Source organism: Manihot esculenta, chromosome 6, assembly GCF_001659605.2.
Source record: "Manihot esculenta cultivar AM560-2 chromosome 6, M.esculenta_v8, whole genome shotgun sequence".
Lineage (NCBI taxonomy): Eukaryota > Viridiplantae > Streptophyta > Magnoliopsida > Malpighiales > Euphorbiaceae > Manihot > Manihot esculenta.
This window is the reverse complement of record NC_035166.2, coordinates 25038645-25101235: the sequence shown is the minus strand read 5'-3', so window position 1 is coordinate 25101235 and position 62591 is coordinate 25038645. Positions and strand designations below refer to the sequence as shown.

General features: G+C 35.9%; 5 protein-coding genes across 6 annotated transcripts; 3 read left to right on the top strand and 2 right to left on the bottom strand.

Moving 5' to 3' along the window:
• Positions 1-16850: 16850 nt before the first annotated feature.
• Positions 16851-17722, bottom strand: LOC110618229 (protein indeterminate-domain 16). Its single transcript, XM_021761356.2, has one exon. It carries the CDS (start codon positions 17577-17579, stop codon positions 17052-17054), a length of 528 nt encoding a protein of 175 aa, XP_021617048.1. The 5' UTR covers positions 17580-17722; the 3' UTR covers positions 16851-17051.
• A 2942-nt stretch (positions 17723-20664) lies between these two features.
• LOC110616921 (deoxycytidylate deaminase) lies at positions 20665-24250 on the top strand. Its single transcript, XM_021759453.1, has 9 exons — positions 20665-21054; positions 21172-21247; positions 21437-21476; positions 21994-22052; positions 22122-22159; positions 22428-22491; positions 22665-22718; positions 23575-23676; positions 23958-24250. The coding sequence occupies exons 1-9, from the start codon at positions 20861-20863 to the stop codon at positions 24012-24014; spliced, it is 684 nt and encodes a 227-aa protein (XP_021615145.1). The 5' UTR covers positions 20665-20860; the 3' UTR covers positions 24015-24250.
• Positions 24251-24770: 520 nt separating this feature from the next.
• Positions 24771-30432, bottom strand: LOC110618165 (ubiquitin-like modifier-activating enzyme 5). 2 transcript variants are annotated; one of them, XM_021761246.2, is made up of 14 exons: positions 30202-30432; positions 29912-29980; positions 29695-29808; positions 28631-28759; positions 28366-28434; positions 27866-28018; positions 27574-27610; positions 26580-26662; positions 26394-26468; positions 26100-26174; positions 25815-25901; positions 25587-25702; positions 25440-25486; positions 24771-25125 (listed from the first exon to the last, which is right to left on the bottom strand). In XM_021761246.2, the coding sequence occupies exons 1-14, from the start codon at positions 30289-30291 to the stop codon at positions 24980-24982; spliced, it is 1290 nt and encodes a 429-aa protein (XP_021616938.1). In that variant the 5' UTR covers positions 30292-30432; the 3' UTR covers positions 24771-24979. The 2 variants fall into 2 exon arrangements, with proteins under 2 accessions (XP_021616938.1, XP_021616939.1); XM_021761247.1 differs by lacking the exon at positions 30202-30432 and having other exon boundaries at positions 29691-29808.
• Positions 30433-44587: 14155 nt separating this feature from the next.
• On the top strand, positions 44588-46164 carry LOC110616810 (F-box protein At5g50450). The gene is made up of 3 exons (XM_021759305.2): positions 44588-44918; positions 45026-45188; positions 45295-46164. The coding sequence occupies exons 1-3, from the start codon at positions 44767-44769 to the stop codon at positions 46036-46038; spliced, it is 1059 nt and encodes a 352-aa protein (XP_021614997.1). The 5' UTR covers positions 44588-44766; the 3' UTR covers positions 46039-46164.
• A 1814-nt stretch (positions 46165-47978) lies between these two features.
• On the top strand, positions 47979-53985 carry LOC110617689 (serine/threonine-protein kinase rio1). The gene is made up of 12 exons (XM_021760646.2): positions 47979-48475; positions 48824-48952; positions 49436-49528; positions 49662-49741; positions 50441-50554; positions 51001-51074; positions 51470-51546; positions 51850-51933; positions 52117-52209; positions 52598-52705; positions 52787-52855; positions 53190-53985. The coding sequence occupies exons 1-12, from the start codon at positions 48167-48169 to the stop codon at positions 53637-53639; spliced, it is 1680 nt and encodes a 559-aa protein (XP_021616338.1). The 5' UTR covers positions 47979-48166; the 3' UTR covers positions 53640-53985.
• The last annotated feature ends 8606 nt before the right edge of the window (positions 53986-62591 follow it).

Genomic DNA, 62591 nt, shown 5'->3' with positions numbered 1-62591 from the left:
TAAATGAATGAATCATAAAGCATTGCCCATGCATCATTATGCCATGCAATATTTCAGGATGTATGTTTGGCTTGCTACGGGTTCTGGCGGCCTTAAGCCGACCTGAATCCTAGCGCCGGTAGCGGTCCGGTTTCCGGGTCGTTACAGAGTGAAATTAGGGGAGAGGGGGGCGACCTAAACTTGGAGATCCACGAAAATGAGCTCCTGGGTTCCCAAAGCTCCAAAACTTGGTTTAAATGCTCAAAACTTGCAATGTGAGTTTAAAACTCAAGGAAAATGGAAGAGATTTGGAGGAAGAACACAAGATTTGCAAAGGGACGGTCGGAAGCTTGCTGTGGCCGAAAATGGGAGAAAGCTCGCCCATTTCGGCTAAGTGCCCCTTTTATAGGTGGCTGGCCAGGCCACGTTCGGGGGCCGAATGTGCCTCCGCATCCATGCAATGTTCGGCGGCCGAACTTGACTTTCGGCGGCCGAACCTGGACTTCCCTAACTCATGCTTTCGGGGGCCTAACGTGCCTCCAAAACGCATGCATGTTCGGCGGCCGAACTTGACTTTCGGCGGCCGAACCTGGGTTTTCCTCCAAAGACTTCTCATGCAAAACTCATTTAATTTTTATACTTAAAATCATGAAATACCTTAAAACATTTTATGAAAACATGTTTCTACCCTACTAGAGGCTTCCGACATCTGAGATTCTACCGGACGGTAGGAATTCCGATACCGGAGTCTAGCCGGGTATTACACTCGGCCCAGCCCAGGATCCAGAAAAATATTCACCAGACAGCCTGGCAGATCCGCTCGAACGTACGCACGAGGGGAATCAGAGGCCGTTACGCATGGAGCAGGCGGCTGATACCCTAGTACCTCCGAATCCGCATGGCAGAGACGCGTGGCCCAATCCTAGAGAGACCTTTACACGTCACCAGCAAGCAAGACAATGTATAAAAGAGGAGTCCCCTCCTCAGAAAGCTTAAGCCTTATTCAGTAATACAAAACCCTTGTAAAACCCTATTCTATTGGATCTCGGATCATCAATTGGCGCCGTCTGTGGGAAACGAAGGAGATCTTTTCATCACCGGAGTTTTCACTTTCAAAACCCACTGAGATCCACGATGGCAAACCACCAAGAAAGTAACCCTAATATTCCAAATGACATGAGCTCTGCCCAAGAGGGGCAGCAGTTCTCCTTTTCTAGCCTTACAACGTTGAATAACTAAACACCTATTTCTCTTAATCCCTCGCCAAGCTTGGCAGGGAATACTCCCACCATGACCCTGTCTAACCAAGACATTCAAACCATGGCTCTCCAGCTACAAACCACTGCTCACTGGTTGGGGCAGATAATGCAACAAAGGGGACTTAGCACCCCAGTAAACGCACTCCCAGTAGTGGAGGAACCCAGAACCGATGAACCCCAACCTACCTCTGCCCGCCTCCAAACTAACAACCACGATGCCGGAGAAGAGGAAGAACCGGAGGCCCGAATCCATAGGAGAAGGGCAAGAGAGTTGATAGAAAATGAAGAGGTGAACGACTATTCTGCTGAAACAACCAGGGAAACGGGAACTGAAACAGAGGAGGAAGAATGTAGTTTGGGCAAAAGATCCAACCCGGAAGACGAGAAAATGAACCAAAAGCTGAAAAGGTTGAAGGAGCAGCTCCTAGCCGAGCTAGGTAAGAAAGATCAGAGTCAAACCTCCTTGCCTACTTCTTCTCCCTTCTCAAAGTTAATGCAGCAGGAGACCGTTCCCAAAAAGTTTATGATGCCGCCGATGGCGGCCTATAATGGAGCTGGTAACCCGAGAGAGCATGTCATGAACTATAAGACCTTCATGGAGTTGCAAACTCTGTCAGATGCTCTGATGTGCAAGGTGTTCCCAACAACGCTCTCGGGACCAGCGAGGGCATGGTTCAACAGCCTGGAGGCCGGAAGCATTAAAAGTTTCGGAGATCTTGCCACCCGCTTCATTAGCCGGTTCGTAGCCGGGGTGCCAGCAGATAGGAAGACGAGCTATCTGGAAACAGTGAGACAAAAAGCTGGTGAATCCCTCAGAGAGTATGTCGCCCGTTTCAATACGGAGGCCCTGCAGATTCCCGAGCTTGACGAAGGAAGGGCGGTAGAGGCCATGCAAAAGGGAACAACCTCTGCCGAGTTCTTTGGTTCTCTGAGCAGGAAACCTCCGACCTCACTGGCCGAGTTAATGAAGAGGGCGAAAAAGTATATAAGGCAGGATGACGCCTTAGTAACGAGTAGATTTGCCAAAGGGGTGGCAGGAAAAGAGAAAGCCCAGAAGGAGGGGAGGCCGGAGAAACACGAGAAGAAGCATGGAAAGAGGCCTGAGCCATACAAGCAGGCCTGGGAAAGAAGGGATCAAAGGCCTCCCCCTCCTCCCAGGGCTCATGAACCAAGAGTGCTCCCTCCTTGGGTCCCGGAGAAACCGACTCCATTAAATGCGTCCAGAGCCGAGGTGCTCATGGCTGTCCAGGATAAGGAGTTTCTCCAGTGGCCCAAACCTTTGAAGTTAGAAGCAGATCAGAGGAATCCTGACAAGTATTGTCAGTACCACCGGACGCATGGCCACGATACAAATAACTGTTTTCAGTTAATCGCGGAAATTGAAAGATTGATAAAAAGGGGGCATCTCAAAAATTTTGTGAAGAAACCGGAGGGGCAGAGGCCTCAACCCGGTCCGGCAGCCCAGATGCCCAGGAGAACTGGAGCTGGACCAGTGAATGATGGGTCCAGTGGGACTATTAATATGATTGTTGGAGGAACTGGAGGACGGATGAACCGTCGAGGAAAGAAGAGAAACCGGGAAGGGGAGACCAGCAATGGCGAGGTTATGCAGATCGTTGAACACTCTCCCATGACCATCGCTTTCTCTTCGGAGGATGCACAGGGCATTCAGATGCCCCATGATGACGCGCTTGTCATTGAAGCAGTCATTCATAATTTTCGGGTGAAGAAGGTTCTAGTGGATGATGGGAGTAAGGTCAATTTATTGTCATATCGGGTTTTCCAGCAGATGGGAATCCCAGAGGAACAGCTGGTTCGGGACCAGTCACCCATCAAAGGGATCGGAGGAGCACCGGTACTTGTAGAAGGGAAGGTGAAGCTGGCCCTTACCTTGGGAGAAGCACCCAGAGCTTGCACCCATCATGAGGTGTTTTTGGTGGTTAAACTCCCACTGAGCTACAATGCGATTTTGGGGAGGCCGGCGTTGTTCAACTTTGAAGCTGTCACTAGCATCAGGTATCTGGCACTCAAGTTCCCAACGGAAGAAGGAGTGGGAATGGTCCGGGGCAGCCAGGAAGAAGCAAGGGCAGTATACTTGGCCACAGTGACGGAACCGAACTCAACCGGAGAAGCGCTTGATTCGGAAGTTTTGGAGGTCAGGGATGAGACAAAGGAAGCCCGGACAGAGCCCGTTGGAGAGCTGGAGACCTTCTCCCTATCAGAAGAAGAAGCGAGTAAGGTCTTCAGTCTCAATGCCGGCCTCACCAAAGAACAAAAAGGTGAAGCCATGGCCCTGATCCGAAGTCACTCGCCGACCTTCGCATGGAAGCCCTCAGACATGCCAGGAATTGATCCCAAAGTGATGACACACCGATTGAATGTCCTCCCCGAGGCCAGACCAGTAAAGCAAAAGAAGAGAGTAGTGGGAAGAGAGAAGCAGCAGGCTACCCAGGAAGAAGTGCAGAAGCTAGAAGAGGCAGGCTTTATTAGGGAGGTTATGTACCCACAGTGGTTGGCAAATCCTGTGTTAGTCAAAAAAGCCAATGGCAAATACAGGATGTGTATAGATTTTACCGACCTGAATAAGGCCTGCCCTAAAGATTGTTACCCCCTCCCCGATATTAATAAGATGGTCGACTCAACGGCCGGTTTTGATTATATGTCTTCTTTGGATGCTATGTCTGGTTACCACCAAATCCCAATGGAAAAGACGGATGAGGAGAAGACCTCATTTATAACTGAAGACGGGACTTACTGCTACAGAGCTATGCCCTTCGGATTAAGAAACGCCGGGGCAACTTACCAACGATTAATGAATAAAATCTTTAAGAACCAGATCGGCAGGAATGTAGAAGTGTATGTGGATGACATGGTGGTTAAAAGTTCAACTTTTCAACAACACATAACGGATTTAAGGGAGATATTTGGGGTGTTAGACCAATACAGGATGAAGTTGAATCCAGCAAAGTGTGCTTTCTTCATCAGGGGAGGAAAGTTCTTGGGATACATGGTGAGTGGAAAAGGCATTGAGCCCAATCCGGAGAAGGTGGAAGCCATATTGAATATGCCAGAGCCGACCTGTGTAAGGGACGTCCAGAGATTAACCGGGAGAGTAGTGGCGCTTCACCGATTTATGTCAAGGTCGGCAGAAAAGTGTTTGCCATTCTTTAAAAAATTGAGGAAGGTCCCGAATTTTGAATGGACAGAAGACTGCCAAAAAGCCTTCACAGAGCTTAAGGAATACCTCAGCTCGCCTCACGTGCTCAGCAGCCCCATAAAAGGGGAAGAACTCCTGATATACTTGGCAGCTTCAGAGCAATCAGTCAGCGCAGTACTAGTAAGGGTGGAAGAAGGAGAGCAGAAGCATGTCTTCTACGTCAGCAAGGTGCTCAGAGATACCGAAGTCGGGTATTCAAACATAGAAAAATTGGCGTATGCCTTGTTGTTAGCAGTCCGGAAATTCAAAGTTTATCTGGAAGGCCACCAAGGAATTGTGATGACGGACCAACCTTTAAAGAAGATCCTACGTAGGCCGAAAATTTCAGGACGGATGTTAGCATGGTCCGTGGAAATCAGCCCTTACTGTCTGGAGTACCGACCTCGGACAGCTATAAAGTCTCAAGCGCTGGCTGACTTCATAGCAGAATGCACATTCAACGAGGAGAAGGAAGGATCATCCTCGGAGATACCAAGAAAAGAAGGAGAGGGAGAGCTTTCCCAAGAGTCCAGCTGGAAGCTATATGTAGACGGAGCATCAGGCTCTGAGGGCAGTGGCGCTGGAATAATACTTAAGGGGCCGGAGGGCCTTAAAGTATGTTATGCCTTACGGCTAGAATTCAAAGCTTCTAATAATGTGGCCGAATATGAAGCCTTGGTGAACGGAATGTTGGTAGCTTTGGAAATAGGGGTAACCGACCTCGAAGTAAATAGTGACTCTCAGCTGGTGATCAACCAGGTAACGGGAGTATATCAGGCCAGAGATCCCATCATGCAGAGTTATCTTGATAAAGTAAAAACTGTGGAAGCCGACCTCACGAGCCGAGGAGTTATTACCAGATTTCAAAGGATACCTCGAGATGAAAATGAGGAGGCAGACCTGCTTAGTCGACTGACCAAAGAAGAGTTAGAGCAGCTCCCGGATGAAGTATACATACAGCATGTCAGCACACCTGCTTTCAAGAAGACAAACACAGTACTGCAGGTGGAACAGAGCCCAACTTGGATGACTCCATACCTGAGATACTTGGAAAAGGGCGAACTCCCCGAAGATAAAGTTGAAGCCAAAAAGATAGCAGCGCGAGCTGCCAATTACCAAGTAGTAAGGGGAACTTTATACAGAAAAGGGAAGTCCAGCCCATGGCTCCGGTGTGTGAGTCCGGAGGAAGCTGCAAAGGTAATGGAGGAAATACATAGAGGCCTATGTGGGGCTCACGAGGGAGCAGGGACATTAGCTAACAAAATATTCAGGCAAGGATACTACTGGCCCACTGTTAAAAAAGAAGCAGAAGAGTTTGTCCGGAGGTGTGACGTATGTCAGAGATTGGCTAATGCCATCAGGACCCCTGCCACTCCTCAAGCAAGCAATTCAGTCCATGGCCTTTCTCACAATGGGGAATTGACATCCTGGGACCTTTCCCCAAGACTACGGGGCAAAGGAAATTCGTAGTGGTGGCTGTGGAATATTTCTCGAAATGGCCAGAGGCAGAAGCAATAGCCACAATCACAGCTCGCAAGATGATAGATTTCGTATGGGGACATATCATCTGCAGATTTGGCATACCAAGAGTACTTATCTCAGACAACGGCAGACAATTCGACTGCAACACTTTCAGAGCCTTCACAACGAACATGGGCATATGGCATAAGTTCTCCTCCGTGGCTCATCCTCAGACTAATGGCCAAACGGAAGTCACTAATAGAGCTATCCTTCAAGGATTAAAGAAACGGCTGGATGGCGCAAAGGAGAATTGGGCAGAAGAACTCAATAGCACTCTATGGGCACTCCGAACCACTCCCAGGGCGCCCACTCAAGAAACCCCGTTTGCACTTGCTTATGGCACAGAGGCTGTAGTCCCAGTTGAGTTGCAGATCCCCACTCATCGAGTTCAATTCGTTAGTGAGAACGCTAATGGGGACAAATTAAGGAGCAACCTAGATGCTCTTGAAGAAGTTAGGGAAGAAGCCCAAATCCGAACTGCTACTTATCAACAACGAGCGGCAAGATATTACAATCAAAAGGTCAGAGAAAGAAGCTTGAAGGTGGGAGACCTGACTTTAAGAAACCTGGAAGCTACAGGAAAAAGAGCAGCCGCAGGCAAGCTAGCACCGACCTGGGAAGGTCCATTCAAGGTGACAAGAGTGGTTAAGCCCGGGGTATACCGAATCGAAGATATGCAAGGAAACCCCGAGCCCCACGCTTGGAACATCCAGCACCTAAAAAGGTATTTTCCTTGAAATATTCGTAAAAAAAAAAAAAAAAAAAAACGTTGTAGTTTGACAGACATGAGTAAATAAAAATTGTTTATACAATGTGATTATCCTTATGAATAACGTTCTACAAGGCCTCAGTTAGGCACGAAATCAGCTGAGATGACGAAGCGACAGTAAGGCCAATGAGCCTGAATCTTGTACAAAACCCCAAAGCGGGTACCAAAAAATAACCGGCGAGGCCCCGAGGTCGTCCCGGAAATTCAAAGAAAAATAGGATCCCGTAAGATCTCCTGGAATCAAAAACAACCGGCGAGGCCCCGAGGTCGTCCCGAAAATTCAAAGAAAAACAGGATCCCGTAAGATCTCCTGGAATAAAAAACAACCGGCGAGGCCCCGAGGTCGTCCCGGAAATTCAAAGAAAAACAGGATCCCGTAAGATCTCCTGGAATCAAAAACAACCGGCGAGGCCCCGAGGTCGTCCCGGAAATTCAAAGAAAAACAGGATCCCGTAAGATCTCCTAGAATTAAAAACAACCGGCGAGGCCCCGAGGTCGTCCCGAAAATTCAAAACGAACTAGGATCCCGTAAGATCTCCTAGAATCAAAAATAGGTCGGTGAAGGACTTAAGAGCCTCCCGAAATAAAAAATCTTTCCCACACCACAGGGACAACTTATAAAATCCAATTCCGACCTCGGAAAGAGAAGAGCCCAGAGCTTGTAAAAAAAAAAAAAAAAAAAAAAAAACCGAGCTCCCAGCTCGGATAGACTTATCTTCGCAAAAATTCAAGGTACAAACGAAAAAGGCCGAGTTTCCAGCTCGGATAGTCAGGTTCCGACCTATGAAAAAAGGAACAAAGGCCTAATAAGCTAAAGCAGCCCCAACCTCGAAAAAGACGCTAACGCCAAAACTTTGGCTTTCGAAGAGGTCGAGCTCCCAGCTCGGACCAATATTCACAAAGACCCAAGACCGAGCTCTCAGCTCAGATAGACTCATATCCTTAAAGGATCAAGATACGAAGGCCAAAGAGAAAGGCCGAGCTCCCTCCATAGAAGGACTCATAAATGAAGAAATCCTTAGGAGGATAAAAAGGCCATAATCAAAGCCTAAATCAGTTTATCTGGAACAAATATACAAAATCACAACCACGAAAGAAGGACTAAAAGCCAAAAACTGACATGATAGTTGCCATTAAAAAGGTACGAGATTTGTTCTCTCAGACTATCCGCCACGAGCTGAGCTCGCACCTTCAGATTAATTCCGAGCTTATGAATGAAAATATGTAGTTTACATCACAAGTACGAAGAGTAGAGATAAATTTCAAGAAATATAAAAAACAAGAATAAACAAGAAGGAAATTGATATTTCATTAATAACTATTACAATTTATCTCTCCGGCGAGGCAGGAGGATAAATAGTCCTTAAAGGACTTACATCAGTAAGAACACCCTCGCCTGCATTATCTCTATGTACAGCCACCTCTGATGGAAGCTCGGTGTCCCTTGGGCCAGAGCTTTCAACATTAATAATAGGGGCAACTTCCGCCCCAGGGTGGAGGCCATCTTTCTCAAAATCAAGATCATCTTCCTCTGACCCTGGCTCGGATTCCCCTGAAGAAGACTCAGCTGGCCGGTCTATGTTCCTCCGGGAATCTCCTCGGGGCAAAGGAAAATCATCCTCCCCGTATAGCACTGACTCGCCATCTGAGTCCACTTCGCGCCTACGAAGCTCGGCCAAAGGAATATCAGGAGCCTGTCTAGCTTCTCTTAAACCACGATTGTAGCCAGTTACATACATGCGGTAGGCCTTATCATAGATTGCCTGTTTCATTTCACCAGAAGCTTTATACTCATTAAGATGTTCTTCACAAGCCTCAGCTACAAACTCCTTAAACTCAGAAGAGTCTTTGTAGTCCTGAAGATGAGCTTCACAGGCCTGTTCAATTTTAACCTTCAGCTCATCAGACTCCTGATACTCTGCTAAATACTGTTCACGCTTTAGCTGAGCCTTCCCTTCGGCACACTTTACCACCTCGAGCAGGGCTAAACATTTACGCTCCAAAGCCCTGACTTCATTCTTTAGATGTTGTTGGCGAAGGTTGAATTCTTCAGCCGATGAAGACAGATCTTTGATACGTTCAGAACTTGTGCCCAATTCCTGCTCAAGGACCTCCACCCGGGCTAGGGCACTTTCCCTCTGAGCCTTCACCTCATTCAGGTGAGCTTGAAGCCCTTCAAAATCGGCCTTTAAGGCCTCATATTGGAGCTGGACCTCAGCTTTTTGGCTTACCGCCTCATCCCTCTCTTGAAGGGCCGCTGTCATAGAGGACAGCTGCTTCACAACCTCTACACAACGAGCTTCCACCTCAGCTGCTCTCTCATCGGACTCCTGGAGAACCCTGCGAGTACGAGACAGCTCTGATTCCAGGGATTTGCTATGTTCTGCCGCCTCAGCCGTTCTGTCCTCAGCTCTTTTAGAGGCCTCTAGCGCAGAATGCAACTCCCTTTGGAGAGCCTGGATCTGCTCCCGGGCGGCTGCCAGGTGACCCCTCGCGTCGCTGGTGGCAGTCAGGTTTTCATCGCGACGCGCTTCCTCGATCCGGCGGTCCACGGACTTCCGGAGAGAGAGGTCACGGGCATCCACCTCCATAACCAGGCCTAACACCTAGTACGGAAGAACAATTGTCAAGAAAAGAAACAAAGCAAACTCAAAGAGAAGTGAAAAAAATAACTTACCATCAGAAGCATTTCTCCAATCGAGGATCCGAGCTCCTCACGAGAGCGAGATTGGAAGGACACCTGCTCCTTGGTAGAACTGGCCAAGTGACCAGTCAGGGCCAGCAGACGAGGATCCGAAGCCTCTGTTATCCCGCCGAACATCCGCTCCCGGAGAAGTGCGGCAACAGCAGAGGCCGGAGACTCAGAGGAAATGCTTGACAGGTCCAGAAGGTTGTCAGCAGGGGACGACGAAGGAACAACATAAACACCCTTCCCCTTCCCAATGGAAGAAAGAGGTGGGGAAGGACCCGCAGCAGTCCTGGACTTCTTCCGAGCAGGAGATGGGACAGGCGTTCCAGAAGAGGTCGGACGCTTGCCCCCGGTCTTTGAGGAGACGCCCTCAGATCCCTCAGGCTCAGTCCTCACAGGGGCAGGGGCACCTTCACCGGAAACCTCTGGGCTTTGATCCTTTAGGAGGATGATCTCCATCCCTGTCCCAGAGGTCTCATTGTCTTCAACAGGGGACTTAGATTTCCCCCCTGACACCCCCTCAGTAGAATGGGCAGCACTCTGCCCCACTTGTTCAGTAGCTTGGGTCTGCTCCATAATAGCTAGGGAAGTTTCCCTCACGACCTCTGAGGAGGCTGGAACGGATCTAGACCCTTCAGCAGGCGTCGAGGTTGAGCTCGACCCACCATGGCTAGATGGCCGAGCTGATTTGATGCTGCGAGAGCTCGGCTTGGAAGTGCGAGAAGAAGCTTTGACGGGAGGTCGGCTGACCTTCTTGGAGGAAGCGGCCTGAGCCAGCTCTGCAGCAATCTCAGTTACAGAACGCCCATCCCCAAAGGCGTCAAAAATTGCATGCATGTTCTCCCGAGACAGGTCAAAATTCTTGGGGAATTTGATGCCATCCATTCTAACCTCAGAAGCTGCAAGAAACAAGAAGTTATAAAGAGTCAGTATACTTCCTGATATTATGAGCAAAGAAGAAACAGAATAGCCGGACAAAGCACTATACCCGTGTCCCGGATATCCCTAAGGTTGGACGCAAACATACACTTCTCGACATCATACTTCCTCTCAAACGAAAGTCAGTCGAAGCAGCCCGACCTGCTCAATAAGACTCAATTCGGGCAGATCGTTGCAGCCCGGAAAGATCTCCCCCCACCTTAGGTCCACATCCCACGATCGGCAGGACCCTAGTTTTAACTCCGCCACAAGGAAATTCTCTACCCATCCCTTTATAGAATCCTTGTAGCCCGTAAGAAGAGACAGCCCATTACGGGGGGAAAAGTAATAGAAGTTTTGCTTCGCCCTAACCAGGCGGAAAAAAGTGACAAACAGACAGGCCGTAGGTGCGAAACCCCAACCCAGACAGATAGACTCGAAACAGGACATGAATAAAATGGAATTTGGGGATAACATTCGAGGAGTTACCCCAAAGTATTCAAAGACCTCGACAAAGAAAGGGGTAAAAGGAAACGGTAAACCAAATTCTCTCTGCTTCAGGAAAAACACTATGCTACGAACCTCTTGGGGATCCACCAAACCAGGAGGACGAGGGTAAGGAAGAACTATCCTCTCATTTGGAAGAGGTGCTCGAATAAGATACAAGCCTCCGGGAAATGTGATTAGTTATGTTGGAAGGTGTAATATGCGACTCAAGGTCAAAAACATCAGGAAGATTTGAACTTGCCATGGAAGAACAAGGAAGCGTACCTGAGAACACGATGGGATGAAAAACCGTACAAAGAGTTGCAGGAAGACAGAGAGCAGACAAGAGCTAGTTCTTCAAAAGACAGAAGGAATTCGAAAAGAAAGGCAATTATGAGGCAGGGCGTTGATCTGAACAGTTTTATCTTGGAGCGGCGCGATCATTAATTATTCTCGAAGTTTACCCTCTCAACGGTTAGGTAATAACCGGCGAGACGGTAAAGGGGCAAAAGGATGATCGCTGGGCTTATCTACATCTATCAAGGGCCAAGTATACGATGACAGCCCATCATTTAAAAGCCCATTCGCCATCCACATAATACAGGCCCAACTCATCAGTCAGAGCAACTTAGCTTACTACTTTACCATCCCTATGGTAAATGCCGAGGAAACAGAGGGGCAAGTCATGAAAAGACTCAAAAGTACAGGCAAAAGGGAGCATGATAAAGGTCAGATTTGCTCATCACTTAAAAAGTTATAAGATTTGATTTATCGTTATTAAACAAAGGATGTGAGATCGGAAAGAGGCGCCAAGAGCACCTCGGAATCATACAGAACTGAGAGCTTAGAGTTCAACTCATTAGAAGCCGAGCTCAGAGGTCGGATTATTCCAGCTCGGACAACACGACTTGAGAGCTCGGTCAGCTAAAGGAAACTCAGAGCCCATTTCACTAAGCAAAGACAGAACTCTCAGGTCGGTTAGTCCAGCCCGGACAACATGACCTGAGAGCCCGGCCGGAGGAAGGAGACTCAAAGCTCAATTCATCAAGGTAAAGACCGAGCTCATAGGTCGGTCAGGCAGCCCAGTTCGGAAACTTGAAAGTCCAGTTAGCTGTGGATCCGGAATTCAACTCATCAGAGCTCGCAGATATGGTTAGATCAGCTCGGAAAAAAGCAGGACAGAGCTCAATTGGTTAAAATTATAAGGCGAGCAATCTAAAGTATTTCACACATGATAAAGGAAGAACAGCTTAAGCATGAGAGCAGAACAAGAACTTCATTAAAAGAAAAGTACATTACAGCACGTTACAAAGGCCTACACTACGGGATGAAAGACTATCCTTAAAGGATTTACATATCCAGATACTTCATCATCTACGATTATCACCTACCCTACTATTCTAGTCTTCAGCTCGGAGAACTTCTCGTAGCTCGGAATGTGAATTTTTCAGAAAAGGCCAAGATCTGTCCCGCTATTATAGGGAAACTGAACAAGTTGATTCCCATAAGCATTTCTCACTGTCCCCCTGGGCAAACGTTCGGTTACCCAAATGTGATGCACGGTACATTCGAACAAGCTCAGATATTGTATGCCGGCCATGCACCACACATGAAAAACATAAGTCTTCGGGCTATGGCCCCGAAGAGATCGCGAAGTACACATTCGAAGAAATCGCTGGACACCTGACTGAGTGCAGCAGATCCCAGTCTCACGTAATACTGGTACTTCACACCAAAGGGAATAATAATACTGGTACTTCACATCAAAAAGAACAACAAGCTGAGCGCCGGCGCCACTCCCATTTATATCAAAAGAGGACAATAGGGGCATCGAGGAAATTCCCCTTTTCTCTGCGGGAAAAGGTGAAGTTAGAGTGAACCCCTCAATAGCCCAGAACTTCTTTGGAGCCCGGGCAACAAGCAGAGGAGGAGGCCGGCCAGACGACCTAGGTAAAGCAGTTTCAACAGCTTCCCGAATGGTCCCACCCTTCGACTGCCATACCAGAAGGATCTTCAATGCACCATCCAGACGCCTTAGAGGTAACATCAAATTTTCAAGAATTTTGAGCTGACCCATTTTTATTTCAGGAACTGCAAAAAGTTTCGAAATAGAGACAAGTCAGAAATAGTTCTCCCTTAAGATGATAAGAGCAAAATCAAAACAAACCTCTGAGGCACAAGGCAATCTGTTTGAAGAAGGCGTCAAATAGACCTGCCACAGATAAAACAAGAATTTCTCATTTCAACAGAAGGCTCAAGAATGAAGAAAAGCTGGCGCTGATATATACTCGGAGCCTGAGGACTTAGTACGGGGCAGAGCTACACTAGACTCTAAGCCAGGGATGTCAGATTCTTAAAATATATTCACGGGAAAGGAAAGAAAGGAGATGTCCAGATAATGATGACAAAAAAAAGCAAAGGCGGCAGAGGACAAGAAGAATAGAAAAAGAAAAAAAAGACAGGAAGAGAAAAGAGCAGATAGAATTCAGAAGCTGCGCAACGACTGAAAGATGAAAGGATGTTATTAAGGCACCTGAACCCGAACAGACGCGATCATACTAGTTCTTGGTATTCACCCCCTCAGCAGTTGGAGCAATAACTGCCGAGAAGGTGAAGAGACAATTGATGACCGCTGGATTCCTTCACCCCGGGCTAGGGGCTTGACCACAGCCCAAGGCCCATGACGTAGAGGCCCACACACCTGATACACATAACAAGCCTGGCTCATCCAACCCTCAAGGCCGGATTCGACCCATCCTCTCCACTCAGGCTTAGCGTCCGGCCCAACTCTCGGCCCAGCCCAGGATCCAGAAAAATATTCACCAGACAGCCTGGCAGATCCGCTCGAACGTATGCACGAGGGGAATCAGAGGCCATTACGCATGGAGCAGGCGACTGATACCCTAGTACCTCCGAATCCGCATGGCAGAGACGCGTGGCCCAATCCTAGAGAGACCTTTACACGTCACCAGCAAGCAAGACAATGTATAAAAGAGGAGTCCCCTCCTCAGAAAGCTTAAGCCTTATTCAGTAATACAAAACCCTTGTAAAACCCTATTCTATTGGATCTCGGATCATCAATTTCTATATTTTTATTCAAAAAAATATATATATAATAAAAATATATTTAATTTATAAAATAATTTATCAATAAGTAAATTTGTTTTAAATTATTAAAAATAATAATATTCTTTTAAATGTAATAAATTAAAAGATAAATTTATAAATTTTATTACACTTAATTAAAAAAAATAAAATTTATTAAGAATAATTTAAATTACCTTCTTTATATAATATAATTATATAAGAGATGTAAAATATTTTACTTTTCATAAAGTTATTTTAATAATGCAAAACAAATAAGAACACTTTTTATACTTTTTATAGTCCACTCTTATTTTCTCACGGGATGGGAAGGAAAGTGAGAGAAATGTTTTTAAAATTACAAACTACATTTGTTATGTTCTTTTTATATATCTAGGGTCAAAATTGTATTTTACTTTTAAAAAAGAATGTTCCTTTTAATATTTTTCTCTTAATAGCCAAACACACTAATAATATTTATTTTACTCCCTAATCATTACTTTCTTTTATATTTTCTCTCTTTATTTTCCTCCCTCCTATCCAAACTACTATTAAAGAAAGCCTTGGTAAGTCGTTCTCTAATTTTTTATTTCTCTCCATGCAATTTACACGTAACCCTGTTGGTTTCTATATATACAGTAGGGACTAATAAGTAGAAAAAAAAATACTAAAAAAGCCTAAAAGATAATCAAATAATAGTATTTATTACATGTTAAATTCTTATAGACTTGTTAGTTAGAGACATGGAATGGAATTATGATATAACTTTTCCTTGAAATGAGAGATTGACAAGATCCCCCAACAAAATTGAGATACACCTATATCTTGAACAAAAAAAAATCCCCTGTTACATCAACATTTAACTCGGCATTTCCCTCAACATGTAGCTTTATTACAGGATATTATTATCAACCAGTCTGCTGAGTTATAAGTTAGGTGTTTGATAGCTGCTTATGAAATAACTTCAAGATTTTGAGTCCCACTTTGACATATCTGAAGTGAGCATTGCCTTTTGATTGCTTTCTATTTTTCCGTGTGCGTTGGGGTTTACGTTTTACCTGGAAAATGGATGGAGAGGATTTTCTTTGAGGAATTTACTTTCCTTATTATCAGGCACCAGAAAGTTGAATCTTGAAACTTGATTTTTCACATGGAAGGATATCAAATACACCATATCTTGTCCCCCTCTTTTTTCTAATACTTACTTTTCGCTTCCTTCCAAAGTTTAACTACAAACATTGTCACCGTCTTTTTGTAGGAATCCCAGAAAGGATTCTCTTCTGCTGTTAGCAGAAACAATGCATCAGCAGTACAAAGTTTTTATTTTTTTCCTTTTTTTGAGTTTTTATCTTCAGATATGCAATTAAAAGCACTGGACCTAGAAGCTTTATAATTAATCATTCTTAATGCTAAAATTATTGAAACTTGACGAAGACCTGTCAGTTTCAGAAACATGTTATAACTTGAGAGAAAAACATGGTATGGGGGACATATATAGACTGTAGGCACCAATGCATGGGAATGGGAGATAAGGGGTGATGATTTGGATCTATGATTCTGACATACGTACGTACAGAAAACTTGCGAAGGTAGAAATACACAGTATCAGGTTCATGATAATATGTGGACAATCTGAAAAGACAAATGTTAAGGTTTTGCCACAGTGATTAGTTTGATTGCTCAGTAACTGTGTCCTACAGCTTTATCTTTGGTTATCAACTTTATGGAAGAGTTGATATCTCTCTTGCATGTCCATGATTGTATCCAAATAAAAGATATAGGACAAGGCCTCAATAATGCAAGTGGCCTTGCTTTGAGTGCAGTCTCTAATTAGTATGATTATCACTTAATCAAGAAATAGTTCTTTTGTAAGTTTCCAGGAAAATCTAGTTTTTGTAACTTGAAGATACTCTTTACCAACTGGATTATGTCTTGATCTCAGCAAAGGAATCAAGAGGAAGTGTATTAACTGTATTCGATCTATATGTTTGGAGTTTGCTGACAAATCAAGCTATAATACGTTTCTTGAGACATCTTGAAATTCTCTGGCTGATGCTTTCAGTTGGGGCATCATCATCCAATCCATAATGCCCATTTTCTTTATAGTGGGTGTTTGTTTTCTGATGAGCAAAAGTTAACAACTTGAATACAAGAGGATGCAGCTATAAAGTGTCTCGTTCTTGATGAAATTTCTTGCTTTTTGTTCTGATTCATTTGCCTTTCTATCGAAATCAAGGTGGTGAAATTGACACTGAAACAGCATCAGATTTGACTCATTTAGGCTGAATCATCTGTTCCAGGCTTTGGATGCGGTCTATAAAAGCACTACAATAAAAGGTGTGGCGTTTGGTGACAGGAAAGCACAAGTTCAAGGACACAACAAACAAATCCATTGTTTTTTCCCCTTTTTGCTTACTTGCGAGCCCTTGCTTGTAAAGAGCTGCGGAGGTGAATTCTTCTTGAATCCTTGCTAGTCGAATGTGTTGACAATAGTTTAAAACTTTGAAGAGCTACAATGAACCACTTAAGATTATTTTTTGAGTACGTGCATGTCATATCAAATTATATGCTTTCTACTTTTTTAACAAATTTTAGTCCTTTTATGATTCTTGTTTACGCTTTCTATTATATAATTTGGAAAAGAAATATTGGGGTTAGTAATTGGTTCGACATTCTTGCTTTCTTGTTGATTGGTGGCATATATGGTCAAACGGTCTCTTTTGATCAATAAGTGGGATAAGCTTGTATTATGAGCTGATCAATAAGTTTTCCAATTGAGCAAAGCTTGCTTAATATAAATATATGAATTATTTGGTTGAAATTGAAAATTGAATTCAAGATGTCATAATTGTAAAAATTATTATATTTTATATCACTTTTTATTAAACAGTTCTACCATCATTAAATTAATATATACTTACTATTTGATATAATTTAATTAATCACACATATATATGATTACAACTAATTTAATGCTCACAATTGGGGAAAAAAAATTAAAACAAATTAGTCTTCATATCTATTTCCATTCAAAGAAAAAAAAAATTGTGGAATCCAATAAACCCAAATAATCAAACATTGCAGAGAAGGATCTTTTTATCATCTTGTCTTCAAGAATTTAAAAACCTCATCACAAGCATATTTATTAATTCAAGGCTTGAACCTTTGCCTGCAGGATTGGCAAGTGATCTCCATGCACGTAGAATCTATCTGCCTAGTGGCTCTCTCCTTCATTCTCTCCGCCTTCTCCATCTCTTCTCTAGCTTTTTGCCACATTTGTCTTGCTCTTGCCAACTCTGACTGCGCTAATTCCATCTCCCTTCTTGTCAGCTCCCTCACTCTCTCTGCATAAGCTTTTTCAATGGCAGCCAATCTAATTTGCTCCGCCGCCTGCCATTTCATCTCCTCCACGCAGCTCGTATCGGCTTTGTTTCCATCAATAAAATCACAAATGGGAGCTGCTAGAACACAGTTAGATGGTGCCTGGATTGGACTAAGACTGATTGATAATTGCAAGTCCAGCGATGGCCCTCCAAATTGAGGATGATCACCAGACACAGTCACCGATGATGATTGATACCTCAACGGAGAAGAACCTGGAGGCCGCGACGACATGTGTGAATAAGAAAAGTTTTGAGAAGGAAGCAGCTGCAACTCTTTCTGATCGTCTTCTTCCATTGGAACTCCACAAAAAGGAAGAGGTTTAAGCTCTCAAGTGAACTATTAAGGTGGCAAGAACCGCACCAATATATAAAGGAAATATTATGGAATAAACATAGAGTACCATCTCCCTAGTGAATTAATAAAAGTCAAATAAAAATATATTGTAATTTTATTAATTAAGAATACCACCTTATACTTGTTAATTTCTCTTATATAAAACTCAAATAAGTGTGGTCAGAGGATATGAGGATAGAGGGGTGCGGCCTGTGGGCGTGAGTCGCACGTGAGTAGAATGTTTTTTCTTGTTATAATAGAGGGAGGGATTTTTTTTTTTTCTCTAAAAGAAAAAGAAAAAGAAAATTAAAGAAAAAAAAGGTGCTTCGGCCATGGATTTTAGCTTTCATTGCAGGGCTAAGGTTGTCGGGCCCTCGCCGGGAAAAAAGTAAACAACCCACGGTCTGGGCCCTGGGGCAGGGCTGGCACGTGGGATGGCCTCCCTGCTGTGACCATCCATGATTGTGGGTATTGACTCACTCTGAGATGCAAAATTTTTGTGCTTGGGAAGTTGGGATTAGGATAGGAAACTCCATGCATGGTTTGGACATTGTGATAATTATTGTATTGTATTTTTATAAATGTATTATTTTGTAAATGTTAAAATAAATTTAATAAGTATTTTCTTTATTTAGTTAAAAAATCAATTAAAAATTGACTAATTTTAAAATTTTAATTTAACAAAAGCAACAAAAAAAAAAGACTGGAAATAAAGCAAGTCACCTATCATGCAGGCCGTAGAAAGTCCACCCAAGATGCAATGGATGATATATCTTGGAATTTCACCAAAATTAAAGATTCTCTTTTTTTTTTTTTTTTTATCAATGCTCATGAATAATATTTAATAAGGTCCATAGCAGTATAGACATAAAGTAAAATAAAGTAAAAGTCTAAATAAACTAATCAAATAAAAAAATATGAACAAACTAAACTCAAGTAAAAAATATATATTAAACTAAATTAAAATAAATCTGATCAAATTAAATTAAATTATGCAAAGAATAAAATAAATTAAAAGACAAAATTCATTGACTGCATTACAATATCGCATTGATAGCACCACCTGAACCATGTTGGATCTATAAACCCATCGAAACACCATTGCAGTAAATGCCGATACAAACAAACTGAAACAAGAACAATACAGAAAATAAACAGCATTAAATGCAAACACCAAAAATTTCATCAAATTCTGAGATCTATTAAAACATTACAACCAATAATTAGCATAAAGACGGAACAGAACAAACTTCAAAGGTAAAAAAAGAAAAATAATATACAATACAAAGTAAAACTTTTAAAAACAGTAACAACCATTAACGAATTAGTTTAAAAGAGAGGTGTTACAGAACTCGACTAAATATGGCGTGTAAAAGCAAGATGGCCGAGCATAATAACGCAGTTCTTAAATATCAATGCTAACAAAGTCATGCCGGAATATCAATATACACAAAGGCATACCCTTTCCAGCAGAATATACAGAGCTCTCAAACAAATTCAGGTCTAAGGAGAAGTTTCAAGAACTATATCCTCATCACAAAAAGCCTCAAATTTCAAAACAGAGAAAAGAAAATAAAAAATAAATATTAATTACACGGCCAACGAGGATAATCGGATGAGAGAGATCACCAAAAGCTAAACAATCTCTTTCCTGCCCAAGACGGGGAAAAGGAAGAATCGAGAAATAAAATCCCTGCAAAAGCAAAAATTGGAAAATTGCCGACAAAAAAATGAGACTGAAAAATACAAATTCAACCCTAGTAATTAACACGTTCTTGCTTTCTTTCTCCCCTGTCTCTCACCTAATCCCTTTCTCTCCTCTCTCTCTAATGAACCTCTTATTATTTTTATTTATATGATATATCCTGAAACTTTTTTCATATGCTATTTTTTAATTAGTTTAATGTTTCAAATCTTTTTGAAATTTATTATTTAATTGCTTACTTGCTAATTGATTTTTAGTTTTTAATTCATTTGCTTTTAATTATGTGAATTTAAATTCTTTTTCTTGTAATTGTCATTTCATTTACCTTCAAACTATTTAAATATTTAATTATTATTATCTTCGTTAAATTAATCTTAAAATTATGTATTTTATAATAAAATGAATTTCACTTTATACGCAATGAAATATGAAAACTCCACTTCATTACAAGAAACTATTATTATAACAATCAAATTATTGATTTATTTATTTTTAACTGAAAATTGATTGAAAGTTAGAGAGATCTTTCAATTTATTCGAATGCACTTACTATCAGACTAAATTTATGAATATAAATTATTAATCTATTTAAATTATTTAAATATTTAAAAATATTAAATGTTATAACTATATAACGCTAACATTATTATTAACCAAATGAGTCTAATACAATTAATATATAATAATTTTATTTATATATAATGTAATATTTTATTAAAAATCAAATTAAACATAATTTCAACGTAAATATTTTTTATTTATTAATAATTATATTAATGTAACAATTAAAATAATAATATGCTTATGCCTTTCTAAATACCTTTGCCTACTTTTCCAAAATAAGTTATCTGTTTATGCAAAAGGTTGTTACCTCTTTATTTTGACCATTCGCAGTTTGAGATTTATTTTTTATAAAATTATATTATTTAATATGAAAAATAGTTTTTTAAGGATAACATTAAGGTATGTATTTTTTTTTCTTTGGAATTACTAATTTTACAAAAATTTAATTTAATTATTTTTATTTGAAAAATTTTCATTTTTCAAAATAAATTAAAATTTTACATGATTTTATAATAATTTATTTAAAATTTTTTATTAAACAATGAATCAATTTTAAACAAAATGGCAATTTTCATAATAGAAAAATATGAAATTAAAGCATTCAGTTTAAACACAGGGAGACACATTTATTATTATGTTAAAATGTCAAAAATTAATTAATTTTTTTTTTTTAATTATACGCTATGTGAACCCAGGAGAGGAACTGGGCCCAGCCGATCATTCATTGAGATATTTGATCCGTACCAAATAATCACAAGCAATAATGGGGCCTGAAATTTCTTGGTCCCATGCGGCGAGCGCAGGTGATGTAAACGGAATCTCTTACCATCCTCACTTTCTCTCTTTTCCCGCTATTTTCTTTTTTCACTTACTTTCGCGGCTTTAGATCCGAGCCTCCGTGTCAAATCTCCCGGCGAAAGAAAAAGCAATTTCCTCGGACATTTTCCCGCATTTTTCCGGTTGACAAAACTGTATGAATTCTCGAGAGCTCGTTCTTCTCGCTACAGCTACGGTTTTTGGTGCAGTAGCCTCTGCTCTTGCGGTTCGCTTCTTTTCCTTCAACCAGAAAAGGCACTTTCCCCGAACAGATTCGTCTGGCAACTCTGCCGTTTCCAATAACGGCTATTCTCAGAGTCAGAGCCCGTTTGATCCCTCCAAGCGCAAAGGGTTAGTCAGATATCTTAAACTTCAAAGAAGACGAGAGATTTCACTGTTCAAATTTTCGACAATTTTATATGCATCTTTCGTATTTATTTATTTGTTTACAGTTCGATTATACTTCAGATACTTGTCATGGGACGATTACTTTATGGCAATTGCTTTTTTGTCAGCTGAACGATCCAAAGATCCAAACAGGCAGGTCATTATCTGATTCCTTCTACTTTACTTTTTAATAATTATCCAAATATACTCCCGATTGAGCAGAAATTTTAATTTTATAAAAAAATTCAAATCCATTATGTTGCCTAGTTGTGACTACTGCCTTTTTATGTCTCAATTTTTCATTTTTGCTTCAGATTTGCCTTTTAACCCTGTACTGCCGTTACAGGTAGGCGCATGCTTGGTCAGTCAAAATGGAGTTATTCTTGGTAAGCTCATTTGTATAAAATCTGCATCCAATTACTAAGCTGGCTCTGTGCGTTTATTTGTGATTATGGCTACATGTATGCTTGCGTTGCCTGAAATTTATTTGAAGGGAATCATGGGTGGTGATATGAATAGCAAAATGACAGGTTTTTAGATTATTCTGTTGCTATGTGAATAAACAGGTATTCATTCGTATTGGTAACTTAAAGTACCATACTTCTGTCAAATGGTCAACAATTGCTTTTGCTTATATAGCGTTGTTGTCTTCTTGTTTGTTACTTGTTAGTGTTAATATCATGCTCTCAAGAAAAATGTAAGAGCTTCATGTACTTTAGTTCCTATAGCCAGGAGTACCCAACAAAAAAGTTAAGGTAAAGAGAGGTTACTGATATATTGCTTAAATGTATATTTCTGCTATTGCATATGGAGTAGTCTTATGGTTTCTAGTGTCATGAATAGGCTGCTTTTTAGTGACGATATAATTTGTTGGATTTTGACATGTACTAATTTCACTGCCAGGCATTGGTTATAACGGATTTCCAAGAGGTTGCTCAGATGACAAACTTCCTTGGGCAAAGGTGGGTTTTCTATAAGTTTATTCTCATATAAGGAATTGATTCTACTAAACTTGTTCAGTTTACTTTCAGAAATCTAAAACTGGGAATCCTTTGGAGACAAAGTATCCGTAAGTATATTCTTTCTTTGACTTCATTTGCAATTTGGCAACCTTTTGCTAGCCACTTGTTTTTTTTTTCCCCATTAATAGTTGATATTCCATTTCCAATCTCTTTTTTCTGGTACATTAATTATATTCCATGCTTGCTTACTTGGAAAGAACATACTCACCAATGGTTTTGCTTTGTTGAAACTCTTACTAATTCATTTTTGTGTAGTGTACAAAGGTTTATGGTTTTCTATGTTTTGTCGCTCATACATCTAGTTACCTATTGTAGTTATGTTTGTCATGCTGAAGTTAATGCTATCCTGAACACAAATCATGCTTCTGCTGTGGGCCAGGCAAGTCCTCGTTGCATTTTCTATCTACTTTTGTTTGTGTTATCTGTTTCTTCTTTCCTTTGTCCGTCAATCCATCTCTGATCATCATGATACATGGTTTGGAATTCAGTATGTAGGATGGATGTTAAAAACCAACAAAATTAACATAATGTCTTTTTTTATAATCTTTGCAGAAGCTTTATGTGACCATGTTCCCTTGCAATGAATGTGCAAAGATAATAATTCAGGTTCGACAATTATGCTGCTCTATTCTATATATGTCAATGTGAACTTGAAGTGTGAGATTCACCTTGCTAGGATTTCCTGGATTTCCTGCCTAATTGACTCATACTTTACTGAGCACACAAAGGAAGGAGAGTTTGTTTGTCGGGGAATTAGATCAAAGTTTCAAGTGTTTAATCAGTATTTCAACTATGAAAATTATATTTTTATTAATACACCGTTCGTGTATATGTGTTAGAAATTCATTTATTATTCAATTCAAATATACAACAGATTTTTTATATAATTGAAATGTGAAAAATATCATTTTAAAATAAACCTTTTAGTAATATTGATCATTATAATAAAATTTTGATTTTTACAAGTTGTGCAAGGTATAAGGTTTAAAATCATTAAAGTAATGAAGTTTAGTTTGCTCTGGATCTTAGTACATTTGGTTGAATGGATTTCAACAGGCATTATGAATTAGAGTAGTGCTATGGAGTTTGGTTGCAGCCTTATGTGTTTTGACATGCACAACCTGAACCATGGACTAGTGGAGTACTAAGAATGTTAATAACTCTTTTATCAATTAATGTATCTCCTAGGATGTCCATTGACACATTCCTGATAAACTAATTGTAATACATTATTATTATATTTTAAGAGATTATTAGTTTTATAATATATAAGTAATTTTTACTTAATTTATACTGGATAACTCCATGTTCAACCCAACTGAAATTTAAACTTTTAAATCTTTGCTTTCACCAATTCCATTGAAAACCTTGGCTTTTTTATGTTATCTTTGTTTCCCTCTCTTTTTTCGTTCTTCTTGAATAATTAATATACAGATTTATCCCATTCTCTACCTTTTTGCAGTCAGGTGTATCTGAAGTTATATATTTTGTGGAGAAGAATTTAAGTAACTCTGACACAACATACATCGCTTCACACAAGCTACTATCTATGGCTGGTATCAAAGTAAGCATTGCTCTATTTTTTTTTTAAGTAAACTCTGTTGATTTTACATTTTTTTTGCCCAAGTGTTGATTTTACTTGGTTAAGGCGTTAAGGCATCATGAAGTTATTATTGGCTTGATTTAGCTAGAACATTCTTTAAGTTCAATGTATAACTAGCTAAACGTGAATCTAATTATACATGGGATCACCCTCTTTCAAGCTCGTGCTAAAGTAGCTAATTTGAATAGCATGTAACTTATCAAAATTAGCCATTCAAGTGTGCATCTACTTTGTAATTGCAGGTGAGGAAACACCAGCCGCAGATGAGCCGAATTTTGGTAAAGTTTGAAGATTCCTAAATGATGGTTTGTTTATTTATTGAGTTGAGCCAGATCATTGGTAGTGTCATTAGAGTTGTTCAATGTTGTGCATTGTTTTCACTTGTAGGCTCCTAACCCAGTGGTTGTATGCTAGATATGAATTGTATGATGGATGTTAAATACTGTTATGAGCATCGCGAGATACGCTTGAAACTGATTTGGATTACTCGAGCAAGGACCTGCAAAATGATATATTAGGCTTTTATCATGTTAAACTGTGTTTGTTTCATATAATGACAAAATCGATCAACATTTGTCCTGAGAAGAGATTGTTGGCATGTGGATGTGGGTCGGTGGAGCAATGCGCTAGATTAATTCGTTGGAGATTTGGGTCCATAACCTGCAGATTTCTATGATCTGTCGATCTTTTGCCAGCTCATGCGACTCCAAATGTCTATAAGCTAATACTTTGGGGCAGCCTTTAGCGAATTATATATATATATAATTTTAACAGAAATTGTTCTCAAAAATGGGTTAAATTTTGTTTAAGCAAGTCAGAAAGCATTACGCGTGAACTTGGCCACCCTTCAATCATCTTAAAATTAGAACTTTTTGGGATTTTTTTCTTTTAACTGAGCAAGTCGTTGCAACGATTCTAACGATATAATTTACTAGTTTTCTCAAAAATGGATATGCTCTGTTTTTTAGGGTTGTGAATAATAGTTCATCATGTATTGGCTGTCGAAGACATTTACTCACTGTATTTGGTTATGCAAGTATTTCTAAGTCCCCGCAAAGGAAAATGATGGTTTATAATATTAAAAAGAAAAAAAAAAGTCTAAACAACAATTGTATGCGTGAAATTCCACCGTCTCAAAGCATCAAAAAGATAATTCCATCTGTAATTTATTCATTCTCAGAACTCAGAAGGCACAGTTATAAAAAACGCAGCCTACAAAATAATCTTCTTTCCCAAAAAGCTAATGCTGAAATCTAGTCCATAATCAGGTATTAAGGGCATCAAGTTGCTTCCTGAGTTCTTCAAGGTCATCAATAGCAGTTGTAGTTGTATCAGCAGCTGGCAATTTTTGAAACTCGTCTGCACTTGGGAGCTCGCGAGTAAGACCTTCAGGAAGAGTATCTGCAGGACCTGATGAGCAAAGGGGGAAAAGAAAAAGAACAACCAGGTAACTAAGTAGATGAAGAACACTTTGCCATTCTATATCTGTCTACCACAATTAAATGTAAGCGTCTGTTAAAAAAATATTTTCAGATGACAAGAATGGAATATACACATTACTGACTTCATCATTTATTCTGCAACTTCACATTTATCATGCAAGTTCAATTTAAATATTCAATATTTGTTACCCCAAAGACCAAAACATTGAGAAAATAAGGCCTGCTACTGTACATCAGTAGGACATCCATAATCATAAATATTGAAGACAAACTTAAAATCACCTGAACCAGAGGCACCTGACCTTTCCAGCTCACTATCATCAACAACACTGAATGAATGCAGAGAAAAAGTTTCAATAAACTTGGTGACATCACATAAAGAACAAGAATAGAGAACGTAAGATACCAATTTATCTTTATCAATACAACCTTATGCTCCACTCATTATCAGCATGAAGAGGGAGTTCTATATCTAATAATGCTTCTGCCTCCATTTTGGTTTTAGCTGCAGCATCCCTAGCTGGCTTTGCAAGGATATACTCTTTCTATAGATTCATCACAGTTAATACTATCAGAAAAGGAAAAAGAAAAAACACCAAATAATAAGATTTCAAGAAAGCAACCGCTTCTAAATCAAAGTGCATATGAATTTGATACCTGACGCTCCAAACAAGCTGCATTTGAACATTGAGGATTCGGCCTCATTTCCATGGTTGGGAAATAATCTTTAAGAGAATTGTATCCCTGCAACCAATCACAAAATAAGAACCTGTGAAAACCAAACAGCCTAAGCCACATGCAACTGCTAATTTTCCAGATAACAAAGATCAAAGAAGATATGGACTTTGATAGTTTATCAGATTCAGTCAATGTATTACTTCAGCAAGAACTGGAGCACAAGGTAAGAGAGAAAGGGGGAGAGAAGGCTGATAAAGAATTTACCAGGTATGGTGATACATGTCCAAATTGTAACAAGAGCTTCAGTGTATTTTGAACTAAGAGCCCAGCAACAACTCCCTGAAATTCAATTTATATTAATAGATACTAGGAACTTTAAAAACACATAGCTGCAGACAAAAAATTAAAGTTCAGCAAATAAGATCATTCCAAATGGTTGTGTGCTAGCACATAAAAAATGCAAGGTTTCTTAGGCTACAGTGTTTTCCCTATTTTGGTAGGGTGACAATGTAGTTCTAGGAACATGTGAGCGATTTCAAAGGTTTGTGAAGAAATTACCATCGTGGTAGGCAAAGACGCGGCACAGACCCCCTCACGCTTGAGTGTCCGCTCGTCCACACCAGATGCTACAACCTACAACAAGTTCAATTACATCTCCAGATTTGTTTGTACACCACCATAGGTCACAGTTTCATATGGGACACCAGAAAATAATACCCCAAAAAAAAGCATAAATGAACATACCAAAGGAGGTGCACATGCAAAACAAGCAGTTTCTCCAGGAATCAGCAATTGTATATGACCAGAAACAGCATCTTCAGATACACCTGCCACAAAATATATTCACGAAAATTCATCAAAAGATGTTAAGAAGGTGAAACCTAATATACATAAGAATAGTGAAATATGTATTTACACCCTTATTCTATTTGCTATTAATCCATTAAACACCTGAACTAAAATTGTAACCGATTAAACACCTAAACTTACAAAAATCATAACATTTAAAGACAAAATTAACCATGATATTTGTGAATTGTCAAAAGAAGTAAAAAATATTCACTTACTACTAACTATACTCTAAATTTTACTAATTGCACTCTAAGTTTTCATAAAATGATAAAATTACTCTCGTCTAACTTTTTCAATTTACACAAATGTAGAGCAAAGTCCGCAGAATTTAGATATAGTCAACAGTGTGTGCGAACAATTTTTTACTTTTTTAAAATAAATTATCGATAATGTTGCTAATTTGTATTTAATTGTTATGATTTTTATAACCTCAGGTGTTCAATAGGTTATATTTTTAATTCAGGTATTCAATGGGTTAATTGCAACTAGCACGAGAGTACAAGTATATATTCAGCCACATAAAATTTCCAACTCTACACAAACCCTTAAAGATCCAAAACAAATCATGCAGCATAATTGCGTCTTGTAAATCTACCTAGCACTTGTAATTTTGTCACATGTGCCCACACAAATTCCATAACTATCTGTTTAAGTGAACATATTATCAAACACAATTGCTAGGGGCGCTGAACCATGCCATAATCCAATTCATTCTCCCTTTTCTTCCAATTTTTTTTTATCAAGTATCTCTGTTTGATGAAAATATGTAAAGCAACATAGATCTAAACCTTTCTATATGACATAAATAAACATTATAAAACAGATTAGTGCATATTCATAGTTTGTCTCAGAATAACCAAATAACTAGAAAGAAGAATCTTCTTACCAGACTCCATCCATGTTTGATTCAACTCATTACAAGCCTGCATATCCATAGCAAAAGTATTCAAGACCTTGTAGAATATTTAAAAAAAAAAAAAAGAATTCCAATCTACTAAAAAAATCTACACCAATATCAAATTTTAAATCATAAACAATCAACCAGATTATGCAATAGAAAGGTCAAATTGATAAATATCAGAAAGAAAACATTTACATCAGAAAGGACATCAGGGCCAGCATCACTCATAGGAACACATGAAAAGGGAATGATTGTCCACTTAAACAGTTTTCTATACCTGGTTAACAGCCATTCTAGCTTCATAATTATCCACGCAGCTTAAAACCAGATCTACTCCACTACCTTCTTTAGTTGGATGAAAAGTTTTACTCTTCAAACTTGACATGAAGGTCTCAAACCCTTGAACTGTTGTGATATTCATTGTATAACTCTGAAAGAAAAAATCCAAAGAGCACAAATTGAGAATATAATCAGCAGAACTTTTCTGTTCATTTTTTTGATAAGTTAGTGATGCCCAAAATAACTGACATACATGAAGGTCATTCAAAAAATTAGAAGCAAACCATACACAAGCAGTCTTCTTCCTAATGAATATTAGATAGAGATTCCTAAGCAAACAAAGACATACAGGTAGATCACCAAATCCTCATCATCAAAAAAAGGTCACTCGTTTCAGTATGCATGTGCAAGCTGGCATAAAAAATGTCTGGACAAAATGATGACATAAGTTTATAATTGCCAATAAGCCAAATAAACACAAACTTCATTAGCACTTACCTCAAGCACAACATCAGGATTTATGTCTGCCAGCGTCTGAACAGCAGCGTCAGTCTTTGTCATGCCAACCTATTGGGTTTAAAGACAAGAAAAAAATCTTTGAGCAACAAGGAAGATACCAGCTTTGCATATAAAAATACAGAAAAATGTTGTCTGCATGAAATGTGCTAAAACCGATCACTTCAGCACGGCAGAGAACAGCTTCCTGGTATCACTCAAAAGAATGCAAAGTTTAGAATTGAAAAGGAAAAATAAAAAAACACACCTGCTCTGGACGGAAAAAAAGTCTGTTCATGTTGGCCAACTCCACTTTGTCATAATCATACAGCAAAAGTCGACCTATTCCACATCTCGTTAGCATTTCAGCTGCAACACTGCCAACACCACCAATTCCCTGTGATAAAATAAAAACAATTTATTAAAAACAAATAAAGGATCTGGTAAGGCAATGATAATTGATTGAGAATGCCTGCATGTAAATATTTACTAGGATTAATGTGTAAAAAAAAAATCATAATCACTCAAGATTCATCTTACTTCACGGGATGGCCGAACCATGTTATATAGCCTCAGTATAACACTACCAACAAATTTGACTAAAAATATCCATATATGTGCTACAAGCATAGAGCTATGAATTTTCTACCAATACAAATTTCCCTTTTTCTAAATACTGACCAGACATCAAGTAATGGATAAATGAAATGATAAATTACACTTAGAAAAGGACTTTTTATTTTTGCTGATCTGTCAACAAGTGCATTTTTAGATCCTAGGATGGAAAACTTTAAAACAAAAACTTAAATGAAAAGCTAGCACCTTATGTTTTATAGACAATCAAATCTAAAGGGATAAAGGAAGCCCACTTCTTTGAGATACCATCTCAAAGAGGGGAGGAAAAACCACCATACATAATATTGAATAAGCTTGTCATTTGCAACAAAAAGCCATGCCAAACACAGTGGACATGTGAATTGAATTGTGGTCAAATTACTAAGAGTTAAAACTTCTAGGCATATGTCAAAGTCAAACCCAGAACTTATCACAGAAGTAACTAAAACCCCAAGCAATACTTTGTCGAAATTGTAATCAACCTCATATTTAGGATCTTTTTGGCAACTAACTATAAAATTAAATTGTCCTGCCTCTAAATATGGGAAGAATGTAGCATGCAACAAGCCAAGATGCAGTTCTTCCTAAAATGTCCTTAAATTAGTTTCCCAAAAACCCAATTTTAGGCTATTCATTACTCCAAATCCAAAATGGCCACAAGTTTTCAAATACATTAAAATGAGCACCAACAAAAGAAAAGAGGAGATAAATACAGACAACAATGGCAACAGAGAACTCCCGAATTCTCTCATAGTTCTGCACAATACCCATCCTCTGAAGCGCCATGAGCCTGCTGTAAGGATTGCTATCCACCACTTCAGCACTCATATCCTGTCACCGGGATGAATTACATATGCGTCAGCATCCAAGTTACAACCTTCAACTCCAATAATGAAAAGAAAGACAATGATAATTGACAAATGAGACAAAGGACCTTGACTTTTGAACGCCGAACAGGTTCAGACTTTGCCAACGTTGTAAGATGTTCAACACGCGACTCTAGCTGCAAAACACACAAAAAATAATAAATTATAAAAAACCTAAATTCCTTAAAAGATAACATAACCCAGTTCCCAATTCAAATCCAGCACTAAGTAAATTCTTTCTGTTGATCCAAGTAAAGCATAAGGATCCCGATCAACACAAAACTCAGATCAACCTCACAATTTTACTAATCCAAGTAAAACCCAAATAAAAATGCATTAAAAGTATGTGTCTAGATACCTTATTGATTGAAGCGAGATGAGAAGGATCACCCAATGAATGCTTTAGAGATTGGAGATCATTAAGCACCTGTTTCAATTCCGCCTCCATTGCTAGTGCTTCTTCTTCTGAGCAAAGCTAGAGTTCCCGTGCTATGATCTAACAACGGCTTCTGCTGTAACACTGCGTTCTTGTCTATCCCCTCAATTAGCCAACCGGGAAGCTTCAGCCTACACTGCATCAGCAACACAAACTGAATGTTTCTTGCTCACTCTTTTTTTTTTCTTTGGGCTAAAGTTTGGGCCTTCAGAAGCCCATATAATGAGTGTTGATCACTGGATCACGGCCCAAATCTCAATTACCAAATTGGACTTCACTGCATCAGTAATTCTAATAATCAAAATAATACAATTGAGTCCCTCTATTAATAAAACACATGGACCCATCTAAAAATTTTCGAATTAAATAATTAAAATATTTTTTATAATTAATCAGAATACTTTTAAAACTTTATATTTAAAATTATTTATATAAAGTGGTCCATTTATTCAATTTTTTTTCAAATTACTGTTAATTTTAACAAAAATAATTAAAATACTACTTAAGTTAATTTTAACATAAAACAAATGAACCTCTAAAATTTTGTTCTACTAATAAAATAATTTCGTAATTTAAATTTTTTGCTTAATTATTACATATATAATTTGATATTATTCATAAATTAATAGAAAAATGTGTTCTATAAAATTTGAATTGAATGGTAAGCTTTCAATATTTCACAGATTGAGAAAATAACTGATTATCAAAACATATATTTTTAATGTAGATAAATAATTTGTTAATTTAAATCATATTATGTATTGATTTTATGAAATTTAAAATTTTCATTAAATATTAGCATTTTGTAAAATATAAAATACCAAATGGTTGGAATAACTCTAGCCTATTTAGAGTTTGTGAGACCAAATGAAATAATTTTTCATAATTTTATATGGCTGAGCAAAAAGTAATTTAAAATTATTTTATTATTTTAGAATTTCAACCGAGACATTAAGCCTAATTTTGTAATAATTTTAATAAATAAATTAAGTAAATATAAAATATAGTTTACTTCCACATGTAATAAATTTCATGCTCTCATTTGGGGCCTTAAGCTTGCTTGGGATCTTGGTTTTCATCAAGTTGAGGTGAGTCATATGTTGAACTTGACTCTTCAATGTCAAAATCTGTTGGAAAGGGCACCACAGCTAAAGCTAAGTCATTGCTATAGAGAAGCTAAGTTGTCAATAATTAGGCTAATTTTGCAATAAGTGGTGAGTTGAGATTGAGGTATCATATTTAAAATAGGAATAATATATTATTTATAAGAGTGTTAAATAATTCTCTATTTTGAATTGACTTTCAGAATAAGATTAAATTTAAACTATATAATAGTCTATTAAAACTTTTAATTCGATAAATTTATTAATTATATAATAAAAATTAAAATTGAGAAACATCTACCATACAATAATTTAAATTAAATAATCATCTAAATTTAGAGTCAGTAGATAAAATCAATCTAATTATATCATTAAATATTGACAAAATAATTAAAAAAAATAAAAGAGAGATTTACTATTTAGTTTTTGAATATTGTCATTATTAATAAATTAATTTTTATATTTTTAAAAATTTATTAAAATATTTTTATTTTTTTCTCTCTATTAACAAAATAATTTTTCTATATACTTTTCCATTAAAAATAGTTTAAAGATGAGAGATAAAATTTTTAAAACTTAATTTTGCTCTCAAATAAAATTTTATATTTAATTTTTGGATATTATCATTATTATTATTAACAGTAAAAAAACAGATGAAAAGTAATTTGATTTTTTTGTTATGTTTCTCCTGCACCAAACTTGAAAATAAATTGCACCCATGACTACAACTGCTAGTGCTAGCTACCACTGGTCACTTTGCATTTTGCATCTTTTCTCTGAGGTTTCAACTTCACATTATGTACTATATATTCGACCTTATCCACAAAGTTTTCTAATCTTTATCAAAAATCCCTTTAAAAATGATGTCCACCGGAGCCCTGAGGCCCAAGAGATTGAAAATTCTATTATATTAATAATAATATTATTATTATTATATGCAACTGTCACCAACTTGCAGAAGCAGAAGCATCAAATCCTGAACAAGAGTTTGATACGCCACCTACCCTTCTCACATGTCAATTTTAGTCCCTGTTTTCTAGCATTCTCCACTCATGGTTTAGAATTTTTCTCTATTTGGTTTGGCAATTGTGAAGCCCAAATTTGATTATTTTATAATTCAATATGTTACATTATTACATTAATAATTTATGATTATTGATGATCTGAGATCCAGAGAAATAGAATTTTTACAATAGACTCTGTAAAACTTAGAAAAAGTTTAAACATAGAGATGAGTATTTCTCTTTTTATATGTTTCCTTTTGTCTGCTAGTGACGTGCCAACAGAATGAGTATCATTAGAACATCTGTCCCTGCTATGCTGATACGGACGTACGAGGGAATCAGATCTCTGCCCCATGCGTAACGGCCTCTGATTCTCTCTGTGCGCGTGTAGGCGGGTCTACGAGGCGGATGGATGAATCCTTCTTCGAGTTCCGGGTTGGGTCGAAGGATAGGAACAAAGCTGGGCCCAAATGGGATTGGCCCGAGGTGCAGTGAAGACGAGGCCGGCCTGGAGGAGAGAGCCAGATGAGGCCCGGTTGTGAGGCTGAGCGGACTGGACCCTGTTCGCGTGAGTGGCTTGAGGATTTCTAAATAATGGGCTATTTTCATGGGTCTGACCCTAGACTGGAGTGATGTGAACCCAGAGGTCATCAATTATCATTTTTTTTTTCAGAACATATAAGATAAATTAAAAATTTATCGCTTTCTCTAGCGTCTTATTTAAAATAAAAATTTTTATAAAAATTTAATTCAATTTTTATTTATCAATTTTTTTATTTAAAATGTAATAATTTATTTTTTTAATTTTTAAATATTTCATTTAAATTTTTTTAATAAAAAAGAATCAGGTCAAATGAAGGACGTAAATGAAAATCCATGGTGATTGTCCGATTTTAAAAAATATATAATAGGCTCTTAGTCAATATCATTAAAGGAGGATTTTTATCTTTAATTTTCTGCATATTTTACTGATTGTTTATTATATTTTTTAATAATAATTTCTTATTTTTATATTTTAAAATCATATTATAAATTTTTTGTTAATAATAAATTTCTCAATTAATTAATAAATTTTTAATAGCAATTAATATACTTTTATGTAATTGATAAGAGACAAAAATATATACTTTAATTTTAAATTTGAGTAAATTGATTAATAAATTAATTTATATTTTTTAAAATTAGTTGAAATTACCAATAAAATTAAGAAAAATAAATTAGAAAAAAAAACACTATTTGGTAATTTGTAAAGTATCACTATTGAAATTCTTAAATTTTTAAATACAATTTTTGAAAATAAATGTTTAATTTTGATAAATAATTTTTTCAAACAAAAATATATTTTCATTAATAATTAATTAATACTAAAAATATAATAAGTTCTTAGTTAATAATTGAGTTAAAGTGAAGTTAGTTCTCGCAATTGCAACAAGGATGAAATTTGTATCTAATCATTCTTATCATATACCTCGCTACTAGCCAGGAGAGAAAAGCAAAACCAAACCCCACATTACTCCATTATTATTTCTACTTGATTTATATGTAACACCAAATTTTTAAGACTTCATCATGCCTTCTTCTTTTTTTTTTTCTTCCTTGAAAAAGAAAGCCATGGCAAGCCATATCCACAGGTACGCACACTGAAATCTAAATTTCAACCACACATTTTCAAAATTGTTTTGTATATAATATTAATGTTAATATAATAAATAACATGAATATAGTAAATATAGACATGGAGATATATAACATAAAATATAATAAATAATATGTGCAATCTTATATACAAATAGTACAGTAAATTATTATAAAAGTTACTAAAACTATATATTACGGGATTTATGCATTATTACCGAGTGACTACTAGTAATTTTTTCTAACAAGTTTTAAGTCTTTAATATAGTTAAAAAATATATTTATAATAATATTCTGAGATACATAAAATAGGGTTTACAGTATCTTTGTGAGTTTCACGGGAAAAAATCACGTTCCTTCCCTTTTATCCATTTTTCTTTCGTCTGCTAGTGACGTCTAACTGCTTTTCTGCTACACTGTCACATGTCTTTGTCACTCGGATCTAGGGCTGAGCAGAATCCGGTTCAAACCGAAAAAACCGACCGAACCGAACCGATTTGAAAATTTGGTTCGGTTTTTTATACATTTCGGTTCGGTTCGGTTTTAAATTTCAGAAATTCCGGTTATTTCGGTTCGGTTCGGTTTTGATCAGAAAAAAACCGAAAAAACCGAACCGAACCGATTAGGGATAATAATATATTTTTTCAATAATATAGAGAAATTAAATTATATTAAAATTAAAATATTTTAATTAAATTTTAAAATACTAAAAATAAAGAGTAAAAAATTAAAAAAATATTAAAAATCGAAACCGATCAAACCGAACCGAACCGAACCGAATCAGACCGGTTCGGTTCGATTCGGTTTCTGACCAAAATCGGTTCGGTTCGGTTTTCATAAAAACTAAAATTTCGGTTTTCGGTTTATTCGGTTCGGTTCGGTTTTGAACCGAACCGACCGAATGCTCACCCCTACTCGGATCTATATGTATGGACGCATCAGAGCACCCTCCATGCCAGGCGACCATTTAATTTCCTTCAGCGTGCGTGTTGTTAAGGTTGCGAAATAACTAGACTAACTACTCTCTCTCACGACATATCACCAAACTGGATTATTTTTTGTTAGGTCCACGCCAATGAACTATCCGGCATGCCCCATATATCCGGACTATGACTTGCAGTGGTAGGCTGGTTTGCTCGAGAATGACCTGATAGACTTTGCGCTTGTATTTTTTTTTTTGGGCCCAATTTCTCCCCAAACGTATAAAGTTCGACGGTTATCATAGAGTAATAATATTATGAACTTACATGTAATATGAGCTTATTTTAACTACTTTTAGCATACATATGATATTGCTGGTGGTAAAAGAAATAAATTCAATGTGTCATGAATTTAGTAAAATTAATAAGATTTAATCTAATTTATCTAGTGATTAAAATATATATAATTTACCTGAAATTTAAGTTTATTGTCTTCATTCATATCCTAATAAAAAAGTATATGCTTTATATTTAGGGTTTAAATTCAAAATCACTAACCAAAAAAAAAATAAATTCTACAATTTTATCTCACATTTTAGAGATCTAAAAATATTTATATATGTGCATAAAACTGTACTCTTATATTAGGAAAGGGATGATTGAATTACAGTTTGAGAACAAAAATGGTTTCCTCCGCAATGGAAAGGAAAATGTTGGTGGCTGGTCTCACGCCTAACAACAACCACAATACATAGTTGATTGGATTTATTTGGCAAATCTTATACAGTGAGCAATGAAAGAATCCTTCCCCTTTCAAATCACTATTCGATATTTATATACTTATCTTTTTATATGTGGTTCTCACGCTTCCCATTTTCCTATTCATATATATTTATTAGTGCTGTGTAATTATGCGACCTCCCCTAGGCCTGAGACTGTGATCAATTGTGCACATGCGCAGCTTCTTCTTTTTCTCACAACTGATTGCGCTGCATATCTATTCTCTAAGGTGGCAAGTCCCTCTCTCTCTCTCTGTTTCTCTTTTTATATATATATGAATGAGAGGCTCAAGGACGTGAGTCGTGAGGTCATCAATCACTACAGATTTTCCACAATTTTGGTCATTTTCGTGCTTTCGTTTTTTGTTGCGAGGTCAACAAGCCAAGTTCTCTACTTTTGTTTACGATAATTACTAGTTCCTGCCCCGGCCAATTGGAAGACGCGGCAAGTCATGTCTTCTATAGACTTTTGTAGTTTTTCAAGAACTTTTAATAAACAAATTAAAATTATAATAAAATTTATTTTTAATTATATTCTATTTATTAGGTGTACATACACTAAATCAATATAAAAACTTTCCTTAACTTTTTGTCGGCAAATTAACTCATACCATATAAGCGAGGAGAAGACCAGGGAAAAAAAAGCATACATACTTGATAACAAAGTCAGTTGTCTTGAAACAGTAGCTTGAAGGACAGGGATTGTGATAATGTTATTCACGTCTGAGAGAATAATTTCTTATTCATTATAGATATTCTGTCAAAATCATGCAATTAAAAATGTAAAACTGACAGACATTGATTCCTAATCTATTATTATTTAGAGTGACTGCAATAATTCAAAGTTAATTTAGTACAATGTTTTAAGTATTTAACACGCAACAACAATATGCTTACAACACATATATGCTTGCATTAATGATTTAATTCCCAGGAATTATCCAATTTACAAATAAACTTTATTATTATTATTATTATTGTGTTTAATTTATTTTAAGTATATTGTTGATGAGGGCATTCTTTTATCCTGTAATTTAATTATTTATTTTGATTATCAGGAAAGTAAATATAGTTTAGTTTTAACGAAATAATCACATAAATAAATAATTTCTATGTGGCTGATCAACTCACTGTGGAAACAAGTGGCTGCACATGAATTTCTATGTGTACTGTCTCTTGCAATGGTTCAACGGAAATTGACTTTTGGGTGTATTCTTGTTTAAACTTGATTTGTTAGAAATTAACATGTAATTTATCAAATTTATACACAAAACCTAACAATCAAGGAGTACACGACATAATTAACTTGAAATATTAGGAAATTGCAATAACTAGATTATGTAAGTAATTAATAAACAAGATAAATGAATTATTAGTGGTAATTATTTGGCATGCCCTTGGAAATAATCAAAATTATTTAAAAAATAAATAAAATAAAATTCAAGTTCCCTAGTAATAAGGCGAGATTTTGGATGTGATGACGTGAACACCAAGCAGCAGTTCGATCTAACGGGTTGGTCGTTGATCTGAACTTCATCATACTTAATTTTGAGAAAGTAGATTCTATAAGATAGAAAAAATGGTCAGGGATTTATCGGGAATACCCCTGATGGAGACCCTTTGAACCTCGAGTTAGATCAAGTATTGAGGAAATAAAAGAAAATGAAATAGGAAAACATCTTCAAAAAATCTCCAGAGGGCCTGGATTTTAGGATTCTTCTGTGAGTATATGGGAGGGAGATTAAATCTTTTTAGGTCTTAATTCTTAGAGAAGAAAGAGTCTCTATCCGATGGAATTCCTTAATTGATGTATCAGAGAGAGAATCCTCACTTTCAAAGAACTCTTTTCTTTTAGGGAGAGTCAATCTGCCGAAGCTTGATTGAGGAGAGAGCTGTCTCTCTCTGACCTAGCCTCTTCTTTAGTGAGATGGATTTTGCGATATTTATATTCCAGTTTCCTGCATTATGTCCCATCGTATTGGATGGTGGCATGGTGCTTGTAATACCCGGCTAGACCCCAGCATCGGAATTCCTACTTTCCAGCGGAATCTCCGTTGAAATCCGGAATTTCGGATGTCGGAGCTTTCTAGAAGGAGAAAACAGAGGTTTTTCAAAATGTCTTTACATGTTTTATGGTTTTGATTAAGAAAATTGAGTTGTGAAAAGGAAAAGACCAAGGAGGCAATTGTCAGGTTCGGCCGCCGAAAGTGCATGCACAGGTCAAGCTTGGTAAATGAAAAAAGTTCAAAATTTTTATGGAAATGTATGATCATGTATGGGATTTAACAGGTACACAGAGTGCACAGTAGGCTTGCTATGGGTTCCGGCGACCTTAAGTCGACCTGAATCCTAGCGCCGGTAGCGGTCCGGTTTTCGGGTCATTATAGTGCTGCTGGTATGTCAGGCGGCTAGCAGACAACTGATCAATACTGAATCGTTGAATCCATACCTTTTGATAGGTGCAGCCTTTCTGCACACGCATTTAGTACTTCAAAATGGGTTAGAGGGGGCAACTATTGCATGGAGGTCGATTGACTTGCTCTGGTTTCGTTAGGTCGTGCTAGATCTACACGACTTTCATTGGGATTTGTGGTCTTTATATTTATTTCTAGATTGGAGAGGTTAAGGGTGCTAATGGCCTAGTCTTCGGTCCCTTATAGATTGCTTTTTCTTCGGCTTGGTCGGACCAGGTGAAAAAGTTAACTTGTCTCTTTTAAATCACGCATACACATGTCATGATCTCAACGATCATTACTTTTTATATATCATCAAATGCACGCATACACATGTCATGATGTAACAGCCCGCTTACCGGACCATCACCGGCACTAGGATCCAGATCGGCTTAAGGCCGCCGGGACCCGTAGTAAGCCTACTGTCAACTCTGTGTACCTGATAAATCCCATACATGATCACAGTTAAACGTAAAACTGTCACGTACTCTCTCTATATATTTTTTTTTTCTTTCTTTGCTTTTCTAACTTTTCTTTTCTTGAAACTTTTCTCATCAACTAAGCCTGGGCTATGCATGCTCTGTCTGTATGCACTCGAAGAGTGATACCTGCTATGGTACCATACAGTAACTACAGAGATAGAAAGACTACCATGCACCAAGCCTAGCGCATTATAACAACATTATCTCAATCATAAAATGATCATGTGCAAAGGGATAAACATACACTAGGGCCAAGCACAATTCTATAACTCAATACATAACTTGCTATTACATCATTCTATACATTACATAAACTCTGTCCTGTACATCATGTCCATTACTCTATGCTATTACATATACGTTTACCCTTGCTTTCTCTTTCTCTTTCTCTTCTCTGAGGCCCTGAAAAATGGGGTTAGGGAGAGGGATGAGCTACTAAAGCCCAGTGAGCGGAATCCATAAAAAAACATTTAAAATATGCTATAATGAAATGCGTCACTGCACAAACATTTCACATCTCGGATTGGACATGACCCCAAAACTCCCTCTGTCGGTGCCCGGCCCCCAAAGGAGCTCACACAGGTCTTTCACTAACTACTCATGGTGCCCGACCCTATAAGGGCTCTCACAGGACTTATCCAAGTTAAATGCCCGGCCCCAAAGGAGCTCACACAGGACATACAATAATGACAGACTTATGGGCTATTGGAGTCGCCTCGGTCCAATCCACATATACAAGTAATAATGCAATGCATCAACTTGGTGAATACTAATGCAAAGCATCCTACATAAACATGGCATTAATGATGCATGAATCATGCTAAAACATTCATTTACCTTTAAACAAAGTTTTGTTCCACTCACCTCTGTCTACTGCTGAGCAGTCTCTGTAACTCTAACTCTGTGGGCCTCCTTGGTTCCTCGGGTCCGCACCTACACAGGTGGACTCAAATGAGGACCAAACTTACTGAAACATAACTCTTAATATCGCCCCAAAACCCCTCTAAAACATCATAGGTCTGCATGGAAAAATGGGCAAAAGAAAGCTGGACAGGGCACTTTCGGCGGCTGGTTCGGCGGCCGAAACCCCCCTCCAGAGACGAAACTCATGCATGTTCGGCGGCACCTTCGGCGGCCGAAAGTCTCGTCCAGAGACGAAACTCATGCACTTTCGGCGGCCGAACTCCCTCTTTCGGCGGCCGAACCTGGCTTTTGTCCCCTTGGCCTTTTCATTTCAAAAACTCAATTTTCTTAACTCAAAAACATGCAAACATGAGAAAAACATTTGAAAACCTCTCTTATACCCTTAGGGCAAGCTCCGACATCCTCGAATCCCGGATTCCGACGGAAAACCGCCGGCTCAGAGGAATTCCGATACCGGAGTCTAGCCGGGTATTACACATGATCTCAACGATCATTGCTTTTTATATATTATCAGATACACTTTCGCTTCTCTGATTATTATTTATGATTGTTGGAGGAGCAAATTTACTTTTATAGAGTCTTGTGAGTAGTTTTCGACGCTTTTTCCTTTGAGGAACGCACTCTCGCCGTTATCGATTCTCGAACAGGCGTAATTAAATGAAGGCAATAATTGTTTGGCTATTTAGTTTTTTTTGTTTGCCATGTGAATTTCAATGGGTTTGGTTTGGAAACTCCGGCGACATGATAGTCACCTTTGTTCCCATAGACAGTGCCACTTGATAAGGCGAGATCCCAAGGGTGTCTTGATGTTAACATCGGGCAGCGGTTCAATCTAACGGGTTGGCCGTTGATCTCCGTTGGGCTCCATCGTACTTGATCTTGAGGGAGGAGATTCTATAAAATAGAAAAAATGGTCTCCCAAACTTAAGTTAGATCAAGTATTATTTGAGGTTTGTTAATAAAGAGGAAATAAAAGAAAATGAAATAGGAAAACATCTTTAAGAAATCTCCAGAGGGCTCTGAATTTGAGAATTCTTTTGCGAGTATATGAGAGAGATTAAATCTTTTTGGATCTTAGTTCCTAAAGAAGAGAGAGTCTCTATTCGGTAGGGTTCCTCGGTTGATGTATCAGAGAGAAAATCCCCACTTTCATAGAACTCTTTTCTTTTAGGGAGAGTCAATCTACTAGAGCTTGATTGAGGGGAGAGTTGTCTCTCTCTGACCTAGCCTCTTCTTTGGTGAAGTGGGTCTTGGGATACATGTATCCCGGTTTCCTACATTATGTCCTATCGGATTGGAGGGTGGCATAGTGTGGCTAGTATGTCAGACGGTTAGCAGACGACTTATCAATATTGAGTTGTTGAGCCCACACCCTTTGACAGGTATATTAGGTGGCTTGACAGCCTTTCTACACGTGCATTTAGTATCTCAGAGTGGATTAGAGGGGACTGACTATTCCATGGAGGTCAATTAACTTGCTATAGTTTCGTCAAGTCGTGCTTAACCTGCATAACTTTTATTGGGATTGGTGGTATTTATATTTATTTCTAGAGTGGTTCCAAGAAGTTCGCTCTATTCGTTCAGAGTATTAAAGAGGTCAGATATACTAATGGTCTGATTTTCGGTCCCTTATAAATCGATTTTTCTTCAATTTGATCAAATCAAATGAAAAAATTAACTCTAGTCTTTCAAATTATATATACAAGTATCACGAATTCAACCGTTTATTGTTTTTTTATATGTTATCACCCAGCTAATAACTAATTATTAATTAGTATGATGGAGACATAAAGGGCTCTAGTATAGTTTGATTACTAATTATTTTGTCACAAGCCACGCCCACCTCTTTTTCACTTTGTTTCACACACACATGACTGAAATCAAATTCATAATAAAGCCTGTTCCGCGATACTATCTGTTGGCTGTTGGCTGTTAGTCTATATTAAAGTCTGTTCGGTGATATTAGTTATTGGCTGCCGTAATAGTGAATAATTGTTTAAGCAGTAATTAATTAAATATTATAAAAAATTGCTTTTTTAAGTTATTTTCTCAATTATTAATAATAATATTTTGACCGAATTAAAATACTAAACACTATTTTAAAAATAATTGCTCCTGAAAATTTTTTCTTCTTTAAATGCATATAAAATTTTAAATTTTAAATTTTAAACTAATCAACTTTCGCATATTAACATTGTAATTATTTTATTTAATTATTTTATTTGTCCCTTAAAATAAAAAATTATGCTTAATTTTTAATTGATAAATTTTATGTTTATTTATATACGCTCTATTTATAATTGTTTTATTATTAAATTAATAAATTTTAATTTTTCAATACAAACTGAATATAGATTCATTAACAAGCTAAAAAAAAAAATACCATGGATTATCAGCAATACAATAATTACACGGATTAGAAAACTATTCACACAACCTTTTTTTGTTTTGTAGTGATGATGGAAGTGTATGAAACTTGTGATACTGATAGGATGAAAGGAATGCCTTAACCTTTTTTAGGAGCCGATTTCTTCACAGGCTTGAAACTATGAGGACCTTGATTTAAAGAGATGAAAAATGTTGGAAATGTGGCAGAAAAACAAGGCTAAGGGGTTTGTGTTCTACCAACTCCACTCATCTCTTTCAGCCTTATCCACATATAAAATATTTCCCTTATCCAATTCAACAAGTGGAAAATTTTTATTTTGCAAGGCTTAACTTATCATGGGTACCTAACTTGTTAGTTGTTACTGCTTTGAATTTATTAATTAGTTTATAATTTAATGAAAGGTATTTTATTTTATATATCATTTCATATTTAAAATTTACTAATTCGATTAATTTAATTCAACTTAGTATAGTTATGTGAGAAATATTTTAAAAATAATTATAAAATATTCAAAATCAATTGAAACTTTTTGATATAAATTGGTAATGAAAAAGCAAACAACATTAATAAACAGTTTTTTAATAGCATAAAAAAATATATATTATGCTGATAAAATATGCATACATCAATAAGATTGGAACAAAATAATTCCAAAGTTTTTTCAATCATTCTTTGGATGCCAATATATGCACATGAAGAAACTTAGTTGGATTGTTTTGTCTGGAAAAATGACCCGGTAGATATACTTACTTTTCATGTTCAAAATGTGGAATATCAGAAGAATGATAATTATAAATTGATTATGAAGTTGTTTTTTGAGTTTCCATTAGTTATTATTGGACTTTTAAATAATAATAATAGTATATTGATGATATGAGATTCGGTGTATATATTTAAATAATGAATCAATTCAAAGAAAAAATGAATATATTAGGTTATTTTAATGAAAAATAAATGTTAGAGATAAAATGAGAGTTAATGAATTAGATATTGAGTTTGGAGAGATTGGAATTCATTGAGAAAGTGATTTACGCGAGAAATTCTCATAGTTTAAACTATGTCAGAGATATATATACCCTTTTATCATACTAACGTCCTCCATGTCAAGTCCCGTTAAAAATGATTAAAGGATTTTTTAGTAGATTTGCTAGACGGCTCATTTGATGGGGACAATTGTTTAATAAATGGGGAACAAGCTAATCTATACTTGGACTATTAGGTACGTTATATTATTATTGTTTATCGCACGTGTATTTAATATCTATTATAGTACGAGTTTTGAAGATATCTGTCTGTCTATTTTAAAATTTAACATAATCAGAAGTGTTAATAGCTTGATTATCGTACCTTATAGGTCGAGTTCTTTACTAATCGATCGAATTAAATAAAAAAGTTTATAAAACCTTTTTAAATTTAGGGGTATTGATAGTTTGATCAACTTATTTTATAGGTCGAATTCTCTGCTCGATTGAATTAAATGAAAAAATTTATGAAATTCTTTTGAATTTAAGGGGTTAATAGTTTCATCATCATATCTTATAGGACGAGTTCTCCTCTATCGAACTACATAAAAATTTTATGAAATTCGTTTGAATTTGCTATGACGATTTTAACATAATTTTTTTTATTTATATATTATTATTATAAAGAAAAAGCTTCTCTGTTAAAAATGTATTTAGTTGGAATTGTAACTATCACAAAATCGACATCTCAATCTCCGTTAAATCTCGATCTTATTTAAGGTGAAAAATACGGAGTTACTCGTCCAACAGTTATTGGTTATTTAAATTAATTTTAAAATTATATTACTATTATTTGAAAAATATATAGTCATATTTAATTTTATGAATTTTTATTTAATTTTTTATAAATATAATTAAAAAATTAATTTATATTTCAAATTTTTAATAATTAAATAAAATATGTTTATTTAATACATGATATATATAATATAAGTATTTATTATACAAACTATATAAAATATATTAATTAATTATTTATATAAAATGTTTGGTTAATAAATAATATATAAATTTAAATTTGATATGATTATTATTTTCAAAATTTAAATCTATTGCAAATTCAATTATAGTAATATCCAAATTCATTTTAAATTAAAACTTGATCCCATGTCTGGCCACTTTGGCAATTATCCCGTTTGTCTCATTGCCAATACTCAGAACCTAAGAATACGAAGCAAACTAGGCATAATGTACATGTATGAAGAGATATTCGAACATTTAAATTTGTTGTGAATTGTTAATCAAAATATTATTTTTTTTACGATAAAATAAAATTATAATTTTGGATCTATTAAATTATGATCGATAATAATACAAATGAATAATTTTATTATAATATATTCATTTAAAAATTAACTTAATTATAAATACTGCTATTAATTAATTATTTATGTTAAGAATGATAACTGGACCTAAATAATTATTATATTTGATCTGAATATTTTTAGTATTTTTAATATATGAGCCCATTGTAAATCTAATTGTCATAACTTCAAAAATACATAAATCTACTTAATTTTTATATATTAAATCAATTCACGTTTGTGGGTCCTCTGCATCAATCCCTTCACATATAACTTCACCTTTCTTTTAAAGAAGGAGCCAACAAACAAAGACGCACAAGGGATGACAGAACCAGGGGCAGCTCTCAACACTACCTTCTCTCCACAGACTTGTAAAGATTACAACTTATAAAGTATCTGCTTTCCCTCGTAACAAAACTACAGCGGAACAGAATTTTCAGATCAATAAAAGAAGAAGAGAAGAGAAGAGAAGATGCCAAAAAGAAAAAGGCCAAAAATTTCACCCTTAATCACCCAAAGATCTGATCTTTTTGAAGAATTACCTGACGATATTATTGTTTGCATCCTCTGCAAGCTCAGCTCCTCCGCTTCTTGTCCTTCAGATTTCATCAACATTCTCATAACGTATGTGGGTATATAGTATTCATGTGTGCATGCTCGTGTTTGATAATATTGCTATGAAGTTTGGATTCTTATTGTAAATGTCTTTTGTTTTCTTATCCTTCAAGCAGATGCAAAAGAATGAATCGGTTAGGTCTTCATCCTCTTGTTTTGTCCCAAGCTGGACCTAAAGCATTAGCAGTCACAGCCAAAAACTGGTCGGAATCTGCTCACCGGTTTCTCAAACAGTGCGTTAACGCCTGCAACGCCGACGCCTCGTACACTCTAGGAATGGTCAGTATATATATGTATATTCTCCGACTTCCCTCTAACTTCCGTACAACAACATATATAAATATTAATCGTATTCTCTTTTTCTTTTTTTTTTTTGCTGTTATAGATCCGATTTTATTGCTTACAAAACCGAGCAACTGGAGCATCCTTGATTGCAAAGGCCGCCATCAAATCACACGCCCCGGCTCTTTATTCTCTAGCCGTTATGCAGTTCAACGGCAGTGGTGGCTCCAAAAAGGACAAAGATCTTAGAGCCGGTGTCTCTCTTTGTGCTCGAGCAGCCGTCTTGGGTCACATCGATGCGTTACGGGAGCTAGGCCATTGTCTCCAAGACGGTTACGGAGTTGCTCAAAATGTTGTCGAGGGACGCCGGCTCCTAATCCAGGCCAACGCGCGAGAGTTCGCGTCATCATTACGTACTATGCTCACGTGGCAACCGCAACACCAGCATCATCATCTCCAATATGCTTCGTGTGTGATGATGGGAAGCATGGGGTGCCCATTGCTAAGCGACTTTGGTTGTAATGTGCCGGCGAGGGAGTTGCACCCGGCGAATCGGTTTTTGAGGGAGTGGTTCGAGTCAGGGCGAGGGTTGCTTGGGCCAGGCTTGAGGTTATGCTCGCACGGTGGGTGCGGGCGGCCGGAAACAAGGCCGCACGAGTTCCGGAGGTGTTCCGTTTGTGGTAAAGTGAATTATTGCTCGCGGGGATGTCAAGCGCTCGATTGGAAGTTGAGGCACAAATCGGAATGTGTGGCAATGGAGCAGTGGCATGGTGTGGACGGCGGCGGTGATGAGATCGAAGGAATGGTGGGGATTGAAGAGGATGAGAATGTGGCTCTTCTTCATTGATATCGATCAAATTGTTACCGTTTGATTTGGAAATTTTTAGGAAAAGATCTTCTATTTTTATTTAATATTATTTTTATATATTCTATTTTTTATTTATGTACAAATTAAGAAGGATTTAGTTGTGTACCATTTTTGTACCATAAAGATGCAAATGTGGAGTAAATTCAAAAGAAATTAGACATAATTAAAAATAAATAAACTTGAAAATGTTTTTAATGACGTCAACTTGTCTGTACTATAATTCAATATACTTAATTTAATTGATAAGGAAACATTTTTATTAAAAAATATTTCAAAATTACTTATATGAAAAAAATATGATTCTAAGTTGGATGTCCATAAAATAGTTTTAAAATATTCTTATTTTTTGAATACCAAAAAAAAATATTTTGAATATCAAAAATAAAAATTTAAAATAACAATACTAATTATTTATCGATGAAATTTTATTATTTTTTAAATAAAAATTAAAAATTAAAAAAATAAAATTTAATAATTTTTAAATTTATTTAAATGCATTCATCACTTAACTAAATTTATGAATTCGATAAAATTTTACTATTATTACTAAATTTCAGTGCAGTGTCTAATTTTATCTAAAATTAAATATTTGAGTAAATTTATTCCAGTCCTTTGTGAAGTTTAAATACACCATTTTTATTTTTTTTAATATGATAATTTTAAATTATTAATTAATAAAATAGTAATATTATATTTAAATATTTAAATTTTATTTTCAATTTTAATTTAAAATGAAAACAATAAGAACATCACACGATTCCAAAAACACAAACACATAAATCCAAAATCGATACAACCAAAAAGAGGCTTGGACGTGCTGTTAATATGGAGCTGGAAGACAACGAAGGTATGACATTTCCACCTAATCCTTCATTTCTTGCTATTTATACTGGAAAATGAAGAAACTTGGAATAAACTATGCCACACATCTAATTTTTGGACAAAATTAAATAATATTTTATAAAATCTAGAGACAAAAAATAGATTTATTTTGAATAATAACCTCACATTTAAGGAACAAGCAGATAGAAAAATACGCTCCAGAAGGAAGTAATTTCCCCAAACAATGGTTACAGAATTCATGTAAGTTCCCCTACCGCACATGAATGGCTAGGCCCACAACAAGAAGAAGTCAAGGAAGCAGAACAGAGAGTTGGTTCCAACGGCCCAATCGATGCGATCAGATATCGAGAGAAATAAAAGCATTGTCCTCTCCGCTTGAGCTTGACTGCTCTTCTCTGCTTGTTTCAGCCGACGAGACGGAAGCTTCCGAATTTTTCCACGTCTCTCATCTCTTGTCGCCCACTGGCTCCACCGACACATGGTGAACAATTACAGTCCTTGTAGTAAGAAGGCTTGTTTGGAAAGGGGAGAGATTTTGGAAGGAAAATGCACCATAAAATAAGTTCATATATTATATGTTTTTCCTCTCATAAAAATACTTTTACTTTAATATATTTTAATATAATTAAAATATAAACTTTATTTAATATTTTTTCCTAATATTAATGTTAATCAATACAAAAAATGTTAGAAAATTATTTTTTTTTTATTTTTTTATATATATTAAAAAATAATTTATATTAATTTTCAATTATTTTATTTTAAAAATATTAAATTTTATTAAATAATAAATTATTTTGAGAGATTATTAAAAAATAAAATAAAATAAAATATAGTTATAATAGTAAATTTATATGTTATTATAATATAAAAGTAAATAAATAATAATTTGAAACAATAAAAGGACTTTTTCTGGTTGGACTTTAGGTTTTTTCTTTGTATTCCATGGGCCGCAAGTCTAGAGCTTTTTGTTCCGTTTGATTGTTGTATTTATGGGCTAGAAGCCTTTCATGGCCAGGGTGCGTAATTTGGCCTTTTGAGCCCTAAATAAAAACTGCTGCATATATGTATTTAATAACAAGAAAAAAAACGAAAGAAAAGAAGCGTGGCCTGACCTCCTCCGGTGCAACTTGAGTGAACAAGGAATAGCAATCCCCTCAAAAACCCTAGCTGAAATATCACCTTAAAGCTAACAATCACAGCTCAAGCAATTGCAAACTGCCTCGCCGGAGAAACTAAAATTAGAAGACACTTTTAGGAACTTATGACTACAGTATCAGATAAAACAGAGCAACTAGAGGGTTTAACACCGGCGAATGAAGCCCAAGCAGACGGTGAAGGAGTAGGAGAGGAGGAAGAGTTGTCATGGTCATCGGACTCCGAAATTGGAGATGCGTTGGATTGGTTGGACTCGAAAGACGATAAAGAGGCTGTAGATGGAGCTATTACCCTCAATTCCAGACGTCCAAATGCTCACGGAGGCCTCCACTCTCGCCCTAATTCCACCACTCTGCAACCTCTCTCCAATCGCAACCAGAGGTTCTCTCATCATATACGTGCTTCGCCGTTGGAGGTATCAGTATCACCCTCTAAATGTTGCTAAGTAAAGTCTTTTTACTAACCTTTGTATTATGGCTGTCATTGGGTTATCCGATGTTATAACCTTTATAAAAAGCAATGAACGACATAGTAACTCTGAAATTCCCTCTTTTTTTGTTATGATCAATAATCGTTCCTGTGAATTTGCATTTGGATATTTTCTGAACCAGTTGACTATTGCTATTTGCCAATGTCGTTTTAATGTTACTTTTTAAGTGTATTAAAAATAAAAGCGTCCTGGTATGAGCACAGATAAAATCTCATGAAATTGGGGTGTGCCTTTGCATATTTTATCTTTAATTTAAGTCGATTGATGGTGCAGGAGTGGGAAGGGAGGTTGAACGTTGGCATGTCTAATTCAGTTACAACTGCAATTCGTGAAAGTGTTCGGGACATGGCCATTGGGAAAACTAAAACTACTGAGAAAGCAGATCGCGCAACAGTGGAGCAGGTGAAGATCACTTAAAGCTCCTTGTGGCTTTCACCTTTTTTTATTAGTCATTAAAAAGAAAAAAAAGATATTGAAAGATGAAATTAAAATTACACACTTACCTTGTTTTTGGGAGCGTGCCTCAAGTTTCTGTAACATACAGTTTTGTCTCTCTCATTTTACTTTTGCTGACGTTGCTGGATGGAAGGCACTCGAGTTTTTGTTGTGAATGTTTTTATGTAGAATGTATAAGAGGTATATTGTTGATTATTTACATAGGAAATTGTTCATCTTTTTATGTTAATTTTCATATTTTTATGAGTTTACTTCTCTTGATCTGAGGCACTTTGATCTTGGTTATGCTTATGCCAATATGATGTATTATTCTTTATCAATTTCTTATGTATCCCCTGTTTCATGATGTAATTCTGAACACCTTTATGAGATTAAGCTTTCAATAGATGAATAGTTCTCATGGAAAGTAATTTATTATGTTCTTTCTAGGCCATTGACCCTAGAACTCGCATGGCTCTGTTCAAAATGCTGAATCAGGGTGTATTTCATGACATAAATGGCTGCATTTCTACTGGAAAAGAGGTATTTAAAGACCACTTTGTAGTTTGAAATCCATTATTCTCTATTGCTATGAACATATCCAATATACTCAACACATGGGAACAATGCAGTGTCATTTTTTGATATTTGAATATTTACTTTTGCTCCTTAACAGGCTAATGTGTATCATGCAACAAAATGTGATGGCCAGGAACTTGCAATCAAAGTGTACAAAACTTCAGTTCTCGTTTTTAAGTAAGTCAAATGGTGTTCCTTCTCAAGTAACAAATACTTGTTGTAACAGTAAAGGTTGTTTTAAGATACAAGCATTTAATACTATGTCATTAAACAATCTTCTTGCAAGTGGAAAAGGCAAAAATTAACTAAGCCATATTAATTTATGAGAATTTATCTGCATTTCTTCTCCAAATCCATGCTGTTGCAGAATTTTCTTGTTGCTTCCATCCAAGATAGCAGTGTTTAGCTTCTAATTTCTACTTTCTTCCTCTTTTAGATAACTTCTGTATCTGAGAAATAAGATATAGATATAGGACTTCTATGATTGGATTAGGATGCTGGATGTTTTGCCATACATAAGTTATCAATTATCCTTTTGTATTCCCCTAATTTCTCTTTCAATTCAATCTGTGCATTATTTTCTCTTTCATAAAAATAACTTAAAATTGGATTCCATTTCTTTTATAATAGGTGTACCATCATAAAATGACTTCCATGATTGAGAATCAATATGTTGATATGGTACCAGTATGACTCTATGTGGGAGTTATGATGCTGGATGCTGTTTCATAGATAAAATTTATTGGTTATCCTTGTGAATTTCCCAAGATGTTATTTCTTAAGAATTAACTAATGGTTAGATTCCATTTTTTTTAGCATATATTATACTATTTTCGCTTGTATTTAAGCATTTTTTTTTCACTTCTAAACTTTTAGGGACCGAGATAGATATGTACAAGGTGACTATCGTTTTAGACATGGATACTGCAAGCACAATCCCAGGAAAATGGTAAAGACATGGGCTGAAAAAGAAATGAGGAATCTTATGAGGTAAGATCAGTGTTTAATTTTACATGGCACTTTAATATAATCTTCTGCAAAATTCTGGATTTTTCTTCTCTGAGGAACTGTTAAAGCTGCAGCATTTTGTTTATATTAAGCTTCATCTTCCAGCTCAGCTACAGAATTTAATGACAGTAGTAACTGTCACTAACAATCTCTTAACTAATGAATGGAAAATGAATCAACTAAAACCAACTAAGCTTTTACATTTCATTTCCATTCACAATAGAAATCACCTAATTGCAGTGGTTATTTTGCATATATTATGTATTGCGGGAAACTGAAATTTGGAGGTTATTTACTGGAGTTTGTACCTATGGCCTGCTAGAGAAAGAGTATAACCAAATATAACCAATTATTCCTGTAACTTAGTTTAGAATTTTACTGATGTGATATTGTGATTCTTTTCCCTCCTTTTTCTGAATCATGTGCAGGCTAAAGGCAGCTGGAATCCGGTGTCCAACTCCATATCTTTTGAGATTGCATGTTCTGGTCATGGAATTCATAGGTATGATGCCCTGGATTTGTGTGCTTGTCTGGGTAGATTGGTAGTGTCCTTTTACTTGGCCATTGGCATGCAGAATTTTAGCTTGTAAACTTGAAAGATAAGTTGGTGAATCATGTTGGAGAAAGACAATTTCATTAATGTGTCACAGCCATCAGACTATCAGCTTTGTTTTCTTCCATTTAGTCATCTTCTACAACATATAACCCTGTGTACTTAAAATAGATGCACCTACCTATCAAATTATCTACCTTTTAGTTATTTTTACTTTAAGGATATTTGAAGGTAACAGTTCAAAAGTTTCATCTCCCCTATCCCCTTCCATTTATTATTTATTTGTTATTACACAATGAAGACTTCAGAGATTGATGTGTATTGCTATATTCTTTTGGTTATAGGAAAGGCTGGTTGGGCTGCACCTCGTCTTAAGGATGCTGCTTTATCTTTGGATAAATTACGTGAAGGCTATGTGGAGGTATGTCAAGAATTTCTAGTATTTTATAGATTTTGTTTTATTTTAAATAAAGCAACTATATAATTTGTATTTAATATTACTTTAGAAACTTAGGTATGTCACCTTGTCAGTATTTAGCTTCTGTGGTTTATCATTTGGGTTAATCAGGCTGTAGGAGCCTAACAGAAGATTTCTATTGGAGGTCCATGGAGCAACAGCTATGCTTTGCGATAGAATATTATTTGGATTTACTGGAGAAAAGAAGAATGGATTTAACAGTTCCATTAGTTGTTCTACGTTAACCTATTTGTATTTCTTTATCAGATGATCATCGCAATGCGGACTTTATATCAGAAATGCAAACTGGTGCATGGAGACCTCAGCGAATATAATATTCTATATTTTGAGGTGAACGTCTCTTGTTTCTTTACCTAACGGATAACATGCTTGTCTTTGGGCTGGTTTTGGTATTCCAAAATAGAGAAGATAAATGTAAAACCTCCTCTTTTGAGGAGAGTTGTTGACTGGGGTATTGGGTTGATCACATGTGTATCTGTGGATGTTTAATCTGAAGTTCCCTCCTTTTTGTAGGGTCACTTGTACATAATTGATGTCTCTCAAGCAGTTGATCTCGACCACCCTCATGCCCTTGATTTCTTACGTGAAGATTGTGTTCATGTTTCTGTAAGTTCTTTCCACTGGATGGATCATTATGATTTTTTTTTTAATTTACTTTTGGAAGGAAAAAAGAAATATGCTTATAACTAACAAGCTTAATTAATAAAGCATGGTTGTTGTCAAGAAACTACTCAACCTAAAAGCTTAAGCTTATGGGTGAGCTGGTGAGACCGCAATAATAGTTTTTATATCTCTGACGCATTCCCACATGCAAATGCGCACTGAGATTGAAGAGGGAACAAACTCGGGAAATAGTAATTAATAAATGGGAATTGCTTGGATTAGAACTCTAGACTTTTTGGTCTAAGAGGCTCCAATACTATGTCAAGAAATCATTCAACCTAAAAGCTTAAGCTTCAAGATTAGTTTTATATGTCTAACCGTTGTAATGCAGGATTTTTTTAAGAAACATGGTGTAGCTGTCATGACTATTCGAGAGCTATTTGACTTCATAGTTGACCCAACCATTACTGATGATTCTGTTGATAGTTACTTGGAAGAGGTTTGCAATCTGGCTTGTGCTTAAGATTTTCCATACATTATTTGACGAGATCTGTCTTCTGATTAATTTTATGTTTTTCAGGTTCAGCAAAAAATTTTATCAAGAGACGTCACTGTAGAGGATGAAATTGCAGACTCTGTATTCGTGCAGGTACTTTTTTTTAATAAGAAATAAATCACGCTTTATGAACTCTTTTATCATTTTATTCCACTTGTTTTCTTATACTATACTATTCATATGCTTATAATGGAAAATAGGTGAAAAAAGGTTTTTAAGATTTAAACCTTTCCATTTTTGGTTTGTACATGAAGCTGGTTCAACCTTGATATTTCCTTTTGGTTTTTTGTTTTTGGAGGATTCAAGTGTTGACTATGAAATGTGCTTTTATACCAATTTTGTAAATATATAGTTGTATTTCACAATGAACAAATATATTTGGGATGAATCATAATTTTGGGAAATATTTTGTTGTTTGGTGCTCCAGTCATATATTCCCAAGACATTAGATCATGTCAAGAATGCTGAGGAGGATGTAATAAGGATAACAAGCGGCAAGGATACAGGAGATATGTATTATCAAACCATTACAGGTTTAAAGGAGGCTCTTTCTAAAGTTCAAGTTTCTGAAGCCCAAAAAGACCAAAAGGAAGAGGATTTGAACCCTGCGGAAGAAACTTCTCTAAATCAGGATGGCCATTTTAACACTTCTGAAAGTGAATCTGATTCTGAGACAGATGATGAGAACTCGAAGGAGTCAGATGAGAGTGGTTCCTTGTCAGAAGTTGTGAAAAAGGAGCCTCTTGATAAAAGAACCGCTAGAAAAGAGAACAAGAAGAAAGTTAAAGAAGAGAAGAGAGAAGCTCGGAAGACTAAAATTCCCAAGGCTGTGAAGAAAAGAAAGAAGAAATTGGCAAAAGCCAAGAAGACCAGGTAAACATGTTCGAGCTGTAGCGTTAGCGGTATGCAATTCATATAGAAGCCATCATAGAACAGTGGAGAAGTTAGTTTTGTGATGAATGCCAGTTCTATGGCTGCTTTATTTAAAAAGGGATGGATCAATTTTGACACCTATGCTACTTCCGCCTTTACATTTATGTTTTGTTCTAATTTTGGGGGTTAAGCAGGTACAATTCGTCATATTATAAGGTAACCTTATAAATGCAAGATGACGAGAGTTCATCTCTATTTTATGGTAGAAGGGCTTGATTTTGGTTTGTTATATGTGGCCTCTGAGCTCTGAAGTTTTTGGTTGTATGATATAAAGCTTATTTCCACTTCAACCTTTAGTCTTGAGTCCTGGCCAATGAGATTCCTTCTGTGGACTGTTTAATTATAAAATGTACAAACTTCGATTCATTCCTAGATCAGGTCCTTGAGTTTAATTCATTCCAAACCTTTGACTGCAAAACCATTTGCTAGACTTTGTTCTACTTCACCATCATAAACTTCATTAATCTTTCGTTTTAAATATATGGTGTGCGAAGAGGAATTCAGACGGTAAACAGGTGTTTTTTCAGATTAGTCATGAACGCAAAAGATGAATCTGAATTGTGGACCGAAGACACGGTCTTCATAATGAACCAACAATATATAAATTCTCAGAATAGGGATATGGTCTGAGCTTGACATGCCCAATTGTGTTGTTTTTATTCATTATTCGTTATGCGATTCTGTGGAAGGACATGCAGGCGAGACTTGAGCTGCATATGTTAAATTGCTTGTGGACTCGCTCCCACCAATATGGCTCAAGGAATTTTAAAAATATTTCTTACATTGTACAGGGTTCCGAAAGGACGCCACATTTTTTTGTCCCCTCAATGGCTTTTCCCATCTTCGGCAGGCCCCATGTGAGAAATTCAGAGATGTACTCGAGAATATTTGATATTCTTGCACTGTATGGAGTTGAGTAATAGGTTAAACATAAATTAATATTAAATAATTTCCAATTTTGGAGTTTTTAATGAATCAAACGTTTATAAATAATAAATTTAAAAATTAAATTTAAACTTGATTCATTTAAAAAATAAATTAAAACGAGTTTTTATTGAATTAAAATTTGAATATCCCATTAGTACCTTAGATTAATTTATCACATAAAGCAAAAGCGGTGCTCGAAGCAAGTATACAAAATGAAGCCACGCAATGTGGAAGCTCATAAGGGTTGGACCCAATTTTTCCATTTATCTACAATTTAATGCTGTCAATATAATTGTATTGATCGTTTTTAAATATCTTCTGATACTTGGATAGAACAGGAGGTTACTCTTCATTCTTATATTAAAATTTTCTTTTAATACTTATACACTGTTCAACCCGTGCAATGATGTGATAAGGTCTTGCAACTTATTCCTTCTTTGGTTACTCCAGCGCAGATGAGGAGGTCCACAATTCTGTCTTTTAGTTAGGGTGTAATAAGGCATTTGATCTAGACGACTTTTCCAGTATGTTCTATAAGCTTCATTGACATATTGTGGGACCGTCCCTTTTATGAAACGGGTTCTTCCTCTGTGAATTTAATAGAACCAATATAGTTTTTATTTTGAAATCTCAATATTCTTTTGATATTCATTGGTTTAGACTTATCAATTTTGATACTCTGAGATTTCGAGAGAAATAAAGTTTTTTATGATTTTTTTTTTTTGTCTCTTTGAAAGGAGAATATTCCTCTCCTTTTATTTTTTTTTTTTTATTGCCAGTGGTATCTAACGGCTTTCATGCTATACGGACGTCTGTCCTTATCATTCAGTTTCATATATACGGCGGTGTCAATTTCCTTACTCATATCAGGTAACCATTTAATTCTTTTCAGGACGCATACAAAAAGGGCTGCAAAAGGATTGGGCTATTGCCCCCTCTTGGTTCTCCTCACGGAGCTGGTTTCAACATTGCGGATTCTGAGCTCGCAGATGGCCTAGATCGACTGATATCTTCAAGTCCAATCCACTGTTGTGGGCAGGTTTTCCTTGAGATACTCCAAGCTCTGAACCGTCTTTTACTATCATAGACCCTGACCCTGAGAGGAAAAAAGACGTTATCAATAATAATAATAATAATAATTATTATTATTATTATTATTATTATTATTATATAGCTTTTAAGCTTCACTTGTATTAAAAAAATATTTATTTATTATTATAATTAAATAATTTATTATGATATTTTATTAAATTAAGTTATACATATTATATGTATATATATTTAAAGTGTACAATTTTATTTTATTAATTTAGCCGGTTTATATAAGAATTTTGAATTTTATTAGATAGAAGTAGATATATTTAATCATAGAAATAGTTGAACTTAAAAATTAATAATATTATCAGCAAGCAAATACATGGAATTTGATCTCATTATGGATTAATCATGATGGGGAAAATGATTTAATTCCCTATTCATTATAATTATAAATTAAAAGACAGATACCTATTTAATTGCCTTTGAAATTGTTAGCATCACGAGAATAAGTCCCCATACCGTCAAATCAATGGACAAAAAGTGGCCACATGAAGAACAGTTTTTTTTTCTTAATTAAGTAATATTAATATTTAAATTTCCTTCAAAAGAAATATTATTAGTAAAAAAAATAAAAGTTTAAAAATATTTCAGTTTAATTGTATATTCCAACCAATGAAGTGGAGTTTCTGATTAATAAATAATTAAAAAATCCAACCGAATGATAAACTTATTATGAAGCAAAGTGAAGTATATTGTCAATATATTAACAAAAAGAAAAGCAGAGAAAATAGGTGAAGCAGCGGAGGCAGGAGCAGAGACGAGAAACGTAATTTCCAAGAAAAAGAGAAGCAATGTCGTTGGAGAGGTAGAGGTAGAGGTGGGGTCGTCCTCACAGCTTTCTTTTTCTCTATCGAGACTCATCTTTTTCTACTCCCCCTTCGTGTCTTCTTTTTTTTCTTTAAAAAAAAATATTTATCCGCAGTCAATCAACGTATAATCATGTTAGCCACGTCGCTAATTAAAAAATTTTAAATTATATAATTAAAACAATCTTGTTCTAATTATCCATTTTACTATGCTTAAAAAAAAATAATTTGGGAGAATAATTGGATAACAAAACACAGCAATCTCGTCGGTGCTGCGTCGGATCCACAGATCTTCACACACCTTCCACTTCAACTGCTTACAGGTCCACAGAGACGGACAAGAATTCAAATCTCGTTAATTGTGTTGGTTTTTGTTTTTGGTTTTTTTAATTTAATTTGATACTCTGAAATTCAGGTAGATAAAAATTTTTATGATTTTTTTTTTGTGTCCTCTTGAGAAGAGTCTTCTCCTTCTATTTTTTTTTTTCTTTTATTGCCAATAGCGTCTAACGGCCTTTATGTTATAGGAATGTTTGTTTTTGTCATTCAGCTCCGTACGTACGACTGTGTCAATTGCCTTACTTATGTTAGGTAGCCATTTAATTCTTCATAGGGCGCGTGCAAAAAGGGCTGCGAAAGTACCGGGGCTACTGCCCCCTCTTGGATCTTCTCACTGGGCTGGCTTCAACATCGCGGGTTCTGGGCTCGCAACTGGCCCAGGTCGGCTAGTCCAGTCCACTGTTGTGGGCAGGCTTTCATTGAGATGCTCCAAGCTCTGGGTCGTCTTTTGCTATCATGGATCTTGGCCCAGCCTGGGAAGGGAAAAGACCCAAGCAGTTATCAAATTTATACAATTTTATCTATAAGATTATCTTGAAGACGAAGACTAATATATTGTAACCATGGATGCACTCACTTATTTTAGAAGATCATAATGCTTTTATTTTTGATAGGGCTATTTGGTCTAACCCCTAACTACCTCAGTTAGCTAGTTTTTGTTTGCAGCAATCCTTGGTGATTCCAGCTAATGTTCATATGGTGTCCGACTTAATAAACTACTATTCTCTATAATAGAATCACGGCTCCTCACTCACCTTTGCTCGCCACAAGAGGTCACTCAAATTTCATTAATGTTGGTTGCTCCTAGCAGCACTCCAGATCTTTTAGTTTGGTGTCATACTACTAGTAGATTTTACATTGTGCATTTTGGTTATCGGCTTTTACTACATCGCCGCTAGCTTTCAGATTTAATTTTGTTACCATCTCTTTCTGTATGTCCTTGTCCTGGTACGTGGAAGAGTACTTGGTCCATTCTAGTTATACCGAAATTGAGATTCTTCACTTGGAGATCACTTCATAATGCTTTGCTTGTTTTAACTAGTTTAGTCAGGCGTTGCTGTTTATCTAATTCTCAGTGCAAGATTTGTCACTCTGAACTTGAGACTCTCAAACATATATTTTTTCACTGTTTCTTTGCCTCGTTAATATGGTATGCTAGCCTGTGTGTATGTAAGCCTGTGTCTACTGCTTTTCCTTGTATCTTGTTTGATTTCTCGCAATTATAGCTTAGTGGGATTTTCGCTGATCTTTTCTTGCATTCTTCTCATATGTCGGCTACAAACACGAATTTGATTACTCATTCTCTTATTACATTGTGATGTCTTGTGGAAGAATCAGTTTTCTCCTGCAGTTATAGGGCTGAACATATTATTCATGGTCTTTTAAACAAGTGAAACTCGAGTTATGTCAGATGGTATTAAACTGGTTGTATTTCTAGAGTTATCATCCCTTGTGTGTAACTCAGATTCTCGTATTTTATACTGCATAGTCTAGGATTATACTCATTCAATGTCTTGAAAAATTCGAACATTAGTAGTATTTATTGTATAGATATCTCTTTTTAATATATTTTTTTATATTTAAATATTTAAATAAATAACTAAATTTACATTCTCAAAACTGAATTTTGTACTAGCTGTATCATTTATAATTCCTTTTATGATCTTGCTACTAGTAACTTGGAAATGCAATCCTTTTTGCAGTTAAAAAAATGGTGTCTCTCCATGTGGCAGCAAATGTTCAAAGATGGAATTCGTTTGAAAGGGGCAGCTGGTGTAGACGGCAAAACTTGTCATATACTCGTATTTGTTGGATATGCGAGTCTCTTCCTACAAGAACTTACATTGAGACAAAAAAAAAAAAAAAAAAACAATGAGAATAAGAATTTGAAGACTGTCAAATTTAGGTTGCTGTTTACAAAAGGTCAGCTCTTTCTTCCGTCACCGCTTCGTTTTGCTAGTCTCTCTCTACAAATCTACACACACATACACACGTTTTTGTTTTTTTTTTTATTTGAAATAGGGGGTTGAGGGAGTCGAACTTTAGACCTTTCAAGACTACAGGATGCACTTTCCACCAGACTAAGTCTTAGAGTGCACACACGTTTTTGTTTTGTTTTATTTTCTTCCCCTATTATTTACTGAGGCAAATATAAAAAATATTCAATATAATCTTTATATATTAGGGTAAAAATTAATAATTGATAACAGTCAAATTCATTATAATTGATGATTATAGTGAAATCGATTTACATATAATTACTGTATTATAATTATAAAAAATAAAAATAAATATAAGTATTTTAATTTTATGTTCTACATAGAATAATTTTATGAATTTTATATATTTATTTATTTTAATTGGAGTTTAGATCAATAATATATATAAAATAAGTCAATTGACTAAAAAAAAATCAATGTTTGTATATATTTATATTTTAATTAAATTTTTTTAATTTTAATTTAATTTACTTAATTTTTATATTTTAATGTAATTTTAATTAATATATAAATTTTTAAATTTAATAATTTAGATGACAATTTAATAAATTATGTGCATACCATATATATTATTATTATATTTTAATTGATCAATTAATTGAAAAATATTTATATTTACGTTATTTTAAATATTTAAATTTTAAATAAATTGATTTATTTGTGTGTAATTTTAATTAATTTTTAAAATTAAAAATAAAAATAAATAATCATGGACATTTTCGACATGAATTTTATTTTATAATAATAATTATAAATATTTTATAGGAAATATATTATTTAATTTAAAATAATAACATATAAATAATTAAAAATAATATATTTATTATAAAAATTTTATAATTATTATTATAAAATAAAATTTATATACGTTGAAACTGTTAACTTTATATTTAATAATTAAATTATTATTGTGTTTAAAATTAAATATATCATGAATTAATATTATTTTTATATATGAAATTAGTTATATTTAAAAAATAATAAATTATTACATGTGAGATTTTCTCTGAAATTTTATATTTTAATTTTTAAAAATTATTTAAATTATATTTAAATATAAATATTATATTAATTTATTTAAAATTTAAACTTTTATATTAAAATGTAAAATAATGTAAATATTACTTTTTTTAATTATTTAATTATTATTTATATAAAAAAAATAAGGGAGATTTACAATTTAGTCCCTAAGTATTGCCATTATTAACAAGTCAGTCCCTGTATTTTTAGAAACCTATTAAAACGTCTTTATGTTTTCTCTCCGTCAACGAAATAGTCCTTCCGTCTATTTTTGCCGTTAAAAATATAGTAAATGACTAAATTACCCCCAATTATTTTTCTCTTCCTCGTCCTCCTTCCTTTTTTTCTTCTGCTTCTTCTTCTTCTTCCTTCTTCTTCTTCTTCTTCTTCTTCTCCTCCTCCTCCTCCTCCTCCTTCTTCTTCTCCTTCTTCTTTTTCTTCTTTTTCTTCTTTTTTTTTTCTTTTTCTTCTCCTCCTCCTTCTTCTTCTTCTTCTTCTTCTTCTTCTCCTCCTTCTTCTTCTCCTCCTTCTCCTCCTTCTTCTTCTTCTTCTTCTTTTTCTTCTTTTTCTTCTTTCTCTTCTTCTTCTTCTTCTTCTTCTTCTTCTTCTTCTTCTTCTTCTTCTTCTTTTTCGGAGGAGGAGGAAGTGGAGGAGGAAGAAAGAAAAGATAGGGACTATTTCGTTGACAAAAAGAAACGATAAGGACGTTTTAATAGATCTGAGAAAAGATAGGGACTATTTCGTTGATAAAAAGAAACAATAATGACGTTTTAATAGATTTCTAAAAATATAGGGAGGGACGATTTCGTTGACAGAAAGAAACGATGAGGAGGGACTATTTCGTTGATATAAAAAAATGATAAGGATGTTTTAATAAATATGAAAAAAGATAGGGACTATTTCATTGACGGAAAAAAATGATAAGGACGTTTTAATAGATATGAAAAAAGATAAAAATATTTTAATAGATTTTTGAAAATGTAAGGACTAACTTGTTAATAATTGCAATATACAAGGACTAAATAAATGGTTTTATTTGAGGGTAAAATTGGATTTTAAAAATTTTCTCTCTCCTTCTTTATCTAATTTTAACGGAAAATAAGACGGAAGGACTATTTCGTTGACGGAAATAAAATATAAGGACGTTTTAATAGGTTTCTAAAAATACAGGGACTGACTTGTTAATAATGGCAATACCCAGGGACTAAATTGTAAATCACCCAAAAATAATAATAATAATACACTTTAATATGTCATTTAAATTATCAATTATCAAATTATTACATAAACTATTAAATTTAAAAATTTATAGATGAATTAAAATTTACTAAAATATAAAGATTATCAATTAAATTAAAATTAAAAAAATTATATTAAAATATAAATACACCTAATGTTAAGTTTTTTTTAAAATCAATTTGTCTATAAAATATATAATACCCATTGATAAATCTTTTTCTCCTCCGGCTCCATGATAGATCTGGTTTTCTTCTTAATCCATCATATGGGTCCATCATATGGGTCCATCAAATGGGTCTCTCAATATTCTATTTGATGAAATGACCCTGCAAAATAAGGAAAAATGGTCAGGGGTCTACCGGGGATGCCCCGGTGGAGACCCTCCGACATTCAAGTCAGATCTTATGGATTAGAGTAGCATATTTGGGCAAGAGTTGCAGAGAAAAAATTGAGTCCAAGAAGGAGAGGAAAGAAAAGAGAAGAGAGAGCCCTGGAAGAAGATCCCCTGTCCTTTTTAGCTACCCCTGGCACGCACGCGGACCCGGTTGCAAAGTGACTGGGCCGGCTATTATTTCTCACATCATCTCACTGGGCTGGATTTCTTCTCATTGAACCCGGGCTCATGGTGGACCCGTCCTCATAGTGGTCCCAGCCTACCCTGCGCATCCGGATCGGTGCTTGAGAGGCTGGATCGGTCTTGCTTAAGGAGGACTTGATGGGTTTTGGGTCATTATTCTCCTCTTGGGCCTGGCCCCGCCCAGAGTAGAGGAAGCCCGACAGTCATCAATTGCCCCTTTACCTCCTCAGCATTTATTACATGAGTGGTGAGGGGGTAAATCCCTAGACTTCATTTGTGACCACGCGCCCCGAGAATTGCTCTTGTCAAAAACGTCATTTCCTTGCCTTTTTATTTCTTTGTCTTCTTACTTTGATGTTTGAATGTATGGCGATATAGAGATGTGTATTTGATGATGAATGATATTTCACCTCGGCCTGTGCCTCATCCTTATTTTCTACTCAGACTGTCTTCTGGCTTTATCAATTTTACTTACTTGATGGACCAGGTCGGCTCTACTAAGACTTCGCTAGTCGAACTGATCCGGGCTAAGAGCTCGGAGTCTGGTTAGGCTTCTGACTTGCGAGTTTTTCTTATTCTCATGAGGGCATTTCTGTTTTTGGCTCATGACCTCGTCAGTGCTACGAGCTCGGACGTCTTATCCCTCTGGATGTAACCTTTTGGCGATTAGTGCGGTCTGAGCTATGTGCTCCACTAGGATATGGAGCTTGGCCTTTTGTTTACTGTGGGCTAATCTGAGCTGTGAACACAACCCTTCGCTTTCGTTTATCCCTTTGTGCGTTTCGCATTGGTAGGCCTTTTCATATAGGGAACTCGGCTTTTTGTTGTTTCTTCTGTACTTAGCTTTATTCAGCTTGATTGTTTACTTGTTGCGAGTCCGGGAGCTCGGA

Coding starts and splice junctions, on each gene's coding strand:
- LOC110618229 (XM_021761356.2), bottom strand. CDS start 17,579: ATGGAAGAAGACGATCAGAAAGAGTTGCAGCTGCTTCCTTCTCAAAAC.
- LOC110616921 (XM_021759453.1), top strand. CDS start 20,861: ATGAATTCTCGAGAGCTCGTTCTTCTCGCTACAGCTACGGTTTTTGGT. Junction 21,248..21,436: donor CCAAAGATCCAAACAGGCAG/GTCATTATCTGA, acceptor CTGCCGTTACAG/GTAGGCGCATGCTTGGTCAG. Junction 22,053..22,121: donor ACAAACTTCCTTGGGCAAAG/GTGGGTTTTCTA, acceptor GTTTACTTTCAG/AAATCTAAAACTGGGAATCC.
- LOC110618165 (XM_021761246.2), bottom strand. CDS start 30,291: ATGGAGGCGGAATTGAAACAGGTGCTTAATGATCTCCAATCTCTAAAG. Junction 28,019..28,365: donor ATCCTGATGTTGTGCTTGAG/GTAAGTGCTAAT, acceptor TTTTTCTTTCAG/AGTTATACAATGAATATCAC. Junction 26,175..26,393: donor CGTCTTTGCCTACCACGATG/GTAATTTCTTCA, acceptor ATTGAATTTCAG/GGAGTTGTTGCTGGGCTCTT.
- LOC110616810 (XM_021759305.2), top strand. CDS start 44,767: ATGCCAAAAAGAAAAAGGCCAAAAATTTCACCCTTAATCACCCAAAGA. Junction 44,919..45,025: donor TTCATCAACATTCTCATAAC/GTATGTGGGTAT, acceptor TCCTTCAAGCAG/ATGCAAAAGAATGAATCGGT. Junction 45,189..45,294: donor CCTCGTACACTCTAGGAATG/GTCAGTATATAT, acceptor TTGCTGTTATAG/ATCCGATTTTATTGCTTACA.
- LOC110617689 (XM_021760646.2), top strand. CDS start 48,167: ATGACTACAGTATCAGATAAAACAGAGCAACTAGAGGGTTTAACACCG. Junction 48,476..48,823: donor TACGTGCTTCGCCGTTGGAG/GTATCAGTATCA, acceptor TTGATGGTGCAG/GAGTGGGAAGGGAGGTTGAA. Junction 51,547..51,849: donor TACGTGAAGGCTATGTGGAG/GTATGTCAAGAA, acceptor TTTCTTTATCAG/ATGATCATCGCAATGCGGAC.